Source organism: Lygodium microphyllum, chromosome 16 (assembly GCF_053477565.2).
Source record: "Lygodium microphyllum isolate KBCC chromosome 16, Lygodium_microphyllum_v1.1.10, whole genome shotgun sequence".
Classification (NCBI taxonomy): Eukaryota; Viridiplantae; Streptophyta; class Polypodiopsida; order Schizaeales; family Lygodiaceae; genus Lygodium; species Lygodium microphyllum.
Window position 1 is genome coordinate 124974043 of NC_141150.1, and position 72089 is coordinate 125046131.

Sequence of the window (72089 nt, forward strand, 5' to 3'; positions counted from 1 at the left end):
GGAGGGGAGGCACTCCCGTTTCTGGGCGACTTAACCACTAGTCATACCGCGGGGCATAACGTCCGCACCACACAACCCCGCATCGGGAGGTAGTGGTGCTCGAGTGCGTGCTGTGCTTGCTAGTGTGCCTAGGGTGAGTTTCTTGTGGGTCGGGACTATGCCTCATCGTCCATCGTCCCCGGGGTCCCCATCTTGAGTGAGGCCTTACAGGTAGAGCGTGCTTGGTTTCTACTACACTACTCTCGTGATCTTCACAAAAGTGTAGTGTTGGCATTGGTAGAGGATCTTAGAGGTCACTCGGAGATAAATCTACCTTGGCCAGAGACTACATATGATTTGTTTCCCAATTCAAATATCATATGGAATGTCCAAAAGATATTCTTGGATGATAATAACCATTGAAATGGTAATTTGAAATTGGTTTTAGCTAAGGAAAAGTTAGGTCTTGTGCGTTTTTTTCATGTGACACACCAAAGAAATGCGAGAGTTCGTCTTGATGTAATGCATTGTAGAATGAGTGTCTTGTTTGCGATCATATTAAGTAAAAGACTATGGTATTGTCATTCTTGCAAGTGATATGTGCGAGATTTGTAATTGAATGACATTATGTTTTATTCTTTAAAGTAGTGTGAGAATCTTTTTGAAGTTATACATGAGTATCTATCAAGTTTGAAAGATAATTATAGATCAGAATTTTGTTGGATATGTGTTACATTTATGATTATGGCCACTCTAAAGGAAACAACATTCTAAAGAACTCTCTTCTATAGCCATGTGGTCTTTAGGCCATAAGGATGTGATTGTGTGTGTACTCTAATAGTTTGATGTTAATGTTTGAGTTCTGTGGCCTAAGGGCCATAGGGGTATGGGGCTCATTTCACTTAAACAAGTTTTATATTCATGACTATATAGATTTATTTTAAAACCCTACAACTAAGTTATCATTGTCCTAAAAAAGAGACTTGAATAGCCATCAAAAGTGTCATGGCCTTTTTTAATAGTTGTATATCCCTTTGGCCATATAGCTAGAAAAGAGATATCTATAGCTATAATAAGTATTTTTTGTTGAGTCCTATGGCTCTTTGGCCATAGGGCCATGAATGAATATACACTTAAATAGATCTAATGCCCTTTGGTCACCATAAGACTAAAGGACTATGAATGATATCATATGGGAATCTTTTTAACTCAAACAAGTTGTGGATACTCTTGATTGTTTGGATAACATTCCTATACCTATAATTGTGTATTATGGGCCTAGAAAAGAGACTTTTATTACAATAAGAAATCTTTCGGGATGAGCCCTATGACCCTTTGGCTATAGGATTATGATTGAGTGTAATGGCCCTTTGAAGACCCCATCAAAAGGGACAATGGGATATGCTTGAGTTTGATGGCCCTTTGGAGACCCCATCAATGAGAAAATCCAATGTTTGAGTGACCACTAGTAACCCCTGTGGCCCTTAGGCCATAGGGTTAAGATGTAGATATTCTTCACCAACACATTATATATATCTTGAATCATTTGGGGGGGCTATATTTGAGTGGCCTTTTAATGGGACCCCATCAAGAGGTTACCCCTATGGCCACTCAGTCATAGGCCTTTGTAGGAGAAGAGGAAATTCATATGACCACCTAGACACATGAATGTATAGGAGACCCTGTCTCAATGAGAAAACCCAATGTTTGAGTGACCAGACCTCTAGCAACCCCTGCAGCTCTTAGGCCATAGGGTTAAGATATAGGGATTCTTCACTAACAAGTTGTGTATATCTTAAATCATTTGGGGCTATATTTGAGTGGCCTTTAGATGGGACCCCATCAAGAGGATACCCCTATGCCCACCTTTTCATAGGCCCTTGTAGGAGAAGATGGAATCCATATGACCACACAGACATAGGAATGTATAAGAGATCTCATCAATGAGAAAACCCAATGTTTGAGTGACCACCACTAGCAACCCCTGTGGCCCTTAGGCCATAGGGTTAAGATATAGGGATTCTTCACTAACAAGTTGTATATATCTTGGATCATTTGGGGCTATATTTGGGTGGCCTTTAATCCAGACATAGGAATGTATAGGAGACCCCATCAATGAGAAAACCCAATGATTGAGTGACCGCTAGTAACCCCTATGGCCCTTGGGCCATAGGGTTAAGATATAGGGATTCTTCACTAACAAGTGGTATATATCTTGAAGTATTTAGGGCTATATTTGAGTGACATTCAAATGCAACCCCATCAAGAGGATACCCCTATGGCCACCCAATAGAAGAAGAGAAAACCCAATGTTTGAGTGACCACTAGCAACCCCTCTTAGGCCATAGGGTCAAGATATAGGGAGTCTTCACTAACAAGTTGCATATATCTGAAATCATTTATAGGAGAAGAGAAATCCATATGACCACAAAGACATAGGAATGTATAGGAGACCCACTAGCAACCCCTATGGCCATAGGGTCAAGATATAGGAATTCTTGAATCATTTGTAGGAGGAGGAAACCCATATGACCACAGAGACAGGAATGTATAGGAGACCCACTAGCAACCCCTATGGCCCTTAGGCCGTAGGGTCAAGATATAGGTATTCTTCATGTTAAAACATGAAGGGAAAACCCAATGTTTGAGTGACCACTAGCAACCCCTATGGCCCTTAGGCTATAGGGTCAAGATATAAGGGGTCTTGATCACTAACAAGTTGCATATATCTTGAATCATTTATAGGAGAAGAGAAAACCCTTAGGCTATAGGGTTAAGCTATAGGGATTTTTCATTAACAAGTTATATATATCTTGGATTATTTGGGGCTATATTTGAGTGGCATTTAACCCAGACATAGGAATGTATAGGAGTCCCCATCAATGAGAAAACCCATTGATTGTGTGACCACTAGCAACCCCTATGGCCCTTAGGCCATAAGGTTAAGATATAGGGATTATTCATTAACAAGTTGTATATATCTTGGATTATTTGGGGCTATATTTGAGTGGCCTTTAACCCAGACATAGGAATGTATAGGAGTCCCCATCAAAGAGAAAACCCAATGATTATGTGACCACTAGCAACCCCTATGGCCCTTAGGCCATCGGGTTAAGATATAGGGATTCTTCATTAACAAGTTATATATATCTTGAATCATTTGGGGTTATATTTGAGTGGCATTCAAATGGAACCCCATCAAGAGGATACCCATATGGCCACCCAATAATAGCCCTTTGTAGGAGAAGAGGAAACCCATATGACCACCTAGACATAGGAATGTATAGGAGACCCCATCAATGAGAAAGCCCAATGTTTGAGTGACCACTAGCAACTCCTGTGACCCTTAGGCCATAGGGTTTAGATATAGGGATTCTTCACTAACAAGTTGTATATATCTTCAATCATTTGGGTCTATATTTGAGTGATCTTTAATCCAGACAGAGGAATGTTTAATAAACCCCATCAATGAGAAAACCCAATGTTTGAGTGACCATGCCACTAGCAACCCCTATAGGGTTATGATATAGGGATTCTTCACTAATAGGTTGTATATATCTTGAATCATTTGGGTCTATATTTGAGTGGCCTTTAGATGAGACCCCATCAAGATGATATCCCTACGGCCACCTTTTCATAGGCCCTTGTAGGAGAAGATGGAATCCATATGACCACCCAGACATAGGAATGTATAGGCAACCCCATCAATGAGAAAACCCAATGTTTGAGTGACTACTAGCAACCCAAGATATAGGGATTCTTCACTAACAAGTTGTATATATCTTGAATCATTTGGGTCTGTATTTGAGTGGCCTTCAAATGGAACCCATATGACCACCCAGACATAGGAATGTAGAGGAGACCACATCAATGAGAAAACCCAATGTTTGCCACTAGCAACCCATATGGCCCTTGGGCCATAGGGTTAAGATATAGGGATTCTTTGCTAACAAGCTGTATATATCTTATACATATGGCCAAGTGGTCCCCTTTTAGGACCTATCATGGACCTAGAAAGCCCTATGGCCTAAGGGTCATAGGTCTCATGAAGAAACAATACCTTGGTAGAGATCTCCTTTAACCTCTCTAATTAATTTTGTCTATTTAATTCAAAATATTAGGTGACTACTATTGAGTTTGATTAGTCTTACCTCCTTACTCTACATTGTTCAGCAAAGCAATGAGGTGAAGCAAATCAATGATAGTAGTGATGTCAACCAGCAAATCAAAGATAGAAGTGATGTCAACCAGCAAATTGAAGATAATAGTGATATCAACCAGCAAAAGGATCTTTACAATCCTTTAGATAGTGTGTGTAATGATCAAGAGAGCGTTACATTTCCACCTAAGTTGCATTATACATTATACGACTATACGTGAATAATCGTATAATCACGTATTTGGTGAACCCCTAGAAATAAATGGTTGCATTATACGAGGCCACATCATCTTTAGATGTTGACTCGCTTTTTTACAAGATGTATTCGATCGAATCTTATTCCATCAAATTGTATTCGATCGAATAAATATATTATTCGATCGAAATATATTCTCTATATATACAAGAAACTTCCGGGTTAATTTTTCCAGATTCTGTTTGTACTCTTCTAGGTTACACACAGAATGTGGTACACACACTAGAACTAAATTGGGTGCTAGTTGTGGATACCTATCCTTTACATCGAGACATTAAATAGCGTGCACACACCAATGCTAGTTTGGGTGTTGGAGGTGGACACGCTATTTTGGATACCAGTGGGCTAAGGTGATAAAATAGGGTGCACACACCAACACTAATTTGGGTGTTGAATGTGGACACGCTATTTTGGGTATTACTGGATTGTGGTGCTAAAATAGGGTGGACACACCAATACTACTTTGGGTGTTGGAGGTGGATACACTAATTTAGATATTAATTGTCCATGGTGATATTTGATTGTAGTGCGTACACAGATGTATATTGTTAATTAATTTGCATATATCTTTGCATCTCCCCTATTATTATTTTGGTTAATTCTACAAATTCTTGTAATTTGAAATGACTCGTGGTAATGAGTGGGAATATGTTGAAGAATTAAAAGTTGGAAAGAACACTTCTCATGTATGATGCAAGTCATGTCAGCATGAGTTCCATGCTAGCGCAACTAGAACTAAAGAGCATCTACTAGGGATGCATGTTAACGTGAATCATTGTCGTAATCCACCTTCTAATGTACATGAAAAGCTTTCCCAATATATTCAGAAATTAAAGGCCTCTGGAAAGTGGGGGGGAGGTTACACTATTGAAATTACGTCTACTACAAGACATAATGATGCACTAAGCAATTTCGTGAATGTACTACAACATGTGGGTGGCTCCTCATCACAACACTCACAGTTGATGGACGAAGAACATAGATACAATGTGACTGCAGGCTCTCAGGAACACAGATGCTCTAACAACATGGACAAATCAAAGAAAGGAACTCTGTATAGTGCATTTGATAAGTCATCAATGCTAGAGTTGCACTTGAAATGTACACAAGCTTTCGTTGCTTGTAGGATATCTTTGAATGTAATGAGAAATCCCTTATTTCAAGATGCTTTGATGTCTCTTGCAAAGCTTGGGTGCAAATCCTGGGTTTGTTTTTCTGGACTACAATAAGATGTGCACAGAGTACTTAGACAAAGTCAAAGGTGGACTTGAGCAAAGCTTGAAGCGTTCTGTCCTTGATTATGTACCTGCCTACGGATGCAACATAGCTATTGATGGATGGATAGATCGCAAGAAGAGGCCTCTAATAAATATCATGCGTATATGTCCAAGGGGGTCAGTGTTTTTGGATGCAATAGATACGTCTCTTAAAGAGAAGACCTCCATGTATATTTCAAAGATATATGAGAGGGCTATTGCACGTGTTGGAGGACCTGTTAATGTCACATCTATAAAGACTGATAATGCCTCTAACTATAAAGGAGCAGGGATGATTATACAAGAGAACTACAAAGAGATTACATGGGTTCCTTGTGCTACACACTCAGTCAGTTTACTCCTCAAGGATATAGGGACAATGAGTTTTATTAAACCTACTTTAGTAGAGGCACATCATGTGGTTAAGTGCATCAGGGAGCATCAATTTACGTATGTACTCTTTCGCACAAGGTCAGAAAAAGTATTATGCATATTTTGTGCTACATGCTTTGCTACTGCTTATTATGTCCTTGAACGTTTACTGGAAGTGGGAGATGCATTGAGGGAAACAATTGCAGATGGACGATAGGTTGGATGGGTCATAAGCATTAGATGCATGCACTTACAGCAACGAAATGCGCAGCAACAATCAGCTCAGATGAATTTTGGGTCAAGGTGGACAAAATTGTGAGTGTCACTAAGCCATTTGTAGAATTGCTAAGAGTTGTGGACAGTGACAAATTTGTACTTAGTAAAGTATACTGGCTCATGTCTGAAGCAATACGCAAGGTAAAAGCATTTGAAAAATTGAAGCCCGTAGAGCGTAAAGAGATAGCCAATTGTGCAGAAAGACGATGGGCAATGATGCACACTCTCCTACATGGCGCTGCATTCATGCTAGATCCTTCGTTTCAATTGCATGATCAAACAAAGAATGATGAGGTGACTCGATATTTCCACTTTGTGTGTGCCCCGCTATTGCCTGGGGAAGATGGAAAGCATGCATTTTATGGTCACATACGGTTTTTTGTTAGAGGGAAAGTTTAGTGAAAAGTGGTGTTTAGATGCCATTACATGCTTAAGTCCACTTGTTTGGTGGAATGAGTATGGTTCTAATGAAGTAGAGCTTCAACATGTGGCAAGAAGGGTATTATCAGTGGCAACATCTTCAGGCAGTTGTGAGCGAAATTGGTCTGCATATGATCTCATTCATACTAAGAGGCATAATCATTTAAAAGCTTCAAGGGCAAGAGACCTAGTACCTGCTTTTGTAATATGCGACTGCTTCATAGGTCGTCATCAATTACGACTCGTATTACACATGTATAAGGGAAGCCACATCCAAAACGAATGCACGAGGTTGTTTCTAAAGACCAAGGTTCAGAGTCTGAGAACGAATGGGAGGTTGATTCAACTAATTCCGATGTGGATGATATAGTCCCTGCTATTGACAGAGTGAAGACAACATAACATGCATTAAAGACTAAAAAAACATAGCAGGGGAAAAGAAGATCATAAACGATACATTAGATAGAATCTCAAAATTATATTCCATGTATCGAGTCTTGAAATTGAATACCAATATATATACAAAAGTTGTCTATATATCAACAAGTCTTAATCCAAATTTACAAAATCACGAGTTTGTGTGAGCTTATCAACTGAAAAAGTGTTGTCAATTATAGGAGGTGGAGGAGCATGTGCATCCTCATATCTCTTGCATACTCCTTTTAGTCGTTGATTCTCTAACTCCATTTCAACTATTCTCAACTCTAGCTCATGGACGCAAGTTACCATAGTGTCTACGGTGAGTCCTTGTGTCACTAAAGTCATGCCTTCGACTGCAAAATTCGTTAAGATGTCATGGTCGTTGGTGGTGAGTACCACAGGCTTTGTCCACTTCAATTCTATGCCCATCTCTCTTGCCACTTTCGATTGATGGGATGACCCATGCCAACGCCAGTGTTCTTGGCTCTTTGTTGCCACATAACTTGCCTTCCTAATATGTCCTGCCAATATACTTGTTGAACAAAGTATATTGCCACTTGTCCATTATTAGGGTTCAGCCTGGTGGTTCTCCACAAATCTTTGATATAGTGTGCATGATAATCCTATGTGTTGAAGCTCTGATAGCTTCATTGGATATTTGCACTTTGGGTCTCTTTGTCTGCTGTGATCTGTCAATCTAAATAAAACATTTCTGACAAATTCTGTTGGGCAAAGAAACTTCACTCCATCGAGGTCAAGAGGAGGGCCAACCAAGTCGTTTCTTGGTTTGGCCCAAGTGACGTGAAACAAAATGTGTGTATATGGTTTCACTATGAAGGGTATTGGAATTGATTGGAGTTTTAATTCTCTTGTATATGCGTGCTCAGTCTCAATGTCACTCTTATGAGGGAGATGTGTTCTCCATGCATCCTAACTTAGCACTTAGCTTTCTTTTTTCTATGATGATTATATCAAGGATTGTATCAAGCAAGGAAAGCTTCTCTTTGGCCCACACGAAGAACATGAACAAGATACCAAGGATTGAGCCGAAGAAGAAGCGGGCACAAAACACACACGCAAGCAAAGAAAGATCCTCTATGGCCTTTCTCGGAGAGAATCTCGATTCTTTTCGGTGATGAGGAGACTGAGAGGTGAGATTCCATATTGTTGCTAGGTGCTCGGGTAGTGTTTGAGAGTGGCATGAGAGTGTGAGTTTTTCCTCTCATCCTACTAAGCCCCCTGTGATTGAATCTTGGTGCCTAGAGCAATTCTCAAGTTGTGTATTTTCCGCGTCTCTTTATTGTTTTGGGTGTTGGTGACATGGTGAATGTTCAAGGACAATCTAGCTCTGGTATTGTTCGAGCTATAGTTGGCGATGACCATGTTTGGTTGTTGTTCATTCCAAGGCTCTCGAAAGGACTATTTATAGAGGTGGTTCTCTTTCTCTCAGGCCTTCTCACAATGTCTCAAGGGCCGGTTTGCTATCCGTAAACCCTCTATATCACATGTGTTAAAGGCGTATTTTTAAAACCCCTTATCTATGAGTTTTTAATTATTAAAACACGCTCTATTTCTATTCAATATGTAAATGCCCCCTTTAAAATGGAAGCCTTTTGTAAGTAAATAATATGCAAAAAAGGATTTTAAAAACGAGTGACCCCCCCATAGTGCTAGAGAAACTATATCATGAGAACAAACCCGATTTGGTACACCGATGATTGGTGTACTGTGTGTGTGTGTGTGCACGCATGTGGGTGTGTGTGCTTGCAAGTGTTCTAGCTCTCTCTCTCCTCCAATATTTTCAATTAAGTAGCAACATGGTGAGATTTTTAAGAACATAACCATAAATAGCACATAGATAATGCTTTTGTAAGGATGGTGTGTTGTACTGTGTGTGTGTGTGCACACATGTGGGTGTGTGTGCTTGCAAGTGTTCTAGCTCTCTCTCTCTTTCCTCCAATGTTTTCAATTAAGTAGCAACGTGGTGAGATTTTTAAGAACATAAGAACATAACCATAAATAGCACATAGATAATGCTTTGGTAGAGATCGTGTGGCACATGTCTCTACCAATACTATAAGGTCGCTGTGTGTGTGTGGGGGTCTCGCTCTCTCTCTCTTTCACACACACACCCCCTCTCTTTATAACGGATGCTTTCTTTTACACTACCTTTGGGTTTCCTCGGTGGGCATATTGTGAATAGTGTTCGAGTGATGAGTGCTTGTGTTGTATCTTGTATTATTGCTATTGGTGGGGACATGGGAGAAGGGTGGTATGGTGTTCCATGCCAAGCTTTGTTCGATACGGCGCATACACCGCATCTTATGTCCACTCTCTCCATGGACCACGAATGCTATAATTATGAGCATAAAGGAAAAAGGGAATAATAAAGATAATGCCGCGAATATAGATAATGCGGACATAATAGGCAATTATCACCTGCACGTTAGCGCCTATAAAGAGGCAAGACGGCGGTGAGATGATCAAGTGCAGAAGAAGAACTAATAGCACCTTCTGAAGATCAGGATCAGAAAAATGGCAGCAGAGCAGGCGAAGAAACATGGCTCCATTTTGTACGCCGACCAAGAGCTGGCGATGGATGAGAGCTTGACCTCGGAAAATGGGCAGTATTCTCTGATCATGCAGGGTGATGGGAATTTTGTGGAGTACAAGTCGCCAGCTGGAACTGCCGTCTGGCACAGCAACACAGCTAAGCGTGGCAGGCGGGCCTGCCTGCAAAGGGACGGCCGCTTACTGGTGCTCGGTGATTGCGGCACGGTGGAGTGGGCTAGCTCCGACAAGCCTCTCAAGGACGACAGCTACAAGCTAGTGCTGCAGAACGACGGCAACGCCGTCATCTATGACGGCGCTGACGTGTCCGTCTGGTCTAACTGCGTCGACAAGAAGTAGCTTACATACAAGCTACACTACTTATAGAAGAGGGGTGGTGTTTCTGCCTGTGTTGTAACTGGATTGGGCCCAGGTGTTATATAGCTAAATAAAACAATGGCCACCTCTCATCGTCTGCAATCTCTCTCTCTCTCTCTCATCCCACGTTTGTTTCTACGAATCTAAACTCACCAGATTTACGTGTCTAGACTTATGTAGTTACGGTATTTCTAGTGTTCGCACGTCTAGGCTTATGTAGTTATGGCATTTCTAGTATTTGCACATCTGTGCTTGAATATATCTACCATTTCTAGTAGACTCATGCACTTACCATGCATCATTTCTAGTTGAATTTATATGCTTAAGTTCTTCATGGTGGGCTTCTCCCATTCTTCTCGCAAATAAAAATATGGTTGCATGTGCTCTCTCTCTCTCTCTCTCTCTCTCTCTCTCTCTCTCTCTCATCCCACATTTGTTTCTAGGAATCTAAACTCACCAGATTTACATGTCTAGACTTATGTAGTTACGGTATTTCTAGTATTCGCACGTCTAGACTTATGTAGTTACGGCATTTCTAGTATTCGCACGTCTGTGCTTGAATATATCCACCATTTCTACTAGACTCATGCACTTACTATGCATCATTTCTAGTTGAATTTATATGCTTAAATTCTTCATCGTGGGCTTCTCCCATTCTTCTCGCAAATAAAAATATGGTTGCATGTGCTTCTTAATAGATTACTATGCACTTAACCAGATAATGGCGAGAAATAAGTACCAAATGCCAAGCATGGATGGGCTTTTAAAATATATATATATTCTAGCAACACTTATGATGTTGATGGATAAAGTTTTAGGTTCATATTTGGGAAAAAATATAGTAGTTCTCCTTAATGATATAATGATTTATAATAAACAAAAAATAGAACACCTAGAGTACTTAATATGTGCTATATTCAATTTCATCAAGAAGATCAAAGTATTTGGGAAGGAATCTAAATTTTGATTTTTCACTCAAAAGATCCATTACTTGAACCATATCATAACCACAAATGCTACGAAGATGAGTCTTCATAAGAGCGATGCCATTATGAGGTGGTGGTGAGAGTCTAAAATCTCAAGGGCCTCTATTGCAATGTAGTCTATTGTGTAGACACTATCCTAATCGTATTTGTTCCTAAGGAAATGACCTTTGCCAACCTAGTTGGTGCATGGAGGCTTCACTCACAATGGAGTATAGGTCTTGTGATTCAAGCTCTTGGAGTGGCCCCCCTTGATGCTTGGTTTGGAGAAGAAGAGCTTGAAGGAAGCTCCTTCTAATCCTATCACTTCCTTCTCATTGCACAAGTATGGTTCAAGCACATGGGCAAGAACACTTGCGGGCTCTCAATGCAATGCATAGCTAGCCCTAATGTAAACCCTACACTAGGCTCAAGCACACACACGTGCATTCAAGCTCAAGCAAACACTCATGCATTCACACAAGCAAGAAGATAGAGAGAGAGAGAGAGAGAGAGAGAGAGAGAGAGAGCAATAGACATGCCTTAGCATAAACGTAAGAGAGAGAGAGAGAGAGAGAGAGAGAGAGAGAGAGAGAGAGAGAGAGAGCAATAGACATGCTTTAGCATAAACATAAGTAATATATTAGTCCTCCTTAACCAAGACAAGCTCATGAGAGTAGACTAGAGCTCTCGCAAGTATGCTTCTTCACTCTCCACAAGAGGGAGTTGAGAAAGGAGCAAAAAAGGATGGGTTTTACACAAGCACTCACTTATATAGGAGTTTTGGCCAAAAATTAGGTCTTGTCCAAAACTAGCCAAAACTCAACTTTCTTCTAATTTGAGTCCTATCAAGGCTAGTTCTAGCTAAATTCATGGGCGGGAGTTCAAATGCTTGGGAAATTACAAAGTGGAACTCATACAAGCCCGAACATATTACCATGTGGATATATTCGCAAGGTTTGGCAGGATTTTAGATTAGTCACCCAAAATGTCAAAAAATTGTAAAGCATGCCTTGAGTGATCATTTTTCGATGAAGATCCTTGTAAACTAAGGGTGCAGGTTTACATTCCCCCCTACCACACTACATTCCATCCTCGAAATGGTAGTTAGAAGAAGTGGTAGTGCTGGTGGTGATTATGGCCAGCTCTGGGGAACCTGTTCTTATCTTTGTTATTAGTCACGGTAAATGTTGTAATAATTATCGTATTTGATAGGAGAATAGGGAAAAAAAGATGACAAAATTGTGAAAAAGAAGTCCCTTATGTGTCCCATTCAAGTTCTCCCAAACAGATGAGGCGTGACAAGTTAGTGGCGATTTCACATTTGATGTGACTGGGAACACAGGCAATGGTGAGGATGTCAGAAAGTAGGGAGATCTGTTTTTTGCAAATTGCGCATATTTCTTGATGGATCTTGATAGCTATGGCCCTGTATTGGCCATCTCGAGCTCTAGTCACTCTAGCATCTATTGTGCTGGTGATGCGATTGAACTCATCTTGTAAGTTTTCAATGAGAAATTGATCAGCTCGCAACCTATGCATAATTTTCTCTAGCCTTAGAAATTCGTGTGAGAATGTAGTGTTCGCTTCATAGCCACTGTACTTTTCATTACTGACATGTTGTTGTAGGAGCACTCCAAGCACACTAATGTGGAACTTGTTGAACCATGCATCCAGCCGAGGGTTTGCCATAATGGTTATAAGACTGTTTGGAGAAAATTTGACAAGATTTCGGAAGCACCAACTGTTTACACTTTTTGGACCTGTTTTGGGTTAGTATTGAGTGTCTAGGTCTCTTCTGGGAGTGTGGTGCATGTACACACATAATATAACATAGTGGAAAGAATTGGTTTCATACCTAAGGTGTGTATACTCTTTGAAACACCATATGAATGTGTGGTTTGCTGCATGCACAGCCCCAAAACCAAATCTCACACAATCCTGTATATGATGTTTTTGTCTCTAACTGGTGACGACTTGATATACCCCCCTAATCTATATGCTAAGAGGAACCTATGGCTTAAGTATGAAGGGAAATGGAGTTTTTTATGAGTGGCTATGACCTCTCATAGTTCTTGCACACACACACACCACATATGATGCACATGGTCACTCAAAACATGCATAGAGCACATCAATGCATAGTTAACACATAGGAGTACACACATGTAAAAGCAATAAACCTAATTCTTACTCATTTGCATTCAAAAATTGATGGAAAATCACACGACTCTCTTTGATGAGAGCTCCTTTAGTTGTTGCATTTAAAAAATTCTCCTCAACAAAGCGAATTGGGCGGCCTCTATGCCCAGCCCATGACCAAAAATTTACAAGTATAAAAACCCACTTCCTAGGCTCACCAGGTTCAATAATCTACAAATTGGAAACAAAATCGGTTGTCCCAGTATAGTTACAAAGATGGTTTTACACAAAAGATGGTTGGCCCTACTGATCCCCAAAAATAATTTGGTCACCCCAAAACTTGGCGGAACACAAGTATATTGTTCCATGACCAGGATGCATTCAATTGTAGGAGTCTGACACAAGGTTGTAGTAATCAACACACATCAACACAATCAGTTGCACACCAAACTTGAAGTACGGCTAAATGCCTTAGGTATCCATCAAGACGGCTATTTGATGTCTTGGCAACTTGTCTATCAAGCTCCTTCTCTGGTGGTTGATCAATGGAATCAAAAAAAGCACTAGAATTAGGGTTAACCATGATGGCTACACTAGTACTAGAAGGCATATCTAGGTCCATGATCTCTATAAACTCATGCAGAATAATATCTTTGACCTCTGATGTTGGCTCTGCATGCAGAATAATATCTTTGACCTCTGATGTTGTTGTCCCCACCTCCTTCAGAGTTTTGATTGGCTCTGCATCTTTCTCTTCATGTTGACGCTTCCTCTTATCATTTTTCCTTTTTCAAGAGATATTGATTTACTGTCATTAATGCAGTGATGAAAGTGGTGGCACTCACTAGCTCCTCACAGAGGTGTTTTCTAACCATTCAACCTTCATCATCATCATCTCACCCTCAGCCATGTGTGATACAACACTCAAGGCCAAAGGATTCACTAGATAAGATATACCCTCTGTTGTCTTCACACAAAGGCATGAAGACCTATCAATGCCGCATGTGTCTACTTTTGTATATTGAACAGCTCCACAATTCTTGAAGGGAGAGTCATGGCAATCCTTAAAGAACAAATGAACCCACTCTAGAATGCCTCTAGATGGTGAGCAGAAATCCAAATCCCATTGTTTTTGAGGCTCTATAGTGCCATCCACCAAAGGTGGTTTGGTTCTTTTGTTGTTGTGACATCTCACCTACAAAGGTGTCCACAAAGTAATTTTTTTTACAAAGTGTTTCCAACGATCTTAAGGACCATATATAATAGCCCCACACCCCTATGGCCAAATCCATAAGAGTTATTAGTGGTCACTCAAACAAGTAAGAGGCATCTTCTCTCCTTTGATGACTAGCCCTATAGGGATTTTATTCTCAAGAACATCAACTTGTTTTATTGAAAGAAACCCCATATCCCTATGGTCAAAGAGCCGTGGGACTTAATCATAACCTAATAGCCATACGACCCTTTCGCCATATGAGTTTTTAGCTGCCTTGAAAATACATCTCTATTTTAGTCCTATGGTCAACGGTCCATAAAACTCAACACGCAAGGTTTCTTAATGTTTAAGGGCCCTTACAAACATAGCCATATGGCTCATTAAGAAATATTTCTTAAATATGGAGAGGTTTCTTTTCTATTCCTGCTTTATGGTATCCACTCAGTCATAGTCCTATGGCCAAAAAGCCATAGGACTCAAAGAGAGAGATTTCTATGAGGTCTCCTTTCTAGGCAATAACCACCCAATCTCATTATTAGGTCTCGAATGGTAATCCACTGGGCGTTATGGCTCAAGAATGAAGAGTTGTTACTGATGTAGAGGTATCCTTGGAGGCATAAGACCACTCAGTTAGAGATATTTTTATATTCACTCATCCATATCCCTATGGCCAAAGGGCCACAAGACTCAATAATGAAGACCTCTTATTACTATAAGGATATCCATTATAGGGCTAATAAAAATCAGTCATAGGTCTTGGTATAGAGCTTCAGTGGTCATAGTAGTTTTTTGGTGGCCACTCAATCATAGCCCTCATTTCTAGCTCCTATTGCAAAAGAGTACTAGAATTTTCTAGCCCTATGACCAGAGGGCTATAGGACTCAATCTCAGTCATTCGATGAGATAGACTTCTCTAGCCTTGTGTCTTAAAGGGTCATAAGACTCAATTTTCGTCATTTAGCAATATAGTCTCTATTCCTATGGTCATAGGGACATAGGACTCAATCATAGCCATTTAGCCAAGAGTGACAACTCCCTTTGTCCAGAGGACTCAATCTCAACCATTTAGCCATCACACTCATTCAAAGCCCTATGTGACTCATACGCACTTGTTTCTCTGCATCACTCATTCATAATCCTATGACCGTTTGGCCATAGGGGTCTCTTTTCTATGCCTATGTGTGGCTACATAGGTCTCTTTCTATTTGCCAGAGGCCTCTTTACTAGGCCTGTGTGACCGGCTTGCCATAAGAGTAATAGGGTGCTCCCTCTCTTTTGAATCTCTATCTCTTTCTCCTTTTTGTTTCATCCCCCCCCCCCCCCCTCTTTCTCTTCTTGAGTCCTTAAATTTTCTAGCCCTATGCCAAAGGGCCATAGAGGTCTCTTTTCTAGCCCTATGCCAAAGGGCCATAGGGATCTCTTTTCTAGGTCTATGTAACTGGGTTTTATTGCCAAAGAGTCTTTGAGTTTTCACGCCCTATGGCCAAAGGGCCATTGGACTCAATCATAGCCCTTTAGCCACTAGGATTCAGTCATACCAATTTATTAACATCATTCACTCAAAGCTCTATGGCCCTTTGGCCCCACAGGGGTCTCTTTTCTAGGCCTATGTCCAGCTACATAGGCCTCTTTTCTAGGTCGCAAGGCCTCTTTACTAGGCTTGTGACATTAGGGGAAGGTTGAGGTCCATAGGGGCCCTTTAAGCTGCCATATTAAAATTTTAAGAACTTTGGCTTAACTTGTTAATGTTCTTTAACTTTGGATGCTCTTCTTTTCTTCAAACGGCTAGAATTTCAAATTTTAAAATTTCCCACCAAAACCAATTTAAAATCGGCGGACGAGAAAAACTATATCATGTAACATATCTATGGAAAGATTTCAATGCGTAGATTCTAGATCTATAATCTTCGCATATGTTGATTCGAAAATCAAAAAATTTCCCTCCCACTTTTCTAGAGAGAAAAAGTACACAGGGAATCTTTGAAAGAATCTTTTAGAATTTCTTAAAAACCCAACATTCTTCTCCACATGGCAAACACCCATTTGCCTTTCTCTTAATCATGTTGATTAGCCCATGGCATCTTAAAGGGCCCCTATGGACCTCATCCTTCCCCTAATGCCAAGAAGCCACAAAAGTCATAGGGTATTCTCTCCCTCTCTCTCTCTATGTCTATCTTTTTTGAATCTCTCTCTCTTTTGTATTCTCTCTCTCTCTCTCTCTCCCTCTCCCTCTCCCTCTCCCGCTCCCTCTCCCTCTCCCTCTCCCTCTTTATCTCTTTCTCTATCTTCTTATGTTTCTCTCTCTCTCTTTCTCTCACTCTTTTTGTTTCATTATCGTCCTCTCCTCTTCTTATGTCTTATAATTTTCTAGCCCTATGGCCAAAGGGTCATAGGGTATTCTCTCTCTCTCTCTCTCTCTCTCTCTCTCTCTCTCTCTCTCTCCTTCTATCTAGCTTTTTTGTATCTCTGTCTTTATCTCTCTCTTGTGTTTCATTCTCTCCCCTCTCTCTCGCTCTCTTCTCTCTTTATCTTCTTGAGTCTTACAATTTTCTATTCCTATTGCCAAAGGGTCATAGGGTATTCTCACACACACACACACACACTCTCTCTCTCTCTCTCTCTCTCTCTCTCTCTCTCTCTCTCTCTCTCTCTCTCTCTCTCTCTCTCTCTCTCTCTCTCTCTCTCTTGTTTCATTCTCTCTCTCTCTCTTCTTGAGTCTTACAAGTTTCTAGCCTTATGGCCAAGGGGTCATATGGTATTCTCTTTCTATCTGTCTCTATGTTTCTCTCTCTCTCTCCCCTTTTCTCTCTTTCTCTAAACCTAGGGTGCAGGTCTACATTCCCCCTACCACACTACATTCAGTCCCCAGAATGGTGGTTGAAAGAAGAGGTAGTGCCGGTGGTGATTGTGGCCAGTTTTGGGGAACCTCTTCTTGTCTTTCTTATTAGTCACGATAAATGTCATAATAATTTTTGTAGTTGATAGGTCAAAAAAGATGACAAATTTGTGAAAAAGAAAGCCCTTATGTGTCCCATTCAAGTTCTCCCAAACAGATGAGGCGTGGCAAGTTGGTGGCAATTTCACATTTTATGTGAATGGGAACACAGGCGATGGTGAGGATCTTAGAAAGTAGGGAGATCCTTTTTCACAAAGTGCGCATATTTACTGATGGATCTTGATAGATATGGCCCTGTATTGGCCATCTCGAGCTCTAGTCATTCTAGCATTTGCTGTGCTGGTGATGGAGTTGAACTCATCTTGTAAGTTTTCAATACAAAAATGATTAGCCCGCAACCTATGTGTAATTTGCTCTAGCCTTAGAAATTCATGTGATAATGTAGTGTTGGCTTCATAGCAGTTGTACTTTTCATTACTGACATGTTGCTATAGGAGCACTGCAAGGACACTAATGTGGAACTTGTTGAACCATGCATCCCTAGTCGAGGGTTTGCCATAATGGTTCTAAGGGTTTGCACCAGCTGTTTACACTTTTTGGACCTATTTTGGGTTAGTATTGAGTGTCTAGGTCTCTTCTCGGAGTGTGATGCATGTACACACATAATAAAACATAGCGGAAAGAATTGGTTTCATACCTAAGGTGTGTATACACTTTGAAACACAATATGAGTGTGTGGTGTGCTTTGTGCACATCCAAAACCAAATCTGACACAATCGTGTATATGATGCTTTTGTCTCAAAATGGTGATGACTTGATATACCCCCCTAATCTATATGCTGAGAGGATCGTATGGTTGAAGTATGAAGGGAAATGGAGTTTTCTATGAGTGGCTATGACCTCTCATAGTTCTTGCACACACACGACACATATGATGCACATGGTCACTCAAAACATGCATAGAGCACATCAACACATAGGAGTACACACATGTAAAAGCAATAAACCTAATTCTTACTCATTTGCATGCAGGAATTGATGAAAATCACATGACTCTCTTTGATGAGAGCTCCTTTAGTTCTTGCATTCAAAAAAGTCTCCTCCACAAAGCAAACTAGGCGGCCTATATGCCCAGATCCCATGACCAAAAATCTACATATATAAAAACCAACTTCCTAGGCTTAATAATCTACAAATTGGAAACCAAATTGGTCCTAATATAGTTACAAAGATGGTTTTACATAGAAGATGGTTGGCCTTGCTGATCCCCAAAAATAATTTGGTCATCCCAAAACTTATCGGAACACAAGTATATTGTTCCACGACCATGATGCATTCAATTGTAGGAGTCTTTTCGTAATCAACACAATGAATTGCACACCAAACTTGAAGTACTACTCAATGCCTAGGTATCCATCAAGACGGCTCTTTGATGTCCTAGTAACCTATCTATGAAGCTCCTTCTTTGGTGGTTGATCAATGGAAGCAAGTATTAGAAGCAGGGTCAACGATGATGGCTACACTAGTGCTAGATGGTATATCTAGGTCCATGATCTCTATAATCCCTCTCTGTCTCTCTCTCTATCTTTTTATGTTTCTCTCTCTCTTTCTCTCACTCTTTTTGTTTCATTATCTTCCTCTATCTCTCACTCTTCTATTGTCTTATAATTTTCTAGCCCTGTGGCCAAAGGGTCATAGGGTATTCTCTCTCTCTCTCTCTCTCTCTCTCTCTCTCTCTCTCTCTCTCTCTCTCTCTCTCTCTCTCTCTCTCTCTCTCTCTCTATCTAGCTTTTTTTGTATCTCTTTCTCTATCTCTCTCTTCTTTTGTTTTCATTCACTCCCCTCTCTCTCTCTCTTCTCTCTTTATCTTCTTGAGTCTTACAATTTTCTAGTCCTATTGCCAAAGGGTCATAGGGTTCTCTCTCTCTCTCTTTCTCTCTCTCTCTCTCTCTCTCTCTCTCTCTCTCTCTCTCTCTCTCTCTCTCTCTCTCTCTCTCTCTCTCTCTCTCTCTCTCTCTCTCTCTCTCTCTCTCTCTCTCTCTCTCTCTCTCTCTCTCGTTTCATTCTCTCTCTGTCTCTCTTCTTGAGTCTTACAATTTTCTAGCCCTATGGCCAAGGGGTCATATGGTATTCTCTTTCTATCTATCTCTATGTCTCTGCCTCTCTCTCCCCTTGTCTCTCTTTCTCTAAACCTGGGGTGCGAGTTCACACTACATTCTGTCCTCAAAATGGCGATTGAAAGAAGAGGTAGTGCTCATGGTGATTGTGGCCAGCTCTAGGGAACCTCTTCTTATCTTTCTTATTCATCACAGTAAGTGTCCTAATAATTATCGTAGTTGATAGGAGAATAGGTAAAAAAAGATGACAAAATTGTGGAAAAGAAGGCCCCATTAGGAAAAGTTTGGACCTCAAAAGGGCCCTTTAGATTAAGGGGTGATTATGAATGGGCCAATAGGAAGAGGATGGTGGTAACAATTGGGGCCCTCCACAGAGTAGGGGGAAGTCTACTTTTCTAGCCTCATTATGTCTTCGTCCCTAGAGAATGAAACTTTTTCAAAACTTCACTTTTTCCCTCTAAAACTCCCTCCCAACCTATACTATGGTCAAAAAAGCATTTCCTATCTCTAGTATCCCTCTCCCAAGCTCCCTTTGATTGCAAGTAAACTTTTTGTTAGTCCACATCCTCTCCTTCCCATTTTCTCTCTCTAAACCTCTCAAGCTCTCCATTGTTGCAGCAAGCAAGCTTTCTATACCTCTCCATTGCTAAGAATCATCATCTCCTCTGCACCCTAAGCCCTCCATTGCTTCTCCACACTCAAGCTCTCCAAGTTTCCAAGTGCACCATCCCTCCCAAGCTCTCTATTGCTTCTCCACTCTTAAGCTCTCTCAAGCTCTCCTAGCTTACAAGTGCACCATCCCTCCCAGGCTCTCCGTTGCTTCTCCACTCTCAAGCTCTCCATTAGTGCACCTAATCTGAGGCTCCCATGGTCTCCATTGATGCATACATCTCAACCTCTCCTTTGGTGCACCTCACCAAAGCTCTCCATCAAAACTCTCTCCATCAGCTCTCTCTCAAGCTATCCATTGCTGCCACAACCTACACTTCACCAAACCTCTTAGAAGCTCGCATTAGCTTTCTCAAGCCATACTAGCTCCCCCCTTCCTCCATTCAAATGACCACCCCGTGCACACACCATCAACTACCAAAAGACAAGATTGAAGAACTTGTGTTGCATAACACACGGAACAATGGTGGAGAATGGGTAGCAACAGGGTTCGAGAAAGGCTCTTGGGTTTACATGCAACCCACAGTGATTGGCCCTTATCGTGTGCGGCAACGCGATGTATTAGACCAACATTGGAAAGGGAGGCTTCTTGGTTTCAAGGCTTAAGACATGTGCGGAGTGGTGGCGATTGTCCATTGGATTATCGGACATACATGTACGTAATAACATTTGACAGAGGGCATTCTCTATGAATTGTAGGTTTCTTGTTTCGTGTATCACATTGTTGCTCTTCAACTTCAATATAAATCATTGCATGCTTACTTACTTTGGTGCTTTTGTAGTCATCTTCCCCTCAAGTCGCATTGAAGAGCAACCTCTCCAAAGTCTATCAGGTACATTCACATCGATTTATACGAGCATTGGGGAGGTGATGTTTGTTGGAATGCCTCCACCACAGCTCAATCAGAGGAGGGTATTCTTTTATTCGCATACGTATATTATTCCTAAGAAAGCGGGAGAGTATGGTAAACTCGAACCTCTCTCACCACCTGATCTTCATAGCTTAGAATGGCCCCAACTAGATGCTTGGTCAGTGTTTGCCCTCAAGCATAAGACCAGTATGGACATTTGTTCATCAATGAAGTTTGGAACAACGTCCAGATCTCTGGGTTTGAGTTGGTGTTGCACAATCCATGTCTTTGTGCACATTTTTCATGACCTTCCATTTAGCCAAACTACTACTATGTTTGTATACAAGGAGGTTGAATTTGAGCTTTTTGAGGCATTACTTGGTGAGAAATGTGCAATTGTGGAGGAAGGATTGCACAATGGGTACACTTATAGATGCAACATGGGGCAAAATATTAGCATAAGATACCTAAGATCTCGCACAACATCGTATACTCGCTTTCATTATGAGCATTGGATGCTTAAAAAGGATAAATGGATTCCTCTACAGCTTAATGAGGGCGAGATATTACCTGTTTTTCTCCATGATTTGGATAAAGCATGCAGCCTTCGAATGGACGAATGCTTGGGGGATGCTTGCCATCAAGACTGAATTCCCCTTAGACAACACTGCTGACCCCTTGAGTGACATGCTCCTCCCCCTTGGTGATTCTGTACTAGAAACTGTCACCCTCATGAACCAGGAGGTCGAGAATGTAGAGCAAGACCTAGTGTCAGAAGAGGAATTCATGGCCATCCAAGCATTGCTCATTGCAGAGGATGATGCACCCCCTGCCCGACTCGAAGCTAGAAAAAGACACCACACACAAAAGGTCTTCCATTAACCTCAACACGAACAAAGAGGAAGACGATTTGGATGAGGTAAACAAACACCTTATGTCGCTCAGTACAGTTTGGTTTTTACTGCTAGTACTAATATGTCTTGTACTTGGAGAACGTAATTGACATGGACGCATGGGCGAGCCACGCGCAAGGCATTCGGCTCACAAGCGGCCATCGTACACTATATCGAGAGGATGCCAAAGGAAGATATTGCCATCCTGCACATAGACTTCACACCCTTCGGCCGATTCTATGTATGGGCAATGAAAGCCCTCTCAAAATTTTTGTGCCTCTCCCCTATAAGCCAAGGGGCTAACTATGTAATCCTAGTGAGGAAGGGTCTAGCTATAGGTACCTTTAGCACAGGATTTCGGGGTTTGCCCACATAGGGATACACCGAAGCTTAGGCAGCGATGATCTTGATGCCATGACCAAAACCCTTTTGCTTGCTAAGGTCCCTAAAGCCAAGCGGCATCGCACAAACTTTGTAAATAAACTTCTTGGAAATGACGGTCGAATGGAAACATGATTTTTAATGAAAACACATGTTTTGTTGCACAACTTCTGTTCATTCCTTTCTATTCAGTTGAAATTAAAGTTATTGCTTTGATATGGACGATACGAGACTTGTGCACTGACAGACAGGTATGTGCTAGTGATGAATCCTTTTTTTGTCAACTGCTAGGGGCTCCTATGTAGATGTAGGGGCCTTGGCCAGAGAGACACGTAGATCAACCATCCAAAATCCTTGGAAGGCTGATTAATGGCCACACAGGAGCCCCTAACAGCTGACAAAAAAATAAATTCATCACCAGCACGCCGATCGATGCGCAAGTCTCGTGTCATCCACAAGAACTTTTGTAGATGAGAAAAAAGATCAAAACAAGAATTTTGAGCTAGAGCGCTCGTGTACAATTAGTTAATTACACAATCGAAAAGGAGCTAGAGTGCTCTGACATAGTCTTAGACAAAAGTATTTTTCATTACAGAAGGAAGATTACATTTGAGGTTTCTAATTACGCTTGCCTCTAATGCGCCGTGCAAGGGCCAGGTCTTTATCTTGTATTGTAACTCTCTTTGCATGTATTGCACATAGGTTAGTGTCCTCGAATAGGCTCACTAAATATGCTTCGGTTGCCTTTTGGATCACCTCGAGTGTGACACCTTGCATGTGGAACTCTATCCGATAGCTTTGCAAAAATTCTTTGCATGTCCTTGCAAAGGGACCCTTGCGAATCAGAAGTTCCGTTGATTTCTGGTAGTGCTTGATCTCTGCAAAAACTTTGTTGTAGGGGCGTGCCTTTCTTTGTTGGGGCCTACGAGGTGTGCTTGGACATTTTGCGGGGCAGGTCGACGGGCTCTCTAGAAGAACTTTATTTTTCTTGCCTTCTTCCGTTGTGTTGGATCTGGCCTCCCCTCTTACTATTGCTACTACTACTGAAGTACGTCTTGTAGCTCTTGCCCTTCATTGCTAGGCTGCTACTCATGATCTGCATTGTTTTGTTCATCTTCAGGCTCTACGGGCATTTTTGTGGTTCGTAAAGCTCGAGGAGGTAGTACCTTGCCTCGAGGGCCCGATGCACTGATTGGAGGGATCTACATGTCCTCCCATGGTGCCCTGCCGCCTACACTAGGCTCCCCGTCTGAATGGGGTTACGGCTCCTCTGGGTCCGTGTCTGGCTCATCATTGATGTACCCTCCTATTAAGCACCGCCAGCCTCCCATCATCTTAATCCGGCCCATTGTCGCCGTAGATGTTGAGGGCAACAACCTATTGACTATGAGGTTGCACGTCGTCCTGGAGTTCGTAGTGTATGGCTGCCCCACGTTACACTCTGTTCTTTGTGTGGTACTCATGTGGAGGCCCTATCGGTCTCATCGGGTCTCCATGGGCATTGAGTACCTTGGAGCATGTTACGATTTTGCACATTTGCACGTGCAATTTGCTTAGTGCGTGCCATGTGAGGAGAAGTATCATGGGTGGAATGTTATGAAGTTGTGAGAGAATGAGGTTTTAAATTAGAGGTGGTCGTTCACATTCGGCCACCCACTAATGTCCACCCTCCTCGGGGGGTTTCACGCGGTACACCAATTTTAATTCAAAAATGACATAAATTGAAAATTTCGTCAAAGATACAATATGGCCTTAGGAGTTCCTGCCCATATTTTGCCTACACGCACCCTAGTTTGACGCTAAGTAGCATGGGTTGCAAGGCCATGTGTACTTCTCCATGCCTCAGAATGGTGATGGGCGGGCTCATCGTCCAGCTTGTCTCGCAATTTCAGAGTTTCGCACATGCTCCATGTCTCACTTACGTCCAAATGTGCTTCGAAAGAACTAATTAAACATCTCTTGTAAGTAGTTTGACCGTACTCTACCACCTCCATGATGCGTATTTTTGAAATAAACCCCCCTCACCCGGTAGTGCGACTTTTCCATGCCTTGTGTACTCCAAATGTCAAGCGACCCGTATGTATTCATGAAGTAGGTCCTATGTGCAAAAAAAATGTATTGCACCATCCCACCAAACAAAAGAAGTATTATTAGTGCGTGTCTATTTTTAGTCCTATATTTGATGTGTTAGAATGGCATACCATATAATGGGTTATGCTTGTTTCACCCCAAGCATTAGTGACTACTGTCGTGAACTTGACTAGACGATATTGAAACTCTATACGCTGTTGTTCTGTTGTACTTGAACGAGACATTAGCTTAACCATTTTGTCAAAAGATGCCCACACTTGCTTTCTTCGATTATCGACCATTGGATTTGGATCGTTGTCGGTGATGCACTTGCATAATTCCTTCCACAGCTCCCACATCTACTCTTCCGACTGCATCTCATCATCTTCTCCGTCCTCATGATGAGCTCTTGTCATCTTTGAGGGTGGCCTTTGAAGAAACCTTCTCGCTTTTGCACCACTCATGGATACTTGTTGAGCAATCTCATGAGTGACGCTAGAGTTTTTGTTAGCCACAATGGAAACATTTCCACCATGACATCCGATTGAATTCAGAAGGGCCTCTACTTGGGTCAATGCATCTATTGATCTTTCATTGGGCTTCATGGTGAATGCATAATCAATATGAAGCTTCAACAAACGATTAAATATATGCATGAATGCATGTAATGTGCAGAAATAAACATTACTGAGTGGGAAGTCAATGATAGGATTCCAATCACGATCCAAATATGCCCTGTCTAGCTCGTCAAGCATGGGGCAACTCAACACAGACGTGTCCCATTGTCTTTCTGCATCCTCACCCACACCGCCATCTTGAGCTTCCAGCTGTGCGATGGTGCTTTGTTCTAGTCTCTTCCCTCGTGAAGTGACATTTTGACCCTTCGTTGGTTTCTTGTATCCACGAGTATAGAATGAGAAAGGCAACAAAGAATTGGCACCTTGCTTGCATCCAAGCAAGCACTTAATTGTCTTCAAATCTCCACCCAAATGCCACTCCACTTCAAATGTTCCAAATCCTTGAACATCCAACTTCTCGCCTGACATCATTTGAGCACAAATTGTCTCTGGTATATATGGAATTCTATCAAACATCCATTGGAGGACCTCGTGCATTTCTTTGGGAACTTCGAATGCACCTAGCCACCATATCTCCTTCTCCGATTGGACACTAAAAGAGGGTCTATCTGGAGCATCGAATCTTCTCGCTTTGCACAGAATAAGGCATCATTCATGAGTGTTACGCTAATCCTCTCAGGCCTTTGACCCTTAACTATTTGAGACACACTCATCCAGCTTCAACACAAAAGCCAACTTCTCTCCTAGCACTACAAAACATAGAGGTCATACATTATAAGAACACAAAGGTCATACATTGTAAAAATGTGTGCCCTCACCTACTTAGAGATCATTGCTTGTTGAAGTTTTCTCAGGTCAACAAAAATATTATTGAACTTTGTATATTGATATCCATCTGCCTTTGCAGATGCACTTGATCCATTCCTCGACCCCGAGCGCTTTTTAAAAATGCCAGGGATGCACATTGTGCCTTCAACATGCAGATACTCCCCTAGGCGAGAAAAAACATCTTAACTGCTTACCTTTCGGGCAAGATGAATCCTATGTGGTACAAGAAAGAAGTATTGAGTGATGCCATGCTTGCGTAATGCATCTTTCAAGAGTTGATGGCCCCCTTGGTATCCCTTTGTGCTAATGCCTGCATCGTCACATGCAATCAAGACATCAAGCTTGGACACTATGTTGGAAAATTTTTGCATTACCTCCTTAGTGATTGCATCCCTCATGCGCTTTGACTTTGATTTCTGGAGGAAGGAGATGATGTCTATTGGCTTGAGGCATCTCAACATAAGATATGCACAATCAGTGCGGGTCTCACTAGCACACACCTCTTGAATAAAATTTCTGAGATTACATCAGCAACTTGTTAGTGTTAACATGAAAATGTATGTTTTAATTGAAACTTGATGGGAAGAGTATGCTCACTTAGTTGTTAACACTCTCCTCTTGCAAGCACCACCACCGAGTGCAAGTGTCTCTATAGAACTAAAGGTCCATTTACGCTCCCTTGCTCCTAGTGGAGTCTCTTTCATTCATTGAATGGTATTCTTCAATTGTGCAATGGTACTCGACTTATCTTGAACTTGTGTGAGGTGCCGACCCCAACTCGGGGAAGACTAACCTTTGACAGCCTAATAGACTTTTAGTACGTATGCGGTTGACGACCTCCCTCATCCCGACTGGAATACCAAAGGGATTACGAGCAACCAACGTAGTCTATTATCTACCTCGCAGGGGAAACGTGATCTCTTAAAGCCTCTAACTGTTAATCAAGGTCTGCGACCTTAAGATTACAGTAAATAAACCTTGCACTTGGTTCATAGAGTTAACACCTTTTTCCCTATCAAGTGTGAGGCATGGCCGTTAACCTTTCCCCTAAAATAAGTTTTATTTGGGTTCTCATCCTTACGGTCTCCTACGGATCTAGAATTGTTGGAAAGCTATCCGACTTATCAGAACCACCCGGCCATGAATCGGAGTCGTCGGGACTACCAATTCCCCACTTTCCTTGAAGGGTCCGGTGTTTCCTAATTACTACCACACTGTTTTAAATATACAAACATGTTCGTTAAAACAGCCTTTCAAACGTTTCAAACAAGATAAGACATTGTTTACTGAAAACAGTCCCTACTTTGATTTAAATTCATTATTCAATTACAATCATTCATTTTTATTTAACGACGCTGCCTCCATCGGCCTTTCAGCCTTTCTACGTCCCAACATGGCTTGTCGAGGCGTCCGAGTTCATTCACAACACAACCTTTTCCTGGGCTTCCAGTGCCTTTCCATTGCACAACCCATCCGGGCTTCCAATGCCTTTCCATTGCGCGGCTTTCCAAGCTCCTGCGCTTCCAATCGACTTGGCCTCAGGCGCTATGCTAATACATCGGAAGATCTAGAATCCGGCGGTACCAACGAGGGTAGCTAACATCTCGTCCTAAGCGACTAAGGGTTTTTAATTGACTCATAGCCCCCGCTAAGTCCCCTTGTCCCTCGGAGATGCTCCTCGCTTGGCGGGCTTATTGGCACCACTCGTCTCTTGCCCAAGAAAAACGAGCAGCTTATCCCATCTCAAGCTACGATGCGCTACCCTTCCAGAGTGGGGAAACGTCCCAATGGGGTGGAGGTTACGCCCATAGAACTTATTCACACGGCCGAAGCCGTCAATTCTGCCTAGTTGGCGAGAATTCAATTTTACCCATTAGAACTTTCCTTATTTAAAATTTACTATTTTCCAAACAAATTTGGGAAATTCAAACACTTCCATTTGGGAAGATCAAACATTCTTTTGAATTTAAAATACTTTAAAACACATGCGCGAGTTTCGTAGAACGATTGTTCGCATTTACGGTCAAGGTTTCTCTCAATTAGTCCCTAGGCTAAAACTAAGGTCGTGTATGCAATGCCTTTAATTTATGACATTAATTTAATTCAAGAACTTCGTAATTGAAAGCTTTTCCACTCACCTCGTGTACATTCATAGTAGCGACGACATTGTGTGTAGTGGCTGCTCCCAATGCTTCGTGTTCGCGATTAGTCTCGGCTTCGTTGTGTACAGACTCGCGAGTGCATTTTGGGGCCATTTTTCACTCACACACAATAATAAGTTCACGAGGAAAATTTAAAAAAACTGACACAATTTTCGCATATAGATTGAGGTTAGCGTAGAGTGCGAATATGAATTTCCATTACACTTACCCTATTATTTTTGAAATTTAATCTAATTTACAATTTTTTAAATAAATCTAGAATTTTCTAATTTTTTAGGTATTTTAATGCAGATTTTATTAATTTCTGCATCTTCTTTAATTAAAAAGTTATTTTTTAACTCAAAAATTTGATTAAAAATTCCTAAAATGAGCAAAAATTATAGGAAAAATTCTCTAAATTCTAAAAAATTCAAAATTCTGCAAAAATTTCTAGAATCTTAATTTTATTAATTTTATTTAATTAAATTAGCTTGATTTTTAACTCTAATTAAGTGATTTTCTACCCTTAATTAATTCAAATTTAGATTTTCATTATTTTCCCTCGATCCTTACACTAATCTTCACACATGGTACTCACATCACTTTTTAATTTTAAGATTCTCTAATTTTTCTTAATTTCTTTTCATAATTAGGAAAAGTAATTAATTTTTAATAATTATATATTAATAGATTTTTGAGCATTTCTTTATTGCATCATACTTATATGCTATCTAATTTCTCAAGAAAAATATCAATTCTTACTAATTGTGCATAATTTTGCTAATCATGATTAGCGCTCGCTAATTACAATTTGGCAAATTAAGCATAATTAGACACACACACACACATAGAATGCTTTTATATATTACATTGAGTGTATAAATGCTCATGCATGCTTTAATTAAAGAAATTGACTAGATACGTAAGAGGATTTTGATTAATGTAGAGAGAAGGAGAGTAATTGAGCTCTAATTGAGCTTAATTAAGAGACTAAGAAATTAATCTAGTGCCGAAATTCATTAATTTGCAGCAATTAAGAGGATATGCAACTTGAAAATTACAACATTACCTTAGCTCTTATGGTCCTTGCTACTTCGTTGTCAACTTCTCTCTAAATCTAATGAGCGATTAGGAAATTAGGGTTTTCCCTAATGTGAAACTCTAATCTCACAAACCCTAACCCTAATTTCTCTAAAGCTTAACCCTAAATTTTCTCTCAAATTTTGCTCTAAAATTTTCTCTAAAAATGGCTAAGGATGGGGTATTTATATAGGGGAGTGCAGGGCCTTAGTGAGAGGGTGTTAGGAGCAGTTAACTGAGCCCATTCTCTCTCTAGAAGAGGCGCCTTCTCACATGCTCCTGACACTTGGCAATGGTTGCCTCATGCACCACACATGCCCAAGCCATGTGCCCAAAACCATGGTTTTTGCCCTAAGCCTTTTCACCATTCAATTTTGCATTATTCCCAGCAATTCCTCATTAATTGAATTGAGTCTAATGTGCACATACTTTGTCCGTTTTCAGATCCGTTTCGACCAATGAGTACGCATACACATATAGCACAAGACTCCTTTGCGAATATGGTAATTACTCCTTCAAAAAATGTACAAAAAGAAATCCGAATTGGTACACTTTGAAAAATTCAATTCTCTTTAAAGTTCTCGTAAGAAAAAGATTCAAAATAGCACAACCTCGGATTGGGATATTACATTTTCCCCAACATAAGGACTCGAGATGCCCTCATCTCGCAAAGAACTAAGGGTAATCCTTGAGAAGTGAAACTTCGTCTTCCCATGTCGCATCCTCGGTTGGGTAGTCCTTCCATTGTACCAAATTCTCTCTTAGGATTCGGTTCCTAAGAATCCTTTCTCGAGTCTCCACTATTCTTTCAGGTTGTAACTCAAGAATACTCTGACTTGGCATGACAATCCTCTCATCGTCAAGTACATGATCTGGGTTAGGTATGTAAGGTTTTAACAGACTTACATGAAAAACATTATGTACCTTAAGATGTGCCGGTAGGTCGAGTTTGTAGGCTTGGGATCCTATCCTTTTGGTAATAGTGTAGGGTCCACAATACCTTGCACTAAGCTTCTTGTACTTCCCTAGGGATAGTGAACTTCTTTTGGGTCATACTCGAAGGAAAACTTTATCGCCCTCTGCAAATTGTCTATCCGATCTCTTCGCATCAACGTACTGCTTCTGCCTGTCGCGGGCTGCTTGGATATCCTTGCAGATAGGTCTCGTTTGCTCAGACATGTCTTCAATCACTCTCTTTGAAGCTTCTACTCTCAAGGTTGGATCATAAAAATTTAGCGATGAAAGACATTCCTAGCCGTAGAATGCACAAAATGGAGTCATACCTATGCTTCACTGAAGTGATGAATTATAAGCAAATTCCACTAAAGGAAGGTATTGGATCCATTTGGTAGCTTCTATGTTACAGTAGGCTCTCAGAATATCTTCAATCACTTGATTGACCCGCTCTGTCTTTCCATCTGTCTGTGGATGGTAAGTTGTACTAAAGCATAACTGAGTTCCGATAGCGTTGTCAAAGGATTAGGAAAGCAATGTCACAACTTCAGAAGTCCTTGATAAATTTCAGGATAGAAAATCAATCAAACGATATCACGATTCAATTTGAAAGAAGGTCACCTCAATTTCGGATAATGGCATCAATTGCTCCAGCTTCATACTCATTGACAAAGTAAAATCATGGTCTCAAAGAGAATCAGGCAAGTTCAAACTGCATTGTGATTACTGAACTCAAAAATCTCTATTGCAATAAAAATTGATCCATGTAAGCAATCATATCTAAATTTTATTGGGCCTCCATACAATTCAATTGGCGTTGTAAGTAGGTCACATGTCACTGCACTACTGATATGATGGTGTCATGAAGAGCAACACCATGTTTTAGGATGCCGTTAAAACTGAAAGATTTCCTTTCCACATTTAAGATGTAAAATTAACAATCCAGTTTGGTTGCAGACATCCATTGCTTTCTTGTTTGTAGTTGCTGTAATTGCTATATTCATCCTCCCTTTGGTAACAGTAGTCCAAGTTTTTGTTCTCCAGAACATAAATTATGATGGCTGTAAAGCCCCAATCCTTGTGCTTCGAGCCTCTCCAAGTCCTCTAATGTCAAGTATGTGCAGGAGGTTCAGTTTCCTATTGATGCCTTCTATGCCTACGATTATTTTACCTTCATTTCTTTTTGAAAATGATAACTTTGGCATCCAAAAGCTGCTCTTCAACCACTGCATGAACAACAACCTTTGGTACAACAGGCCTTCCTATGCTTGTTTGTGCCTTTAAACCTGCACGTTTGCAAAAGCCTTAGGTGCCCTGTAAGGTAGGATTTCTTCAGGTTTGACGCACCCAACGACGATCTTCAGGATCAACTTCAATAAACTGTTTCACCCAATCCACAGGAATTAAGGATAACCATATGCATCGATCAGATTTTTTTTTTAAATCCCAAACAAGCAACTGCAAAATCCACTGTAATAACTGGAGTAACGAGTTGATTGTCCAATCTCTGCAACTCCACAGATTCCCTCGAGCTTTTGGTAGATAATTTGTCCAGTTTTTCCACCTACGCCTAAATTCTGTGTACCTTTTTATTCATCTCGATGCGATGGTGTTAATCGTTCTGGACCGTGTTTCAACCTGCGCCCGTCGACATAGACCCTCCACTCTTTGGTATGCACACTCGACCCTGCATTACTAGCACCGCTTGGAACACTAGCCGGCCTTGGATCCCACATGGAGTCAGGCTTTGACGATGGAGGGGGGAGCAAGAAGCTGCTCAGAAATGGCAGGATTGAAGACACCACGGATGGCCAGTTTTCTGTCAGAAACTCTCACATGACCAGGAGATTGTAGCCTTCTTTCATCTGATGATACGGCAGTTAGGTGTATCGACGGCTACACACATGGACATACTGAAGGGAAGCTTCAATCCGCTTGCTGTTGGGAATCTCAACCCCACCAACACGAGCTCATCGAATATTCAAGCCTTGAAGCTTAGAAGAGGCGATGCACTGCTTGCTTTGAAGCGGCGTGAGAGACGAGGTTGTAAGGATACTCAGAGCCAATGCCTGGACGGAGGCCGCCATCGCCAAGAGCGTCTCTCTACTTCAATCGTTGCTGTAGCAACACTCACGGGGCTGTTATCCTCTTCCCTAAAGCGCAGCTCCCCTCTATTCGGCGCAGTGTATCGTCCCTAAAATCCAGACAACAATTCTTCCCTTTAGCCTTCTGATTCTCTCCTTTCAAATGTCGAATATAAGATCAGGATTCCCAAGCTTGATTCAAAAACTCCTCTATTCCTCCTTGTTCGGCTGTAGTTTATCGTTATTGGCTTCCCTTTTCTGGATATGCAAGGACTCCTGTGATCCATGTCCTCCTCTCCGCAGAGCTCTTCCGTCTACCTGGCATCGACCTTCTGGACTGGTTTCAACCTCAGACTGTCACCTTTCCTTCACCCTCCAATCCTCTGTTTTCCTATGCTCTGTTCATCCTGCCTCTCTCCTACGCAAGCCATATGGACTTCCTGGCCTTTATCAACAACCACCATGTTGCCACAAGCTTTTAAAGCACAGACAAGTGTGATACTATCCAAAGAGATATCCTCCTCATGCATTTGTTTGAATAATTGTAATGTCTTCTCTCCTTGACCCTGTTGAACATAGACTGAAAGCAACCCTTCATACTCGCTACTATACTCATACACAGAGAATAAATGTAATCACAACAACTAAGTATGCACAAAGTATTAAATCGCACACACAAATTTCGGGTGATTTTCACACCCCGAATGCGCAGCAATACGACATGCACCCCCTCTAATCCTGCGCATCCTCCGGATGGGCCAACTACCCATGATCATTATCATCAAGATCCACAAACAAATCAATCTCTTCGTTATGCATTTCCGGTAGATCAACAAGATTATCAGCCATATCATCTGTCTCTTCCATTAGAGTTTCTTGTCGTTGCTCTTCTCTTGAAAATTCTTCCAATGCATAATCCTCATCATCTCTTTTCTTGAAAATCTTGATTCTTTTTCCAGCAATAGGCACTCTAAGCACTGTTCCATCCAATTCAGTCAGCTCATATGTTGCATTATCAAAGACATGTCTGACTATGTACGGCCCAAACCATCTTTTCACCATCTTCCGAAGTGCAGTATGCTAATTTTCAAGTCTGCTATCAAAGACCAATACCCAATCTCCTTCTTCTATTGCTCTAGGCCGCAAGCGATGCCTGCTATCAAACCTGTCCTTGTTCCTTAGTCTAGCAACTTTCAACCTGTCAATAGCTAGCTGAATATCCTCAAGTCTCCTTTCCAACTGTCGAATCCGAAGAGCTAAGAGCTCCTCTCTCGTCAAATCCTCCTGCCAAGGTAAAACTGACCAAGTCAAAGCACAAGTCTCAATCGGCATAACAGGTTTCTGACCATACATCAACTCTGCAGGCATATATCCTGTGGTAACACTATGAGTCATACGATCAGCCCATAAAGAAAATGGTAGAAGTCTTGGCCATTCTCCAATCCGTCCTCTGCATGCTTTGGCTAATGCTTTCACTATCGGCGGATGCCCTCTTTCACTCTTTCCATTTCCCTTTGGATTGTATGTTGTGGTTAGAGCCAATTTGATTCCTAGCTGAAAGAAAAACTCCCTAGCTTCATCTGCATCCAATTCACCACGATCCGCAGTGATCTTACCCACACAACCATACCTGCAGAAAATTTCCTCCAATAAGAACTTACACACTGCACTAGTGGTCTTCGTTCTCAAAGATCTGCCCTCAACATGATTAGTAAGATCCTCTCTAGCCAAAATAATGTATCTCATCTGCCATAAACCCATAGGCATGGTAATCAAATCAACTACCCACTTATAATGAATGCATAGCGGATAAGTCGGATGAAGCTCATCTCTATGACGCACTACTGAATACATCTGGCAGTCTCTGCAAGTCTCAACAAAGTGAGAAACATCTCTATACATGCCTTTCCACCAATATTTCTCCTTGATTTTCTCATAAGTAGCCCATACTCCTCTATGACCAGCCCAAGGACTCTCATGAAACTCCCTCATCACCTGTAACTGTGTCTCTCTATCGCAGACAACCCGCAAAGGTAATCTGCCTCTTTTCTTCGGATGCTTCCAAAGAAATCCATCCTTGAGAAAATAACCATAGGCTTTCCTTCTGATCTTCTTGAACTCTTCATCTGTCCATTCATCTCTTTTGCTTAGTGTACTAAGGTACCTGCCAATCTGCAACCAATCTCCAACATAGAGTTCTTCTGTGAAAGCCACAATATCATAAACATGACAAACATGATCAACCATAGTGGCTGAAATTTCTGCATCATCCTCTTCTGCAAGTAGAGTCTCCTCATCATCATATCTGGCTCTAGACAACATATCTGCCACTGGATTATCCTTCCCTGCTATGTGTTTAAATTCTGGATTTAATGACTTGATGTATGCAATCCATCTCAACATAGCTATATCCGGAGTAGAGCAACTCGTGATCATACCAATCAATGGCAAGCAATCTGTCTCTACCACAACTGAAGCCCCAATAAAGTACTCCTTGTCACATTTGAGAGCCGTGACAATCCCCAATAACTCCCTCTTGATTTGCGGATATCTCCTCTGTCTCTTGTTTAGGACTTTCGCCCCAAACCGAATAGCATATCTTTTTCCATCTGCATCATCTTGACCCACAGCCCAACCTATGCCAATTGGACTAGTGTCAACTGTTAATACAATAGGCCTATCACAATTATAATCCGCTTTTCTGAGAGTAGGAGCATTCTGCAATAACTTCTTCAATTTCTGCATGGCTCTAGTGTGGCTCTCATCCCAATAAAATTTCTGCCCCTTTCGAAGCAGATGATACAAACAATCTGCTATGTGTGCAAAATGAGGTATCCAAATCATATAGAACACACAAGCACCAATGAATCTCCGTACCTCTGAAGTAGTAGAACAATACTCTGCAATCTTGCCTATAGCATTCACCTTATCAGGTGAAGGTTTCCTGCCATAATATCCACACATATGCCCAACAATGACAACCTCATTCACTCCAAAAACAGATTTTTGCCCTGAAAGTGTCAAGTTCACTTCTTCTAACCTGGCCAAAATCTTCTCACATGCTGAAATATGATCAGCCACAAAGTATCTGCATCCCTGCTCATTTAGGCTCTCATTCTTCTCTTCTTCTGCACACCCCTTAATGGGCACATCATCCAAGAAAGGCATAGTAAGTTGAGGTATGTAATCACGAAGGACCTTATGCATGGCATTCATCATATGCGCAACAGAATTAGTGGCACCTTGAGGCAAGGTACACATCCTGACAAGCCCAATAGGAGTTCTCATGGTGGTTATGTCCCTGCTTTCCAAAGCCAGCTGAAACTGATCATAACCTGAATACAAATCACCCAAAGAATAGATGGCACGTCTAGCAAATGCCTCTGCAAACTCATCCACAACTGGACCTATACCAACATTCCTGATAGTAACTCTGTTCACTGGCTGCATGTCCTGAATAAATCGAAGAGTACCATTCTTCTTTGGAACTGTAAACCACCTGTTTGAGTATGGTGCAGATGAAGGCTCAAGGATTCCCATCCTGATTTTCTCATTCAATAAATCAATCAGCTTTGACAAGTGTGCTTTAGGCACTGGAATAGGTCGGAGATTCCATGGGATATGAGGAATAGTAAAAATGACCATAGGAGCAACAACATCAGGATTCACACATCCAATCTCATGTGGGACAAAAGCAAATCCTCTTCCATGACGCTCAAGCATCTCCTGAAAGCATTGCTTCTCTATGGGTAACAAGAAATCACCATTTCCAATTTTCAATTCAGCAAGTGTCTCTGCTGAAAATTTATGACCAATATGCTCCGGATTCCTCAAAATTTGTTGTTTAGCAGCCCTCTCTATTTGTTGATCACTGTCAGGTGGAAGCGGTACAGCAATCGGCTTCACCTTCTTATCCACAGTTTTGTATTTCATGTCAACCCTGGCTTCATTATGCTCTTCTGCATTACATAAACCTTGCTGTAAATCAGCAATTCTGCACTCCAATGGCTGAATATTCTCAGCCCTCTGCTCTATGGACTGCATAGAAACAGCCCCAAACTCTGAATGCTGAAATATTTCAGCAGTAAACTCTGTTGGTTGAAAATTTTCAGCCCTTTGTCTCTCTGAAAGCTGATCATAACTAGCTGGAAACTCTATTTGCTGAATTTTTCAGCACTCAACACGCTTTGCTAAGTTACCTCAGCCTCTGACTCAATCTGTGACATAAAATCTGCAATTTCATGAAACATGTCCAGGGATTGCACTAATACATTACCATGACAATTCAGCATATCAGTTTTCAGCATATCTCCCATCTCTGCCATCGTATCTGCACAAATCACACTGTCATACATACCATCTATGTGCTCATCATCCTCCAAAATTCCTGCATTTTTCAAATTTTTCTCCTTCCTGCATATATACTGCATGGCAGCTCTAGGCAACCTAGAAGTCTTCTGATAACTCATTGAACTGTTTGCTGAAATTCCAACATAACCGGAGGAGAAAACACTGCTGCCAGGAGGCAAGAACTCCAATCTCCTCTCCTCTGTACCACCGTCGTCTCACGAAACGGCGGTACCTAATGAAAACCCGAATCCCTCACAGTGGGTAAGGGTGCATCTCTGAGAGTATCCCTGTTCCTAACATGGTTCACACATACAGTCATAGACTGAACTGCTCTCATACCATCTTTACTGCGAATCCGTGCATAAGCAGATCCATCATCCATGACCTTTGTTTCCATGCGCATCTCTGTAATGAATGGCTGTCCAAGAATTATGGGATAAGAGCATGAATCCTGCACAAAGAAATGAAAATCCTCCTCTACATCACCAATAGAAACCCTGACACTAGGGCAAGCAGTATATAAATCACCTGCAGTATTATTGGTGGCTCTCATATGCCACCCATGCTCTACATCCATAGGCCATCTGTTACTCTCATAAACTCCACGAACTATGAGATTAATCTCTGAACCATGATCAACCAATGCAACATAAGGCACCTGTTTCTCTCCAATCTTTACCATTGTCTTTGTAGTTGCCCTAGCCCAATGGCTCCGCGAAAAGTGACTACGCGGTATCAAAACAGGCTCATCAATTTCAGCATAATGCATAGGCTGAACCCTCTTCTCTACCTGCGGCAAAACAGAAGCATTATCAACCATAACCTCATCATCATCCTCATCCAACTCTCCAATCAAAACTCCCTGTGTATCAGTGGTAGCCAATGCATGTCTTTTTCTCTTCAGGACCTCCTGAAACTGATCCTGAAACTCTCTTTTTGAGATGCCCAAAATCTCAGAAATAGTGAAAGTCACCTCACTACCAAGTATCTTATCATTAAAGATTTTCTTTATGTCTGTAGATGTCTCAATATCGGACATCAATCTGAATCGTGGCTGCTTTCTCTCTCTAGGCTCTTGCCTCTTTTCTCTCTTTTGAGCATCCTCCATCTGTCGATCTGGCCCTGGTCTTGAAGATGGTCCTGCAGTAGGTGGAGTAACAAACTCACCCCCTCTAGTCTTCTTAGTTGCACTTGGATTTTCTTCATCCCTCTTACGCTTCTCCTCAACAAATACATCTGCACCATGAGATTTAGCCAAATAAGCATAAATAGAATACCTGTCAATAGGCGAGTCCCAACCTGTCTCTGATCTGATGCTAGAGCTTGCACTAGTCAAAACAGTTTGTTGAATTTTCCCCTTGTTTGCAGTCTCCATAGCATAAGTCCATAGTGCGGACTGAGTCTCTGATCCCTTCTCAATCTGTACACCATATGCAGAAGCATCACCTCTAGCTGTCACATAAGAAGTACGCGCAGCCATGTCCTCCACTAACTTCTTCATTCCACCTTTACCAAAGTTGGTAGCAGGTGGAGCTCCTGTCTCAGTCAACCAAATATTACCATCTTGCCCCCAATATACCAAATTCTGCCTCCTTGCATCCTGGAAAGAGTCACAATCCCTGCAATGCTGATGCTCCGTACTATCACACCAAATACATCTCCAATCTCTCCTAAGTGCACTAGGAGCACTCCTAGGTGCAGTAGGAGCACTAGAAGAAGTAGTAGGCACAGTTGAAGCAAACTGCTCCTTCAACTTACCCACCAACTCCGCTTTGACTGACTCAAGTGTCAAATCTGTGATGCCTTTGATTATGTCATCAATAGAGGTAGGCACCGATGGAGCGGATGGTTTTGGAGCAGAAGGTGTAGGCATCGGTCGTGGAACAGGAGGAATAGGTGGAGTAGAAATAGTAGGCACTGGCATAGGCCAAGAAACTGGCTAAGGAGGAGAAGAAATAACAGGGATAGAAGTAGGCATAGGAGCAGATGATAGTGTAGGTGTCATGGAACCATTCTGTAAGCGAGTCTTCCATATCCTCCTCTTGGTCAAAGTCGAGACTGCATCCTGAGCATCCTGCCAATCAGTTTTAAGACCCATAGGCTTCGTGCGATCTTCAAGAAGCTCACCCAATTCTTCTTGAAGAGCAGGATCTGCAGCTTGCAAGAAAAGCTCAACTTTTTCAACATCCAATGCTCTTTGTTCAATAGCATCAAGCTGACTATACCTCTCTTCGAATTCTCGAATCAACTCTGAAGCAGCAAGACCTTTGTTTGGCATGTAGACCCACTCTCGGAATGATCGTCGAGTAGCCATATCAAAGTCCTCAAGGAAGTATTCTTCTTTCAAGGCCTTCTTAAAATCTTGCCAATGTGTATTTTGAATAAAAAGATCAGTCACTTTTGTCCTCAAAGCAGGTGTGACAAGATGAAGGAAGTACTTACTCATAAGTCCAGCAGGAACTCCAAAAAACCCCATCTTGATCTCATATGTCTTCAAATATGCTGAAACATTACGCCCGTCAAATAGCTTCTTCTCACTCTCAACTGCTTCAATAGCCTTAGTCGCACTGTTTGCATTCTCCTGCTCCGAATAGAGTTGCCTTTGCTGAGACAACTGTTGTTGATGCAATTGTTGTTGCTGCTGCATATACAATTGTGTTTGCTGATTTTGGAGCTGCATATACATGGACATATTCTGCAAAATCTGTTTTAGATCCTCCGTTGAAGTACTTGACGCAGCAGTCATTAATGGAGCTGAAGTAGAGGCAGCTGGAGTTGTAGAGGAAGCTGAAATAGAGGCTGAAGTATCTCCCATCCTGAAATTTCTGCGTCGCTTTCACGTCGGGTTCACCAAAGATGTCGAAGGATTAGGAAAGCAATGTCGCAACTTCAGAAGTCCTTGATAAATTTCAGGATAGAAGATCAATCAAACGATATCACGATTCAATTTGAAAGAAGGTCACCTCAATTTCGGATAATGGCATCAACTGCTCCAGCTTCATACTCATTGACAAAGTAAAATCATGGTCTCAAAGAGAATCAGGCAAGTTCAAACTGCATTGTGATTACTGAACTCAAAAATCTCTATTGCAATAAAAATTGCTCCATGTAAGCAATCATATCTAAATTTTATTGGGCCTCCATACAATTCAATTGGCGTTGTAAGTAGGTCACATGTCACTGCACTACTGATATGATGGTGTCATGAAGAGCAACACCATGTTTTAGGATGCCGTTAAAACTGAAAGATTTCCTTTCCACATTTAAGATGTAAAATTAACAATCCAGTTTGGTTGCAAGCATCCATTGCTTTCTTGTTTGTAGTTGCTGTAATTGCTATATTCATCCTCCCTTTGGTAACAGTAGTCCAAGTTTTTGTTCTCCAGAACATAAATTATGATGGCTGTAAAGCCCCAATCCTTGTGCTTCGAGCCTCTCCAAGTCCTCTAATGTCAAGTATGTGCAGGAGGTTCAGTTTCTGTTGATGCCTTCTATGCCTACGATTATTTTACCTTCATTTCTTTTTGAAAATGATAACTTTGGCATCCAAAAGCTGCTCTTCAACCACTGCATGAACAACAACCTTTGGTACAACAGGCCTTCCTATGCTTGTTTGTGCCTTTAAACCTGCACGTTTGCAAAAGCCTTAGGTGCCCTGTAAGGTAGGATTTCTTCAGGTTTGACGCACCCAACGACGATCTTCAGGATCAACTTCAATAAACTGTTTCACCCAATCCACAGGAATTAAGGATAACCATATGCATCGATTAGATTTTTTTTAAAAATCCCAAACAAGCAACTGCAAAATCCATTGTCCAATCTCTGCAACTCCACAGATTCCCTCGAGCTTTTGGTAGATAATTTGTCCAGTTTTTCCACCTGCGCCTAAATTCTGTGTACCTTTTTATTCATCTCGATGCGATGGTGTTAATCGTTCTGGACCGTGTTTCAACCTGCGCCCGTCGACATAGACCCTCCACTCTTTGGTATGCACACTCGACCCTGCATTACTAGCACCGCTTGGAACACTAGCCGGCCTTGGATCCCACATGGAGTCAGGCTTTGACGATGGAGGGGGGAGCAAGAAGCTGCTCAGAAATGGCAGGATTGAAGACACCACAGATGGCCAGTTTTCTGTCAGAAACTCTCACATGACCAGGAGATTGTAGCCTTCTTTCATCTGATGATACGGCAGTTAGGTGTATCGACGGCTACACACATGGACATACTGAAGGGAAGCTTCAATCCGCTTGCTGTTGGGAATCTCAACCCCACCAACACGAGCTCATCGAATATTCAAGCCTTGAAGCTTAGAAGAGGCGATGCACTGCTTGCTTTGAAGCGGCGTGAGAGACGAGGTTGTAAGGATACTCAGAGCCAGTGCCTGGACGGAGGCCGCCATCGCCAAGAGCGTCTCTCTACTTCAATCGTTGCTGTAGCAACACTCACGGGGCTGTTATCCTCTTCCCTAAAGCGCAGCTCCCCTCTATTCGGCGCAGTGTATCGTCCCTTAAATCCAGACAACAATTCTTCCCTTTAGCCTTCTGATTCTCTCCTTTCAAATGTCGAATATAAGATCAGGATTCCCAAGCTTGATTCAAAAACTCCTCTGTTCCTCCCTGTTCGGCTATAGTTTATCGTTATTGGCTTCCCTTTTCTGGATATGCAAGGACTCCTGTGATCCATGTCCTCCTCTCCGCAGAGCTCTTCTGTCTACCTAGCATCGACCTTCTGGACTGGTTTCAACCTCAGACTGTCACCTTTCCTTCACCCTCCAATCCTCTGTTTTCCTATGCTCTGTTCGTCCCGCCTCTCTCCTACGCAAGGCTTCAGCACTCGGTTCCAGATTTAGAGCTTTCTCCAGCTTTTTCCGTCGTTTTCTCCCCCCTATTCTGCGCAGAGGATCGTCCTCTCCAAATCCATATTCAGTGCAGAGGATCGTCCTCCCTTTTTGCCTTCTGATTCTCTCCAAAAAAATCGTATGCTAGATCCATCAATCCCCCGGGAAAATCCTCCAAGCTTGATTCAAAAACATAAAAACTCCTCTTTTCTCCCCAAAGCACGGCTTCTTTCCCCTTTTCCAGAAAAAGCCCCTATCCACATATCTTTAGAAGGTGAGGAAGACATCATTTCCAGAATTCCCTCTGAAGTTCAACCAAACAAGTATAGTGATCTACCATGAGTGTAATGCCGTAATTATTTGTCGTCAACTTGAAAATATTTCGGTCCTCACATGCCAAATTCGCATGACTGCATGCACCCAACAAGCATATGAACATGACAACATCCCTTTTCTTGCATACACTTGAAGAGATCTATGGCTTGGTTACCATCTAAATTTGTGCCACATCCTTTTATCATTGCATTAAAAGATGCAACATCTTGGACTGGCAGACTATCAAAAATGTTTAACACCTCGGAAAGGGAATCACATTTGGCATACGTGTCAACCAAAGTGTTGCCAATAAAAATGTCATTCTCAAGATGTTTCATTACAATTTCCATATGGACTTCCTGGCCTTTATCAACAACCACCATGTTGCCACAAGCTTTTAAAGCACAGACAAGTGTGATACTATCCAAAGAGATATCCTCCTCATGCATTTGTTTGAATAATTGTAATGTCTTCTCTCCTTGACCCTGTTCAACATAGACTGAAAGCAACCCTTCATACTCGCTACTATACTCATACACAGAGAATAAATGTAATCACAACAACTAAGTATGCACAAAGTATTAAATCGCACACACAAATTTCGGGTGATTTTCACACCTCGAATGCGCAGCAATACGACAGCGTGAAATAAGGAAGTCCAGAACTTCGATGTGAACTTAGCATCTCGATCGCTAATAATCCGCTTTGGTAACCTGTGTAATCTGAAAATTTCCTTTATGAAAAGACGGGCGATATCAGAAGCAGTGTGCGTCACCTTAACTGGGATAAGGTGAGCTACTTTAGTCAACATATCAACCACTACCATGATTGAATTAAATCCTCCTTGTACACTGGGTAATCCTGTGACAAAGTCCATGCTTATAAATTCCTACTTCATTTCAGGTATGTCTAGAGGCTGAAGCTTTCTGAGGAATAGAACTCGTTCTGCTTTGTTCCTTTGGCATGAGAGACATTGTCGCACGTAGCATAAAACATCGCCTTTCAATCCTACCCAATGATAACTTTTCCTAACTGCATTTAGCGTTTTTGCATAACCTGGGTGTCCTGAAGTTGGAGTATCATGGGCTTCGTATAGGATTGCTTTCTTCAAAGAAGGTTCCTTTGGTACATACAACCTATGTCTAAAGTATAGACATTCATCATCACAAGCATAATTCCTGATCAACCTCTTCTCCTTATCATTGCTCCCTCCTTCCATAACCATCTTTAAGAACTTCTTGTATTCTGGATCTGCTCTGGATGCTTCCTTTACTTTGTTGATGATGGGGTTGTCAAGTACCGATATTGCTCCATTAAACGACTTCCTACTTAAAGAATATGCTACCACATTCTCCTTTCATGTTCTATAAACAATATCAAAGTCGAATTCCTGAAGAAGTTCTACCCATCTTCGCTGTGTCGCATATTCAAAGTGGGTTGCGTGAAAATCCACTTTAAACTCTTATGATCGGTGACAAGCTGAAACTTTTGCCCAAGAATGTCTCCATAACTTTAGTGCATGAATGACAACTAAAAGCTCTAAATCATGGGTCGAATAATTCCTCTCATGAATTTTCAGCTTTCGGGAAGTGAAAGCGACTGGCCTCCCTTCCTGAACAAGAACTCCTCCTACGGCAATTCCACTAGCATCAGTGACACTTCAAATGGTTTAGAGAAATCTGGCAGCTTTAAGCATGGAGCAGTTGTGATGTATCCTTTTAACTCATCAAAACTATCTTGGTGCTGTGGCTCCCATACAATCATGTTTCCCTTTTTAAGAAGGTTTGTCAATGGTGCTGCAATAAGAGCATAATCCTTGATGAAGGTTCTATACCATCCGTTGATTCCCAAGAATCCTCTCGTTTCACTCACGGTTTTGGGTTGAGGCCATTCAACAATGTCCTTAACCTTAGCCGGATTAACTGAAATTCCTTCCTTAGACACGATGAATCCGAGATAATCAATCTGAGGCGTGAAGAAAGCACACTTGCTTTTCTTCGCGTATAACTTGTGTTGTCGTAGCAGTTGTAATACTTTCCTGACGTGCTCTTCATGATCTTCCTCTGTCTTTGAATAGATTAGGATGTCATTAAAAAATACTAGAACAAAATCGTCCAAGTATGGTCTGAAGATATCCTGCATTAGTCGATTAAATGTTGCTGGTGCGTTTGTCAATCCAAAAGACATTACAGTAAACTCGTAATGACCGTAACGCGTATTGAAAGCTGTCTTTGGTACATCTTCTTCTTTCACTCAGATTTCATAATACCCTGACCTTAAGTCGATCTTTGAAAAGACCTTTGCTCCGTGAAGCCTGTCAAGTAGGCCGTCGATTCTGGGAATCGGGTACTTGTTCTTGACTGTCACTTGATTTAACCCTCGGTAATCGATGCAGAGACGAAAACTTCCATCCTTTTTCTTCTAAAAAAGAACTGGTGCTCCCCATGGTGAATTACTCGGTCAAATGAACCCCTGTTCAATCAACTGTCGTAATTGTTCCTTCAATTCAATTGCTTCAGGGAGAGACATTTTGTACGGCCTTTTTGAAACTGGTTCACTTCCTAGAAAAACTTCTATCCCATGATCTATCTCACGAGAAGGTGGTAGATCGGTAAGATCTTCAGGAAAAACATCTAAGAACTCTTGAAGCCATACAGGTTCATTCCCGCATTTTAAATCATCAGTTTTATTGATCTTTACTATGAAGATTTGCTGCCCTGACCTTGTTCCTTTAAGCAAACGCTTTGCTTTGACTAGATGAACTTTGGATTCCCACTTTTCCCTTGAACTAAGGTTTCCTGCCCTTCATTATCCCAAAATGAAAAACTCCCTAAGGCACAATGGATACTTGCATGAGTGGCAGTAAGCCAATCCATTCCCAAAATTCCATCATACACTCCTATGGGTAGCGTTCGAAAATAAGCTGACATTGATTTCCCCCCTAATGCAAAGTCTAGGGTTCCCACTGCATGACGAGACACGACTTCCTTTCCGTTTGATAACTCTATTGTCATTGGTTTGACTTGGTACTAATTCAAACCCAATCTTCTTAAGCATTTTGGAGAAAGAAAAGAATGGGTACTTCCACAATTGATGAGAAGATGAAATTCCTCACCTTGGCGGTTCGCAAGAGCTTGGATTACTGCGTATTGTTGCCGCGCTCCTGGATTATCAATAGCCGCAAAAAGACGGTTCCTTCCATTTTCCTCATTCTCTAGTGTCGGTTCCTCTTCAATTTCTTGGATTCGAGCAACGCGACCACGCCCTCTTCCACGGGCTCCAGCTACTCTTCGGCGGCCTCTTCCTCTTCCACCCACTCGTCCTCCTTGTCGAATTGGTAAGGCTGGACCTGGTTTATACACATTTCCAGAGACTGCTGCAATTTGATTTACAAGCCTTGGGCACTTGTTCCGATAATGCCCTTCTTCATTACATTCCCAACATCTTCCTCTCTCTTGAACCTGGATCCTTGACCCAACTACATAAACTCTAGGATTCGGTGGGGGTACCAGTCCCATGTTGATCCTCTAGTTGCTGTTCCTGTGGACTTGAGTCGGCGCACTAAAATTCATCTTCTTAAACCCTCCAGACGTCTGTTGCTCTTTTGCCAGTGGCTTCGCTCTAATAAGAGCATCCTGCAAAGATACGGGTCGCTTGGCTTCTATTCTGGAATCCAAAGGTGCATTCAGGCCCTGACAAAACCTTGCAATATGTTGTTCACTTGACATCTGCGGTGCGTAACGTCACAGTGTCACAAACTTAGAATAGTACTCCTCTAGAGTCATTATCCCTTGATGGAGACTAAAGAATTCGTTCATCTTTATGGTTTGGTGAGTAGGAGGTAAGTATCTCTCTTTTACAGCCCTCTTGATCTACTCCCACGTCTGAGAATTCTCCGTTACTCCTTGGTCCCGACACTGCTGTTTCCACCATAATTTGGCATCATTGGTGAGTCGAAACATGCCAAGCATGGATTGGTTCGCAGCTGAAGTTCCTGTAGCTGTGAAGTAATCATCCGTTGCTTTTTGTCCATACTTTTGCATCTCGCTCAATGTCCTTTCCTTCACCCTTGAAGGAGGGTGGTTGCATCTGCTTAAGCAAGAGCTTCTTCTCCTGGGTTTTGGTATAAAGTGCCGGGGTGGGTTCATCCTAAGTCCAACAGACTAGGGTGAAAATCTATTTATTTAATGTAACACACAATTCTAAGACTTAAAGGTACACAATTAAGAGACATCTTTAAAACTCCACTCAAGAAAGTTTTATTTCATGAATTGTCTTATTACAAAGCTTTACGGGCTCTCGGCTCCGTCTTTATTACAATCTCATAAAGATTTTCTATGGGTTAACACTACACCCATGCCATTTCGAAGCTTCCATTTCCTTAAAAACGAGAGGTTCTACCATTACATCCAAGATACGTGGCTGCACGGTCTTCAGTAGGGATGAATGAGAACAAGCGCACGATCTTCAATTCTTCGGCCCATCGCATGCGTCAAAGGACTAATGAGATATGGTCAATGCGATCCGCTTGGATTTGGTAATAAGTTGCCCCTCTACTCCATCCCATCACCCTGAACATATGCCAACGCCTATACGGATCCGCAAATGGGAAAGGACATGATATGCTCTCAACAATCCTCATCATCTGCTCTTGAACGTTGAGGTCAGAAGATGCACAAGCAGCTATGAATATGACATTAAATATGTAAAACCTACGATACGCTGCATCCGAATCCTAACCAAGAATTTCCGAATCACTCTTAGTAATGAATCTCTAAATACAAAAATTCTCTTAGAATAAAAACCAAGACTTCTAGTCTAACCTACGGCTCTGATACCATTTGTGAGGTGCCGACCCCAACTCGGGGAAGACTAACCTTTGATAGCCTAATAGACTTTTAGTACGTATGCGTTTGTCGACCTCCCTCGTCCCGATTGGAATACCGAAGGGATTACGAGCAACCAACGTAGTCTATTATCTACCTCGCAGGGGAAACACGGTCTCTTAAAGCCTCTAACTGTTAATCGAGATCTACGACCTCAAGATTACAGTAAATAAACCTTGTACTCGGTTCATAGAGTTAACTCTTTTTCCCCATCAAGTGTGAGGCACGGCCGTTAACCTTTCCCCTAAAACAAGTTTTATTTGGGTTCTCATCCTTACCGTCTCCTACGGACCTAGAATTGTTGGAAAGCTATTCGACTTATTGGATCCACTCAGCCATGAATCAGAGTCGTCGGGACTACCAATTCCCCACTTTCCTTGAAGGGTTCAGTGTTTCCTAATTACTACCACACTGTTTTACATATACAAACAAGTTCCTTTACTTTATTTACGATACTTTTTTCGTTAAAATAGCCTTTCAAACGTTTCAAACAAGATAAGACATTGTTTATTGAAAACAGTCCCTACTTTGATTTAAATTCATTGTTCAATTACAATCATTAGCTTTTATTTATCGACGCTGCCTCCAACCGTGTTTTTGCGTCCTAGCATGGCCTGTCGAGGCGTCCGAGTTCATCCACAGCACAACCCTTTCCCGGGCTTCCAGTGCCTTTCCATTGCACAACCCATCCGGGCTTCCAATGCCTTTCCATTGCGCGGCTTTCTCAGCTCCTGCGCTTCCAATCGACTCGGCCTCAGGCGCTATGCTAATACACCAAAAGATCTAGAATCCGGTGGTACCAACGAGGGTAGCTAACATCTTGTCCTAAGCAACTAAGGGATTTTTAATTGACTCATAGCCCCCGCTAAGTCCCCTTGCCCCTCGGAGATGCTCCTCGCTTGGCGGGCTTATTGGCACCACTGGTCTCTTGCCCAAGAAAAACGAGCAGCTCATCCCATCTCAAGCTACGATGCGCTAGCCTTCCAGAGTGGGGAAATGTTCCAATGGGGTGGAGGATACGCCCATAGGACTTATTCACACGACCGAAGCCGTCAATTCTGCCCAGCTGGCGAGAATTCAATTTTACCCATTAGAAATTTTCTTATTTAAAAAATTTGCTTATTTTGCCAAACAAATTTGGAAAATTCAAACACTTCCATTTGGGAAGATTAAATATTCTTTTGAACTTAAAATACTTTAAAACACATGCGCGAGTTTCGTGGGACGATTGTCCACATTTACGATCAAGGTTTCTCTTCATTAGTCCCTAGGCTAAGACTAAGGTTGTGTATGCAATGCCTTTCAATTATGATATTAATTTAATTCAAGAACTTCGTAATTGAAAGCTTTTCCACTCACCTTGTGTACATTTGTAGTAGCGACGACATTGTGTGTAGTGGCTGCTCCCAACGCTTCGTGTTCGCGGCTAGTCCCGGCTTCATTGTGTACGGACTCGCGAGCGCGTTTTGGGGCCATTTTTCACTCACACACAATAATAAGCTCACGAGAAAAATTAAAAAAACTGACACAATTTTTGCATATATATTGAGGTTAGCATAGAGTGCGAATATGAATTTCCATTACAATTATCCTATTATTTTTGAAATTTAATCTAATTTCCACTTTTTGAAATAAAACTAGAATTTCCTAATTTTCTAGGTATTTTAATGTAGATTTTATTAATTTATGCATCTTCTTTAATTAAAAAGTCATTTTTAACTCAAAAACTTGATAAAAAATTCTGAAAATCAACAACAATTATAGAAAAAATTCTCTAAATTTTGAAAATTAAGAATTATGCAGAAATTACCAGAATTATAATTTTCTATAATTTTTGTAATTTTATTTAATTAAATTAGCTTGATTTTTAACTCTAATTAAGTGATTTTCTACCCTTAATTAATTCAAAATTAGATTTTCATAATTTTTTCTCGATCCTTACACTAATTTTCACACATGGTACTCATATCACTTTTTAATTTTAAGATTCTCTAATTTTTCATAATTTCTTTCCATAATTAGGAAAAGTAATTAATTTTTAATAATTAGATATTAATAGATTTTTAAGCATTTCTTTATTGCATCATACTTATATGCTATCTAATTTTGCAAGAAAAATATCAATTCTTGCTAATTGTGCATAATTTTACTAATCGTGATTACGCTCTCTAATTACAATTTGGCAAATTAATCATAATTAAACACACACACATGCATAGAATGCTTTTATATATTACATTGAGTGTATAAATGCTCATGCATGCTTTAATTAAAGAAATTGACTAGATACGTAAGAGGATTTTGATTAATGTAGAGAGAAGGAAAGTAATGGAGGTCTAATTGACCTTAATTAAGAGAGTAAGAAATTAATCTAATGCTGAAATTCATTAATTTACAGCAATTAAGAGGATATGCAACTTAAAATTTACAAGATTACCTTAGCGCTTATGGTCCGTGCTCCTTGCTGTCAACTTCTCTCTAAATCTAATGAGTGATTAGAAAATTAGGGTTTTCCCTAATGTGAAACCCTAATCTCACAAACTCTAACCCTAATTTCTCTAAAGCTTAACCCTAAATTTTCTCTCAAATTTTGCTCTAAAATTTTCTCTAAAAATGGCTAAGGATGGGGTCTTAATATAGGGGAGTGCAGGGCCTTAGTGAGAGGGTGTTAGGAGCAATTAACTGAGCCCATTCTCTCTCTAGAAGAGGCGCCTTCTCACATGCTCCTGACACTTGGCAGTGGTTGCCTCATGCACCACACATGCCCAAACCATGTGCCCAAAACCATGGTTTTTGCCCTAAGCCTTTTCACCATTCAATTTTGCATTATTCCCGGCAATTTCTCATTAATTGAATTGAGTCTAATGTGCACATAATTTGTCCGTTTTTGGATCCTTTTCGACCAATGAGTACGCACACACATATATCACAAGACTCCTTTGTGAATACGGTAATTACTCCTTCAAAAAATGTACAAAAAGAAAGCTGAATTTGCACACTTTTAAAAACTCAATTCTCTTTAAAGTTCTCGTAAGAAAAAGATTCGGAATAGCACAACCTCAGGTTGGGATATTACATTTTGTACATTTTTTGAAGGAGTAATTACCGTATTCACAAAGGAGTCTTGTGCTATATGTGCGTGCGTACTCATTGGTCGAAAAGGATCGAAAAATGGACAAATTATGTGCACATTAGACTCAATTCAATTAATGAGAAATTGCCAAGAAAAATGCAAAATTGAATGGTGAAAAGGCTTAGGGCAAAAACCATGGTTTTGGGCACATGGTTTGGGCATGTGTGGTGTATGAGGCAACCATTGCCAAGTGTCAGGAGCATGTGAGAAGGTGCCTCTTCTAGAGAGAGAATGGGCTCAGTTAGCTGCTCCTAACACTCTCTCACTAAGGCCCTGCACTCCCTTATATAAAGACCCCATCCTTAGCCATTTTTGGAGAAAAATTTTATAGCAAAATTTGAGAGCAAATTTAGGGTTAAGCTTTAGAGAAATTAGGGTTAGGATTTGTGAGATTAGGGTTTCACATTAGGGAAAATCCTAATTTCCTAATCACTCATTAGATTTAGAGAGAAGTTGACAGCGAAGGAGCAAGGTTCATAAGCGCTAAGGTAATCTTGCAATTTTCAAGTTGCATATCCTCTTAATTGCTGCAAATTAATGAATTTCAGCATTAGATTAGTTTCTTATTCTCTTGATTAAGCTCAATTAGAGCTCAATTACTCTCCTTCTCTCTACATTAATCAAAATCCTCTTACGTATCTAGTCAATTTCTTTAATTACAGCATGCATAAGCATTTATACACTCAATATAAAGGCCCCATCCTTAGCCATTTTTGGAGAAAAATTTTATAGCGAAATTTGAGAGCAAATTTAGGGTTAAGCTTTAGAGAAATTAGGGTTAGGGTTTGTGAGATTAGGGTTTCACATTAGGGAAAACCCTAATTTCCTAATCACTCATTAGATTTAGAGAGAAGTTGATGCCAAGGAGCAAGGTTCATAAGCGCTAAGGTAATCTTGCAATTTTCAAGTTGCATATCCTCTTAATTGCTGCAAATTAATGAATTTCAGCATTAGATTAGTTTCTTATTCTCTTGATTAAGCTCAATTAGAGCTCAATTACTCTCTTTCTCTCTACATTAATCAAAATCCTCTTACGTATCTAGTCAATTTCTTTAATTAAAGCATGCATAAGAATTTATACACTCAATGTAATAAATAAAAGCATTCTATGCATGTGTGTGTCTAATTATGCTTAATTTTCCAAATTGTAATTAGTGAGTGCTAATCACGATTAGCGAAATTATGCACAATTAGCAAGAGTTGATATTTTTCTTGCGAAATTAGATAGCATATAAGTATGATGCAATAAAGAAACGCTCAAAAATCTATTAATATCTAGTTATTAAAAAGTAATTACTTTTTATAATTATGAAAAGAAATTAGAGAAAATTAGAGAATCTTAAAATTAAAAAGTGATATGAGTACCATGTGTGAAGATTAGTGTAAGGATCGAGGGAAAATTATGAAAATCTAATTTTGAATTAATTAAGGGTAGAAAATCACTTAATTAGAGTTAAAAATTGAGCTAATTTAATTAATTAAAATTAAGAAAATTATAGAAAATTAGAATTCTACAAATTTTTGTAGAATTATGAATTTTCAGAATTTAGAGAATTTTTCGTATAATTTTTGCTAATTTCAAGAAATTTTAATCAAATTTTTGAGTTAAAATGACTTTTTAATTAAAGAAAAAAGCAAAATTAATAAAATCTGCATTAAAATACCTAGAAATTTGGGAAATTCTAGTTTTATTCCAAAAATTGAAAATTAGATTAAATTTCAAAATAATAAGGTAATTGTAACGGAAATTCATATTCGCACTCTACGCTAACCTCAATCTATATGCGAAAATTGTCTCAGTTCCTTTTTTATTTTCCTCGTGAGCTTATTATTGTGTGTGAGTGAAAAATGGCCCTAAAACGCGCTTGCGAGTCCGTACACAACGAAGCCGGGACTAGCTGCGAACACGAAGCGTTGGGAGCAGCCACTACACATAATGTTGTCGCTACTACGAATGTACACGAGGTGAGTGGAAAAGCTTTCAATTACGAAGTTCTTGAATTAAATTAAAGTCATAATTTAAAGGCATTGCATATGCGACCTTAGTCTTAGCCTAGGGACTAATTAAGAGAAACCTTGACCGTAAATGCGGACAATCGTCCCACGAAACTCGCGCATGTGTTTTAAAGTAATTTAAGTTCAAAAGAGTGTTTGATCTTCCCAAATGGAAGTGTTTGAATTTCCCAAATTTGTTTGGCAAAAATCAAATTTTTAAATAAGGAAAGTTCTAATGGGTAAAATTGAATTCTCGCCAGCTGGGTGGAATTGACGGCTTCGGCCATGTGAATAAGTTCTACGGGCGTAACCTCCACCCCATTGGGACGTTTCACCACTCTAGAAGGCTAGTGCATCGTAGTTTGAGATGGGATGAGCTGCTCGTTTTTCTTGGGCAAGAGATGAGTGACTAAATGAATATGGTTGTTTGTGCTATTACATAAGAGGTATGTTTTGTATTATGTTATTACATGAGAGGGATGTTTTGTATTATAATGTTTTGAGAGAGATAGAGATAGAGGGAGTACACCCTATGATCCCGATCATATATGCCTATTAAAGATGCCTCTGGGGCATAGAAAATATATCTATGTAGGCCTAGAAAGAGACCCCTATGGCCAAAGGACCATAGGGGCATGAATGAGTGTATATCAAGCTCAAAAAGTCCCCTTTCAAAAAAGTGGGCCATTATGAGCCTATGTGATTCGATGGTTATGAGCCTAGAAAGGACACCTATAGATATATAATAAGTGTTTCCTATTGATCCCTATAGCCATCTGGATTACTTGTGTAGACCTATGGATGAGTGGTCATACCATAAAGTTTCCTTTTAATAGAAGTGCTCTTTCAAGGCCTATGACTAGTTGGCCATATGCCCATATGTGGGGAAGAGATCTCTTATTAAGCCATATAGCCATGAGTCCCTAGGACTTTGAATGAGTGAATACCATTAGGTTTAAAGTCTTGATAGAGGTGTCCTTTCTAGGACTATGACTAGGTGGTCATATGCTTAGAAAGAGGTCTGATATTGAGCCCTATGCTCTTCGGCCATAGGACTATAGAGCTCCTGTATCACTTAAGCTCCAATTCCTTAACCCTGTTGCACTTTAGATGTTATTGTTTTTCTTGGTAGATGAACTACCTATTTGTTTACATGAATTAATCTTTAGGAGTAGTTAAATGCTTATAACTTGTTATTGTCATTAGATGGAGCAATAAACACATTAAAGAAGGGCAATATTGAAGGAAGAGCGTGCTTGGTTTCTGCAACACTACTCTCGTGAGCTTTGCAAAAGTGTAGCTTTGGCATTGGCAAAGGATCTTAAGGATCGCTCCGAGATAGACATACCCTGGCCAGAGACTACATATGATTTGGCCAGAGACTACATATGATTTGTTTCCCACTTCAAAAATCTTGAAGTTTTAGTTATATATTTTGAAATTTATGAAGAAATGTCTTCTCAAAATAGTCAAATCTTCTCTTCAACCCATGGTGAAAAAGGCTTTTATTCTACCACAAGCTCTACTAAGAAATGCCATGCGCTTTCGCTTGTTCCAATTCCGATGTGAAATGCTCCTATGGGTTCACCAATTTCTCTCTCTCTCTCTCTCTCTCTCTCTCTATAACTAGGCCCATGGTCCCATAGGTTGCATGTAGGTAAGAGCTTTGCCTGATGCTTGTATCTCAACAACCTAGCCACATGAGAGAAAAAAGAGGCAGTAAAGAAAGGAGGGAAGCACACTAGTTGCAGAAGGAAAGCAAGGCTACATGCTGATTCATTGATGCTGCTTGCTGCCGTCTGCCTAGCCTATAGTGAGAGACTCATACGATAAGTAGCAAGCAAAGCCTGGAGGATCCATGTACACTTTATCCTAGGTGGTAGAGTCATTATCAAGAGCCTATCCCTCCATGTTCCTTGTCCTCTCTCTCTCTCTCTCTCTCTCTCTCTCTTTTGGAATGTCCAAAAGATATTCTTGGATGATATCGTTCATTTGGATGGTAATTTAAAATTGGTTTTAGCTAAGGAGAAGTTAGGTCTTGTGCATTTTTTTCATGTGACACACCCAAAAAATGCGAGAGTTTCTCTTGATGTAATGCATCATAGAATGAGTGTCTTGGTTGAGATCATACCAAGTATAAGACTATGGTCTTGCCATCCATGCTAGTGATATGTGTGAGATTTGTTATTGAATAACATTATGTTTTATTCTTTAACAAAGAGAGAGTGATAGAGTAAGAGAGGACACCCTAATACTATTTGGCAATAAGAGCCCTTTGACCCTTATGGCCACTCGGCCATAAGCATGGGAAAGAGACCCCTGTTCTCATTAGGTTAGTGGGCTATGATTGAATGTACACTCAAATATTTCTATAACGTTTTGACCATAGTGTTAAAAGGATATGATTGAGTCATATGATCCTTTGGCCATAGGTATAGAAATGCATTTGTTGTAGATCCCTATGGCCCTTTGGCCACAAGGCTATGATTGAGTGTATACTATAATGTATCTATGGTGATTTAGCTGGTAGGCTAAATGGCGGTGATTGAGTCCTATGGCCCTTTCGCCAACAATAGGGCTAGGAAAGCTTTCTTCTATAGCCATGTGGTCTTTAAGATGTGATTGTGTGTGTACTGTTGAGAAATAGACAAATGATGTATGCTCCAAGAGGAGCTGTCCTGAATCCCATATGCACAATGAGGAGAGTGGAACAACTCAAAGCCTATAAAGCATTGTACTTGACTATGAAATGAACACAATATCATGATGCTTTGTACTTTCAGTTAAGTGTCTGTCATTGTCAATTCTACACAAGATTGTGTTTATGAGTCCAAGCTAATCTATCTTGGAACCTAATTCACTTGTGTAATAGTTTATCTCTACTTGTCCATGTCATTATGAACTTGTTCTTCATCTTTGATCCACCATAGCTTGTGTCATGTCCTAGATCCGCATCATTTAACATGGTATCAGAGCCCAGTTGGGCATGGCACAGCTCATACTCTAAATCTCTAGTCTCCCTTCACCTCTAGTGATCTCTAACCAGCTCACATTCAGCTCACATCTTCAGCTTCAACTTCAAATCTCAGTTGGACCTTGTGGCAGCCATATCCAGACTGCACCTACCCACCTTGGAGCTCTTGGATCTCTCTCTACGGGCCATATCTTTAGGTGATTCCTTCTGGAGGTATCTTCCCTTGCTCAAGACGCTTCATCCTAGCACTTCAATTGACGACATTACTGCTTCCTAGCTCTAGCATTACACAAATCGAAACACGCTGTCCTGTTTGCGCCTGTCCACGATCGTACTGCTGATGCCAATCGTACGGTTTGAAATCAACCCTGTGAGCATAGGGCTTTTGAAGCTCACTATGAAAGCCTACTCCCCATACAATATCTTGGGCAATGGTGAACTCGTTGAGCTGCATGAACTGAAAGAACAGTCGGCTGTTTGAAACCCTAGAGGAAGCCATATCCAGAGATTTGAAAAGCTTGGTAACCTTGTTCTTTTTCTCATTACCATCATCAACAGTGATTTTGATCACTGAGGAATAATCTCTGAAGCTCATTACTAGTCTGGAAGTGTCCAAGGAAGCTTAGAAGCCACCCACGAAGTTCCTGAGAGGAAGCAGATCAAGTACCGACTAGTATCCATTAACACTCAACTAGTGTCAATTGACACTGATTCTCTTGTGTCTCTTGACACATTAAAATACAAATTTTTGCTGGTTAACTGAAGATTAGCTGCAACATGGCAGAGCTTGAGCAAATAGCAAAGTTCAATGGAGAAGGTTTCCATGCCTGGAAGGAAAAGACCATGTATCACCTAATGCGGAAAGACTTGTGGGACCTGTTTGAAGATGATGCAGATAACAAGAAGGAAGATGATGAAGACGGGTTTGTTAAAGAAGACTAGTTCAAAACCAAAGAATGGAAGAAGATGAATAATAAGGCACTAGGCATCATTGCCTGGGGATTAAGTGATGATGTGTTACATCATATATCTGGCATTAGAAATGCTAGAACCGCCTGGGAGAAACTTGATAAAATGTTTGGTACTCAAGCAAAGAATTCAAAGGTAAAACTTCTCATGCAGTTTTATAAACTGGATATCAAAGATAGTGCTTCTATGACCATACACATTAATAAGTTTAAGAGTTTAAAAACTCAGCTTGCATCTCTTAAAAAGAATATTGAGGAAGATGAAGCAATAGCCGTATTGCTTGCAAGTGTAAACAAGGATCCATATGAAAATCTTGTGTCCACTTTGAGTAATGTTCCAAGCCTCACACTTAAAGATATTGAGCACTCACTGCTCGATGAAGAAGGCAAAGTAAAAACTAAGAATGCAAAAGACAATGTCTCATCATCTAGGGAAAATCTTTTGTACACCAAAGGAGCTGCTGGACCTAAAGGAAGAGGTCGAGGATTCATCAACAACAATAACAAGGATCGGATTACATGTCACTATTGCGGTAAGACTGGCCATGTAGCCAGTGAATGTTTCCACAAGAAGAGAGCCCAACAATTGCAAAGTGATCATCACCAGAACCAATACATGGAAGAAAGAGAAGAAGAAGAATATGCTTCCACTACCATCAACAACTCTGACAGATTGTTTTGAAGAACTTTCATTGTATCTTTCATATGTTTTTCCCACAGTGGATCTTTCTTTTCCTTAGTGAATTTGATTTGTACAACCCTTGCCAAGATGTAAAGTCTCAAGCTTTAACTTGACTAGGCTACCTATGAACTAGTCTTCCGGGCCATGTTATCATGAAGGGGGGGCAAAAGCCAGCAAGTGTAGGGACTCATCATTTGAGAGGGGGTGTTGAGAAATAGACAAATGATGTATGCTCCAAGAGGAGCTGCCCTAAATCCCATATGCACAGTGAGGAGAGTGGAACAACTCAAAGCCTATAAAGCATTGTACTTGACTATGAAATGAACACAATATCATGATGCTTTGTACTTTCAGTTAAGTGTCTGTCATTGTCAATTCTACACAAGATTGTGTTTATGAGTCCAAGCTAATCTATCTTGGAACCTAATTCACTTGTGTAATAGTTTATCTCTACTTGTCCATGTCATTATGAACTTGGTCTTCATCTTTGATCCACCATAGCTTGTGTCATGTCCTAGATCCGCATCATTTAACATGTACTCTAATAGTTTGATGGTGATGTTTGAGTCCTATGGCCTAAGGACCATAGAGGTATGGGCCTCATTTCACTCACACAGGTTCCACATTCATGACTATATAGATTTATGTTGAAAACCTACAACTAAGTTATCATTGTCCTAAAAAAGAGACTTGTATAGTAAGTGTCATGGCCCTTTTAATAGTTGTATGTCCCTTTGGATGGCTAGAAAAGAGATATCTATAGCCATAATAAGTATTTCTTGTTGAGCCCTATGGCTCTTTGGCCGTAGGGTTATGAATGAATATACACTCAAATAGATCTAATGCCCTTTGGCCACCATAATGCTAAAGGACTATGAATGAGTCATATGGCTCGTTGGCCATAGACTATGGGACTAACACCCTCTTAGATAGTTTTGGAAAATCCAGCAAGTTTGGTACCAATTTGGAGGTCTCCATGACCCATTTCCCCACTTAACTTGGGAAAATCCCATACATTCAAGGAGTGCTTATTTTGAATAACTTGGATTGCAATTGTTGAGAAAAATAACAGGAGTGTGTTTTGAATAACTTCAATTGCAATTATTGTGTATTTTGTTTATTGTAGTATTGAAATATGAGACAATATTATTTAGTTGTTGTAGGCAAAGACATAACTTCTCATGATATTAGTGGTGTTAAGAAACACCATTTTTGTGTTTGTAAGAGCATTGATGTAGATGAGGCATACGATATCATTCTTCAATTGAATTGTTGATGAAGTCCTTCCATCCACATTTGTTTAATCATACCTGCATAATGTTATAAAAGCAATATCCAAGACCAACCAAGGAACAACACTCCAATTTAACAATAAAGATAATGCTAGATGGATAGCATGAACAATTAAAATAGAAACCCTATGACCACATGGTCATAGGCCTTACCATACACTATACTTTATTACATAAGTAAAATTGTATGAAAAAAATGGTAATTGATATTATGCTTAAAAATCAAGCATGGGCTGGCTATAGTGATTGACTTTAGCATAGGAAGAACACAAGTAATCTAGTATTCAATTGTTACAAGCAAGCTTGCCTGAGTTTTTTCTACTACACTGGATGGGATTTTAATTATTTCTGGAATCTTTTTTCCCCTTGGAATCCATGACCAAACCACATCATCAACAAGCTCCCATCACTTTGGGTCTTGCAAGTTGAAACACCAGCTCTTTTCCCACATATAATTCGGCTAATGTTGGGTTCTTTTTCCCTGTGTTTTGGTGCCCAATATTGAACTAAGATATTCTTATAGTTAGGAGATGATATGTCTAGCTGGACATCTGATTCTACAACTCCTAGCCATATTGGGTACTCAGGCTCCCCTGGCCTCACAAGAATAAAGTCACCTTTATGCACATCAATGTGTGGTTTGAAAGCATCCTTAGGCCTTCCATTTAAAGGACCACAATAGTGTTCATTCCACTCCTCATATTCTTGGAACTCATCTATCTCCTCTTCTACTTCTTGCATACAATGGGTTCCTACAGTTTTCAGCCAAAAAATTGTGTATTTACCATTACGTTTGTTGGTTGGCTTCTGTAGCTTGTCAACCATATCCTTCCAATAAGAAATGACTGGCTAAATATACTGTGTGCTCGCTACTTCCTTTCCTTTCTTTTGAGACCATTTTTGCCAAAAATGTAGGTAGCTTTTGATTCCTTCAACAAATGCCGCATTGTCCCTCACATAATCAGTAATAGGCAACACATCAGGGTATCCTAATGGTAGCATTGGTTTCCCTTCATTGTCTCTCTTCCACAACTCAATTCCCCCTTGCCTAGGCAGCCACTCAGGTGACTTAGTGGGATCTCACCTTGCATAAAAAATCAAAATTGCCAGGGTTTGGAATGTCCCACTAGATTTTCTCCCCCATCACATATGTATCCATCAACAAAGGCTTTGAAGTCCGGTACTTTTGTCAGCAAAAAAGGTGTCGGTGATGAGCTTTCACATTGCCTGAATGTATCCATAAGATGTGGAAATGTGAATGTCATACTAGTATGCAACTTCTTTGAGAATCTGCTAAACAATGCATCTATGTCCTCATGTGTATTCCCCACCATAAAAAAACCCAACATCAATGTTTTGAAAACCCTTTTGGACACTAGCAAGGACAAGTAAGCAAACAAATAACGGTTCTTATTTTCTGCTGCTACACAATTATCTAATTGCAGCAAAATATTTTCTGGTAATGTACGAAACACAAGTTTGGTTATTGAATTTGAAGTTTGTTGAGTAGACTCTATTTGTAGGTTTTGAGAACATTGAGTACCTTGAGTATCATCATTGAGGCTATAAGAATTGGGATACATACTTGAAGTTTCTTCATTACCACTTGTAGTTATAAGAGATCTTTCATTAGTCGAATTGATGAAGTCACCCATGCCTCTTGTTTTGTAATGGCGATCTAGAGCCTTTCTTGAGTTCAATGATTTGAATAATGTGACATCGCAGGTTGGCATACCATCATTGCATAAGTCTCCAAGGCCATGTGCTTCAATTCTTTCTAGATTCTATAAACACAATGCTAATGATTTGATTGTGGCATTGGGAGGGCCACATACCATTTAATGAGAAATGACCATACATTCCATGCCCATGTCCATGTGTTATCATACATGTCAAGGAGACCTGTAATTGATATGCACTATCAAAATCCTTAGATTTCACACGCAATCTAGGTATCGATGTCTTCATTTGGTCCATCTTATCATGAATAATACATAAATATTTGTCGCGCTCCATCTCTAAAAACTTGCGCCATGTGTAGTAGACATTTCTACAGCTTTGTTGTTGCTTCATATGTACTCTCAAATATTCTTTGAGATGCATGGTAATGTCCTCATCCTTTGTTGATTCCAATTGAGCCTTAATTCTACTACAGATACTGCACTTGGAGAACTCACTTGTTTTTGACAAAGTGACATGCTTATACTCTATATTCCAAATCCTGTTGAATGTGGTGCTAGACATAGGCTTATAATTTAAATTGTCAAGAGTTTTGTTGACACCTTGCAAAATATCAACTTGCTTGTATGTGTTTGGTACCACAAGCAAGGTCTCCCTTGTGCCATCTTCCATTGTCCTACACTTATGGGGCATTCTCTCTGAGCTAGTGTCTATAAAACTCTGTATGAGTGCCCTCCCCATTTTTGTGTGATCTCTCCCTTTTCGTATCAACCCCTCATTCCCATGCACCGCACGATGCACACCATTCTCATGATGTTCACTGTACCTATAGAATGATGTTTTTAAAATGCTGTGCATTTCGTACCACGCTCTGCAACACACCTCCTCACCATTCAAAGAAAATACATAACCTTTCTTCCCACATGGGAAATCACGATAAGCAACCTACAGGGTGTCATACACGTAGTTTGTTCTCTTTTGTAAGCTTTAACTCCAGAACTCTTTGTGCAAAGCCTGGACATTATCACGTTTTGCACATTGACAACAACTATTTGCACAACAATCAATGGTTGATAGTAACTACACTGATTCTACTGATATTTTTTTGCTTTTTTTGGATGTCACTAAAGATGTCCTTGGCTATCTATTTACAAAGCAATACTTTCGTTTCCTTGATAGTGGCTTTGCAAAGATGGCATCCCCATTGTGCATGTCATATGTATCATTTTCTTTAGATAAGGTCTCATACTGTAGCAAAGCTCACCCATCAAGCATAGTGATTTGTTCGATAGGCCAAATGAGAAGCCTAACACTACAAACATCTTCTATGGGGGTACTTGACTCACCATCAAATGTTCCATCCACTCCCACTCCTACATTATTGCCACCCAACAACTCAAAGTTAACTGAATCATAGGGATATACGTACATAATGACTCCCTTCCCAACCTTTTTTGTTCTTTCCTTGATCCCATAAGTGACATGGTTTGTCCTTCCAGGCATCACGATAGCTAAGTCCATTAAACTGTGTTAAAGATATTCCATCCTTAGCATCTCCAGCTGGTATATGAGTACCATCCTACTGCATCACACGTCCACTCTCTTTTGCCTGCATATGAGTACCATCCTGTTGCATCACACATCCACCCTCTTTTGCCTACATATGAGTCCCATTTTGCTGCATCACATATACACCCTGCAATGACTCAACACTCCATCTGACAGTGCCCTGAGTTGCATCCAAAACCCTCAATGCATCCATAGTGGGAAAGAGAAGAATCACATCCTTATCGACACATATCTCAACCACAAGTGATACATTGCCTTCCCCAATAACTGTACCAGAGCAATAGGTAGTAGGGTGTGTTTCCCACACTCTACCAATAAATCGAGCATCAATATACATTCCAACTTTATCACCACAATTGAATCCCATCCCTGCACACAATTGATTTAAATGTGATTAGCAGGCGAATCCTTCTGATTAGATGCAAGCCATATGACCACAAAGATATAGGAATGTAAAGGAGACCCACTAGCAACCCCTATGGCCCTTAGGCCACAAGGTCAAGATATAGGGATTCTTCACATTTTAATATAGGGATTCTTCACATTAAAATGTGAAGAGAAAACCCAATGTTTGACATTAGGAAAAGTTTGGACCTCAAAAGGGCCATATGGCTTGAGGGCAAATTTTTCATGGACCAATAGGATTTGGTTGGTGGTAACAAATTGGGCCCACTTGGAGAATTATGAGATCTTCGAATGGCCATAACTTAGGTGTTTCAAATCCAAATTGAGTGCTTTAGTGTGCATCAAGATCGCTTCAGGAAGCTCTTTCCATAGATATGTTACATGATATGATTTTGGTGCTTTTATCACTGAGTGCCATGTGGCAATCCGTGCCCCTTTACTCTCATTAGTCCCCCCTTACAAGGCCCTTTTGAGGTCCAAAGTTTTCCTAATAAGTGACCCCACTAGCAACCCCTATGGCCATAGGGTCAAGAGATACGGGGTCCTCACTAATAAGTTGCATATATCTTGAATCGAAACACATATCACCATGGAGACATAGGAATGTATAGGAGACCCAATAGCAACCCCTATGGCCATAGGGTCAAGATAAAGGGATTCTTCACGTTAAAATGTGAAGAGAAAACCCAAAGTTTGAGTGACCACTAGCACAACCCCTATGGCCATAGGGTCAAGACATAGGGAGTCTCCACTAACACGTTGCATATATCTTGAATCATTTGTAGGAGAAGAGGAAACCCATATGAGAACGGAGGCATAAGAATGTATAGGAGACCCACTAGCAACCCCAAGGGCCATAGGGTCAAGATATAGGGATTCTTCACGTTAAAATGTGAAGAGAAAACCCAATGTTTGAGTGACCACTAGCAACCTCTATGGCCCTTAGGCCATAGGGTCAAGATATAGGGAGTCTTCATTAACAAGTTGCATATATCTTGAATCATTTATAGGAGAAGAGGAAACCCATATGACCATGGAGACATAGGAATGTATAGGAGACCCACTAGCAACCCCTAGGGCCTTAAGGCCATAGGGTCAAGATATAGGGATTCTTCAGTCTTTTCTAGGAGAAGAGGAACATATGACCACCACGGAGACATAGGAATGTATGGGAGACCCACTAGCAACCCCTATGGGTCAAGATATAGGGATTCTTCACGTTAAAATGTGAAGAGAAAACCCAATGTGTGAGTGACCACTAGCAACCCCTATGGCCTAGGGTCAAGAGATAGGGAGTCTTCACTAACAATTTGCATATATCTTGAATCATTTGTAGGAGAAGAGGAAACCCATATCACACAGAGACATAGGAATGTATAGGAGACCCAATAGCAACCCCTATGGCCTAAGGGCCATAGGGTCAAGATATAGGGATTCTTCACGTTAAAATGTGGAGAAATCCCAAAGTTTGAGTGACCACTAGCAACCCTTATGGCCCTTAGGCCATAGGGTCAAGACATAGGGAGTCTTCACCAACACGTTGCATATATCTTGAATCATTTGTAGGAGGAGAGGAAACCCATATGACCACAGAGACATAGGATTATATAGGAGACCCACTAGCAACCCCTATGGCTCTTAGGCCATAGGATCAAGATACAGGGATTCTTCACGTTAAAATGTGAAGTGAAAACCCAATGTTTGAGTGACCACTAGCAACCCGGCCATAGGGTCAAGATATTGGGAGTCTTCACTAACAAGTTGCATATATCTTGAATCATTTCTAAGATAAGAGGAAACCCATATGACCACGGAGACATAGGAATGTATAGGAGACCCACTAGCAACCCCTATGGCCTTTAGGCCAAAGGGTCAAGCTATAGGGATGTAGGAGAAGAGGAAAGCCATATGACCACCACGGAGACATAGGAATTTATGGGAGACCCACTAGTAATTGCGCAGGCGGTAATAGGTGAGGCAGTAAACTTGTAATGGATAATCGCCAATAAACACAATAACTAGCGCGGTAAAAAGTGTGGTAATATTTTTTTGCATTTTAACAAAATAATATGGATGATGGTCATCCACATGTTTTGTAATTATTAAATATTAACTTATGGCTTGAAGATTCCCAACCACCGTGTTGAACTCGTCTTGATTTACATACCCATTCTAAAGAGCGAATAGCCATGTTTTGTACTCTGTGTGACCCTCTCAATTCTTTACAAGCCCAAGGAGAGGGCCACTGAGTTGAAGGAAATGGAGACGCTTGATTTGAAGCCCAAGGAGAGGGTCGGTATGAATGAAATGGGGACTCTCAATGACTCCAGCCTCTCAAGAGAAGAAGACCTATCTCAAACCCACCCCTCACCTCTTGCCAAAATTTCGACAGAGTCTCCTTTGTACAAAGAGTGAAAAACCCATTTTTTGACCACCCTAATCGAGGGCTCCCATAGGGGATTTAAAGTGAGCATTTTTAATTGAAAAGAAAGAGAATGAATGCTTTACCAAAAATGACAAAGTCAGATCTTGGGCTCCATCCAAGAATGATAGGAAGAGGGGGAAGGGAATTCTAGACCCCGTCCTTCCTATCTTCCTTGGATGAATCTGCTTGTTACTCTTCGGGGGAAGAGGCCAAATGCGCTATGCATAGAGCCCAAATCCACTACATTTGTGACATGCGCATAGATCCCATTAGCCCAAATGTGCATGTGTAGCGCATATGGGCTACACATAGAGCCCAAATGCGCTACATATGTGCATGTGGGCTACATATGCGCATTGTGTAGCCCATATGCGCTACACATGCACATTTGGGCTACACATAGAGCCCAAATGCGCTACATGAGCACATTTGGGCTACATGAGCGCATTTGGGCTATGCATAGAGCCCAAATGTGCAACACATGCGCATTTGGACTCTTTGCGTAGCCCAAATGTGCTCACAAGCGCATTTGGGCTACGTATAGAGCCCAAATACGCTACATATACACATTTGGACTACATATGCACATTGTGTAGCCCAGATGCCCTACACATGCACATTTGGGCTCTATGCGTAGCCCTAATGCGCATGTGTAGTGCATATGGGCTACGCATAGAGCCCAAATGCACTACACATGCGCATATGGGCTATGCATAGAGCCCAAATGTGCTACATATGTGCATTTGGGCTACACATAGGTATTGGGTAGCCCATATGTGCTACACATGTGCATTTGGGCTCTATGCGTAGCCCATATGCGCATGTGTAGCACATTTGGGCTCTATGCATAGCCCAAATGCGCACATGCGCATTTGGGCTATGCATAGAGTATATAAACCCTCTATATCACGTGCGTTCATGGACTATTTTAAAAACCTCTTATCTATCAAATCTTTAGGAATATGTCACACACTTTTTCTATTCAATCTATGAATACCCCCTTTAAATGGCACCCTTCTATATGTAAAAAATGTGTAAAAAAGGGATTTAAAACATCCCTTCTTTTGAACCCACATGATACACTTACATATTTATGAGTAACCCCCCCGAGTGATGAATTAACTCATCTCATCATGAATGAGACCTATTTCTCTTTGGTATTCTTCTTGTGTGATCACACCTATCTCTATAAAATGAATCCAGGTATCTTGTTCATAATGGTTTCTTCGGTAATGAACCTCTATCCTTTTTGGTTGATGACCTACAATTGCCTCTTGCATTGGTTTTCTAGATTGGAAAAGAGTTGTGAAGTGTGTCGCAAACACAATCAAAGTCCACTTGCTTCTAGTATGTCCAATTCAAGAAGTAGTTTTTGTAAGTAGAATCAAGAGGCTGCCTAAGTTAGCTATTTAAAGGAGGCATTATTAATTGAGAATTGGCCCTCGAGTTTATTACAAGACCTCATAGTAGAGGCTCTGATTATCACCCTCAATATCATCATCTATCTTAGGAGCATGACCAAAGAATGATAGACGGCTTCCCCTTGAGCTACTACATTGAGGACAAGATTTGGAACCAGAGTCCGAGGAGGCACAAGAACCTAAGTTATGTGGATTCCTTGAACTACGATGAGAGATATCCTGTGAACTCCATACGGGTGACCAACGTTATCCTTCAATCAATGGAGATGGTATATTACTAGGAATAGGAGATTGGAAATTACTAGGAGCTGCTCTAGGAAAAGGAGATTGCAAATTACTAGGAGGCACATTAGGAAGAGGAGATTGCAAATTACTAGGAGATGCATATTAAAGAGATCTCCTCTCGCATTTGATAAGCACACAAAAGATCTCGGTCATCTTAGATGGGTGTGTGACAGGTGGCTTGTAGATCCTAAAAATAAGAAATACATTGCGTAAAAAAATGGTAAAATGTATAAACTCAAAAGGAGATAAACATTATGTTCACTGCATGTATGAGGACACTTACATTTCATAGCTTAATATTAAAGAGATTGCAAATTAATAGGAGACGCATATTAAAGAGATCTCCTCTCGCATTTGATAAGCACACAAAAGATCTCGGTTATCTTAGATGGATGTGTGATAGGTGGATTGTAGATCCTAAAAATAAGAAATACATTGCATTAAAAAATGGTAAAATGTATAAACTCAAAAGGAGATAAACATTATGTTCACAGTGTGCATGTATGAGGACACTTACATTTCATAGCTTAATGAAGCTAAATTGGCCTCCAAGGTACCATTTAGAATTACAGTCCTCCTCATCCACCTGAAAAAAGTATTGAGAAGATGTATCAAAAGCAATCATTGCCTGGGATCTTCCATGAGTTCATTTCGACTTATGCAGTACAAATACGCTAACACGTGAGTAAATATGCACTACATAAACATATTTGGGAAATTTGGAGGGCAAAATCATATATGTGAAGGCCATATATGCTCATGTAGCACATATGGTGTGTTTTCAGCTCTTGTGCACTCTCCAAACACATGATTTATATGCTACATCAATGCATATAGCCTTTGTATAAAAGCCATATGTGCTCATGGTGGCACATCTTGCCATGGTTGTAGCTATGTGTGTGGTCCTATGTGCATTTGGCCATGTGTGTGGCCGTGATCATATGTAAAAAGAAAAATCACAGAGCTTCCTTGAGGTGTCGAAAATTGTAGCTGAAGGGAAACTCTGTGATTTTTTCGGCCCTTCTTACATATTGCATAAAGGACCTTGATCAAAAGGAGAGTATAATGCATTGCAAGGTGAACCTTAATAAAAAAATTGAGACACACAAGTACTCTTTAAGATTAATAAAGGATTTTGACATTACAAGATTTCCCATAGCATGGAATTAGATTTATGCATATGGTAACAAATGATTACATATGAATAGCTAAGTCCTAGATGTCATCATCGTCATCCTCCTCCTCATTATCACCATCATTGTGCCTCATCTCCTTGTGAGTACACAAGCACATAAAGTGTGTGTAGTTGTTTGACAAACCAAACCAAACCAAAGAAAATTTATGCTACTAGCGTTCTTAATCTTGAGGGGTTCACTATATGTAAGCCCTTTATATCACATGCGTTTAGGGACTATTTTAAAAACCCCTTATCCGTGAATTCTTTAGGAATAGGTCACACCCTTTTTATATTCAATATATGAATACCCCCTTTAGATGGCACCCTTCTATATGTAAAAGAAGTGTAAAAAAGGAATTTAAACCATCCCTTCTTTTAAACCCACATGATATACTTACATATTTATGAGTAACCCCCCTCCCCCCCCGAGTGCTGAATTAACTCATCTCATATCACAAATGAGACCTTGGTATTATTCTTGTGTGATCACACCTGTCTTTATAAAATGAATCTAGGTATCTAGTTTATAATGGTTTCTTCGATAATGCACCTCTATCGTTTTTGGCTAACAACATACAATTGCCTCCTGTATTGGTTTCCTAGATTGGGAAAATAGTTGTGAAGTGTGTCGTAAAAACAATCAAAGTCCACTTGCTTTTGGTCTATCCAATTCAAGAAGTAGTTCTTGCAAGTAGAATCAAGAGGCTGCTTAAGTTAGCTATGTAAAGGAGGCATTGAGAACTGAGAATTGGCCCCCCATTTTATTGCAAGACCTCATAGTAGAGGCGGTGATTATCAGCCTCAATATCATCATCTATCTCACGAGCATGGCCAAAGAATGGTAGACAACTTCCCCCCTGAGCTACTACATTGAGGAGAAGATCTAGAACCAAAGTCGAAGGAGGCACGAGAACCTGAATTACGTGGATTCCTTGAAGTACAATAAGAGATATCTTCTAAAGTGCATATGGGTGACCAACATTATCCTTCAAGAAATGGAGACGGTATATTACTAGGAATAGGATATTGGGAATTACTAGGAGCTACACTAGGAAAAAGAGATTACAAATTACTAGGAGGTACACTAGGAAGAGGAGATTGCAAGTTACTAGGAGGTGCAGATTAAAGAGGTGTTGGCTATGTAAATCCTGTAGTTATAGGAGGGAATGACTAAATTTTTGGAGATAGAAATGATAAACTTGCCCCATACCCTCCTAGTGAGGCTAGATGCTATGGACTATAGCATGCACTAAGGACTTGCGAGAATCAAAACATCTCCTCTCACATTTGATAAACATACAGAAGATCGAGGTCATCTTTGATGGGTGTGATAGGTGGATTGCAAATCCTAAAAATAAGAGATACATTGTGTAAAAATAGGGTAAATTATATATACTCAAAAGGAGAAAAACATTATGTTCATAGTGTGCATGTATGAGGACACTTACGTTTAATAGCTTAGTGAAGCTAAATTGGCCTCCAAGGTGCCATTTAGAATGAGAGTCCTCATCAGTCATCTGAAACAAGTATTAAGAAGATGCATCAAAAAGCACTCGCTGCATGGGCTCTTCCATGAATGCATTTCCACTTATGTAGCACAAATATGCTAACACATGAGTAAATGTGCACTATATAAACATAAAGTTGGGAAATTTGGAGAGCAAATTCATATATGTGAAGGCCATATATGCTTGTGTAGCACATATGGTGTGTTTAGAGCTCTTGTGCACTCTCCAAACACACCATATATGCTACATCAATGCATATGGCTTTTGTATAAAGGCCATATATGCTCATGTAGTGTATATGGTGTATTAGGAGAGTGCAAGTGCTCTCTAATTACACCATATATGCTATATATAGCACATATGGACTTTACATAAATTCTTCATAACGAATTCGATTGACATGTATGGTTCTAGGATGTAGAGGTTGTGGTCCTAAAAGTGGTGGTGGTAAGGGTGTAGTCTGGCTAGCATGCTGGTTCCTTATGACCAATTACTACGATGGTTGCTCAATAGAAGTGGCAGACATGATAGGAGGTAATTGTGGTGGAGTAGGAAAAGCTAATGGAATTCTATTTGCTTACATTCGCTAATGTGCTATAACATGACTCATAACCATACTTTCCATAAAAGTTACAAATACCATTAAACTTGGCCCTAAAGGTTAGGCATTCACTAGTCCTATAAACACCATAGCATATCGAGCATCATTGTTACTTTCTTTATGGGTACATATGGGTGTTTTGAGGAGCATGGTTTACCTTAAGCGTATCTTGGATGGCTTTGGTAAAGTCTGTCATGGACATATTAAAATATATTTTACTCCTTAGCACTAGCTTTTATGGTCATCGAATCAAAAGTGGCGGGGAATATTGCTAACCAATGCTCAGTGGTTCTGGCATTGTTAGCCACACATGCTACCACAAACTCTGCTACATGAAGATCGGGGTCTTCATTGTACTCTCCCTTAAAAACTGGCAATGGAACTACATTCGCTGGCCTGTCATCAATATTTTCAGGACGGATCTAGCTTGGAAGTGGACCTCCAGTAGGAGGAGGAAGGGCTTGATGTGCCATTGGGACTTCTGTAAAGAGTTCTGCAAGGGCGTCAAAGGCGGCCTCTCCTGCGAGCTCGTTCTCGGCTTTGATTCTTGCCTTCTCTCTTCTCACATACCTCTGGACTCGTTCTAACGCTTGCCTCTTTATTGCGTCATTCATCAGGGGGTTGGCTCCACTATGTTGTTAGTGCTCCACAGAGGGATAACAGAAGGCTTCAGTCTCTAGAGGACTCTCTTGCCAACATTTCTTCTACTTCTTCCTTTTCAACGTCTTTGAATTCTGCTTTCATGCCACTGCACAAAGGAAGGTATTCGGTTCTGAAGGTATCAAAATGCATACAACTAAGCATTGTGGTGGTGCCATCATCATAGTAATGCCAGCTTCTAATGGTTTCAACAGTGTATGTTGTAAAGAACACTCTGTCTACCAACTTCCAGTGGGTTGCTAATTGAACAAACAGAAGATTATCAGTGCACCAATAATCCCATGTATCTTTCTGTTGAGCATCCATGAACAAATTCCAACTCTTTTCTTTCTTGTCTTCGTGAACCTCTACAGACCAAGACTCCTAAAGCTTCTTCACAATCTCCCACTTGATGATGTCTGGAAACTTCTCAATGAATGCCAAATCTTCCATGGATGGTCATCCTCTCTGTTTCTGCTCTTCAGTTTGTTCCCAAACAGTTTGCCACCAAGATGTAAGTTGCTGCTGCTTCAATAGGAAGAGGAAACTGTCCACCACATAGAGCATGCATCAGGATGGTGATATGTTTCCGCCATTGTGGGATGAACTTCTTGTGGAAAGTAGCTTTGATTATGAGAAATTCCAACTCTTCAGTGGAAGAAGGAACTTTACAAACATCCATTGAATTCTTCTCTTCTTGGCAATGCCATTTTCTTCATTTTCAACCTCTTCTGGTGCTTGTTGATGGCAAGTTTCCCCGGCTGCGCACCAAAATCATGGAGCCCCAAGAGGAACACCAAGGAAAAGGGAGTTCTCTTGCAAGAAAATCTATCTTGTAACATCAACAATCTTTTATTTCATTCTTTGGATCATCAAAACAAAGAAAATAACAAATCTTCACGCAGCATCATAGTAGATATCTCCCACGGATTTGATAGAATCACCCATATTCTCCAACGTCTTCATAGAATTATTCAATAGAAAAAAGAAAACAAAGGAATAAACCATCTTTGAATGGAAATCAATCACATATTATTAATCTTCAATGTCTTCATAGTTCTCTCTCTCAATCTCTCGTATACAATTACACTGTTTTGATAGATTTGACTATGTTTGACTCTCTCTCTCTCTCTCTATCAATAGTACATCATATCCTCACTACAATCACTCAATAATAACCCTCAATAATCATTCTTAGGTCATGGATGCACCTCCCAAGAGGTATGTCTGATATGAAGAGGCACCAGAGCCACTATAGTGACTCTTCATAGCTCACCACTGTCACTTCACTCTAGTCTTTACTTGAGTCTTTAGCAGCTACTTATTTGACTTCTTTTAGCTCTTTTGCACTTGTATTCACCTCTTTAAAAGGCTAGAAAACTTTCCCAAGCTACACTCTCATCCAACAAAACACATACAGAGGCATCCAGAAGGTCTACAGAGGCTCACAGAAGCTCAACAGAGAGTTACACAAGGTCAACAGAAAGCATCATAACCACATAACTCATACCAAAACCATTCCAAACCATCAAAAATCACTTAATAATCTTCCAAACAATCTCAAACCCTATCAATAAATACTCCATCCTTCCATATAGAGAGAAAACAGAACAAAACAGAAGCTCAATAGAAAGTTATCAGGACCAAACAGAACATATCATATCATCAACAGAACTTCACATCTCTATTAATAAAGATCATGAGCTTAATAAAACCATTCCAACCTATCCAAAACACTCTCAAACCACTTCCAAACCAATCAATCATCTCATAAAATCAACCGTTCAGCTCTTAAAAACAACAAAAATCAGCCAAAAAATAGGTTATTTCAACACTCAACACATTCACTACAAAATCCGCATCTATGTATCCCACAATAGATGCATCTCGACTTCCAAAACATATAAACATATCCTTAGTACCCTTCAAGTACCTCATGATACCCTTCACAGTGACCCAATGCTTCTTGCCAAGATCAACCATATATCTACTCATCATCACTACTCCCACTGCAAATGCAATATCTTGACGAGTAGAAACCATGGCATACATAAGACTACCCACTGCTGATGCATAAGGTATCTTGGCCATCTCAGCCCGCTCCTTATCTGATTTGGGACTATTTTCTTGGCTAAATTTCACATATGGAGGTAACGGAGTACCTAATGACTCCCCCCCCTCCATATTGAAACGCTTTAATACCTTCCATATATTCTCGTTTTGTGACAAACAAATTTGTTTCTACATTCTGTCCCTGAGTATGTGCATGGCAAGAATGTGATTAGCTTCACCCAAATCCTTCATGTCAAAGGTCATATGCAACTCAGCCTTAAGAGCATCCACATCATAAGTATGCTTCCCGAAAATAAGCATGTCATCCACATAAAGGATCAAAATGAGAAGACTTCCATCCAATAGCTTCTTCGTGTATAGGCAATGATCCACTTCACTTCTTTTGTACCCTTGGGACCTCATGAATGCACCAAACTTGTGATACCATTCCCTTGGTGCTTGTTTCAGTCCATAAAGACTCTTCTTGAGTTTACACACAAACTTCTCTTTACCATGGATAGCATAATCAGGTCGTTGTTGCATATAGATATCCTCATGCACAAGAAAGCTCTCTTGGCATCCATTTGGACAAGTTCCATATCTTCACTTGCAACCAAACCAAGCATGGTACACAGTGTAGTCATCTTCACTACAGGTGAAAAGATCTCATCAAAGTCAATGCCCTATTCTCGCTTAAAACCTTTAGCAACCAAACGTGCTTTGTACTTAGGCAAAGTATCTCCAGTAGTGACTTTCCTCTTGTAAACCCATTTGCATGGAAGCACCTTTTTCCCTTTAGGCAATTGCACCAAATCCCATGTAGCATTCTTGATAAGAGAATCCATCTCGGATTTCATGGCTCTCTCCCACTTCCACTTATCATCACTTCTCATAGCCTCCTCATTACACGAGGGCTCATTGCAATTAGTGATCATGACATAATCATCAAATCTTTGAGGTATAT

At 40.6% G+C, this 72089-nt stretch overlaps 1 protein-coding gene and 2 pseudogenes across 1 annotated transcript; 2 read left to right on the forward strand and 1 right to left on the reverse strand.

Annotated features, from left to right (window-relative positions):
- The first annotated feature begins 9673 nt into the window (after positions 1-9673).
- On the forward strand, positions 9674-10048 carry LOC148023385 (mannose-specific lectin-like). The gene has a single exon (XM_087695392.1). It carries the CDS (start codon positions 9674-9676, stop codon positions 10046-10048), a length of 375 nt encoding a protein of 124 aa, XP_087551518.1.
- Positions 10049-21251: 11203 nt separating this feature from the next.
- On the forward strand, positions 21252-22188 carry LOC148023386 (uncharacterized; annotated as a pseudogene).
- Positions 22189-24622: 2434 nt separating this feature from the next.
- Positions 24623-31931, reverse strand: LOC148023387 (uncharacterized; annotated as a pseudogene).
- Between the last annotated feature and the right edge of the window lie 40158 nt (positions 31932-72089).

Excerpts from the sequence above, each read along its gene's own strand:
- LOC148023385 (XM_087695392.1), top strand. The coding sequence starts at position 9,674 with ATGGCAGCAGAGCAGGCGAAGAAACATGGCTCCATTTTGTACGCCGAC.